The following is a 72,089-nucleotide window of genomic DNA, read 5'->3' on the forward strand; positions in this document are numbered from 1 at the left end:
AGTTACTTGTTTTACTACTGTGTTACAAGTTGGAGCAATTTGTATTCAGAAAATTTCCCTCTACTTCTCCACTGTAGAATTAAATTCTCTGATAACCCTTGCTCTGACTACATTCCGTTACTGCATCCTACGTGCCTGCTATATCCTTACATAGGTGACATGAGCAAGCGCGTGATCAGATTTAGGGGGTGAATGAAAGATCTGAATCAAATATGACCTCAAGATAGCAGACATGTTGCTGGGGAGTAATGGTTGAACCACACACTGAAATGGCAATATTGGGCTTGGGAAGGTTCACTGAGGAAGGAAACAAAAGAAGTTCATTTTTTACCTGATTCAATTTTAGATAGAGGGAGGGCATGATGTTAGAGACAGCAGAATGACAGCACTGGTATTTTGTAGTAATGACGGGGTTATATCAGGAAACAATGTGTATAATTGAGTGTCATCAGTATACAGATGGTACTGAAACCCGAATCTACAGATGGTTTGATGGACAGTATGTACGGAGAAGAGGAGAGGACCTAGAACTAAACCCAGAGGCACCCTAAAGAAAGAGGAAAAGGAGCCAGGAAAAGGTACAATGAAGGAGCAGTCAGAGAGGTAGGAGGAAAACCAAGAGAGACCAGTATCCTGGAGTCCGATAGAGCAGAGCATAGTGTAGAGAAGCGGGTGATCAACAGAGTTAAATACTGCAGAGAGATCCAGGAGAATTAGCAGGAGTAGTGACTATTAGATTTAGCTGTTAGTAGTTCATTAGAGACTTTAGCAAGGGCAGTTTCAGTAGAGTTTAAAGAGCAGAAATTGGATTGTAAAGAGTCAAAAAGAACGTTATCTGAGAGATTGCGTATTAGACAGTAGTGGACCAAATGTTCCTGACTTTTATAAATGAAGGGAAGATTAGAGACAGGTCTATAGTTAGAAGCTCAGTTTTGGCTGAGGGATTATTTTTTTAGTGTTTGGTGTATGGTGGCATGTTTGAAAGAGGAGGGAAAGATAACCGATGAGAGAGGTTAAATATTTTAGTAAGGTGAGTGGTGACAGCTGGAGAAAGGGACTGAAGGAGATGTGAAGAAACAGGGTCACTGGTGCAAGTAGTAGGGCGATAAGATGCAAGGAGCCGGGTAACCTCTTCTTTCATGACCGGTAAAAAGACCACAAAGTGAGCTATATGAACTGAAGGAGGGAAGAGAATGCATGATATTAGGGTATTGGGAGAAAATTTACTGTCAGTTATGGTCAATTTTTTCTTGGTCAGTGCTGAGGTTGGCTGTTAAGGCCAGGACTGAAGATGGAATGAAAATTGTCAATGAGTTGAGTAGTTTAGGATTATTGGATAGCGAAGTGATGAGGATGTTGAAGTAAACTTGTTTGGAGAGGTGAAGGGCATAGGTGTATGTTTTAAGCATGAACTTATAATGGATGAAATTTTTGGAAAGATTGGATTTTCTCCAGAGACATTCGGCGCACCTGGAGCATTGCTGAAAAAAATGTGTTTGCACCATGTGCCAGGGATGGCGCCATCCTTGCTGAGTTGTTCTATGTGTAGGAGGTGCAGCTTCATCCTGGGCAGTATTTCATTATAATGTTTCAGAGCAGAGTCAAGACATTAAAGGGAGGAGATTGAGGCTAATCCTTCACAAGTTTCTGGGTATTAAAAGCACATATATTCCTATAAGAGTGGTCAGTGGTGGTGTCCAGACTGGGGTAACAGTTCTTGATGGAGAATTAAAGAAGGTTGTGGTCAGAGAGTGGTAGAGGAGAGTTAGTAAAATCATGCACTGAGCAGAGCCAGGAGAATATCAGGATCAGCATATTCATGTCTTCATGTATATGAGTTAGTAAGCTGTGAAAGGCCATGAGAGGAGGTTAGAGATGTAAGATGAGTGAGGAGCTAGGATCATCAATAGGGATGTTAAAGTCCCCCATGATGAGAGGGGGGAGGTCACAAGATCGCAAGTGTGGAAGCCAGGTGGCAAAGTGATTGAGGAACTGATAGGTGAGGCCTGGAGGGCGATACACAAATGCCACTCACAAGAAGAAGAGCTTAAAAAGTCTGACAGTGTGAACCTCAAAAGAAGGAAAAGTATGTGAGGGTACTGGGGTTAAAACCTGAAAAAGCATATTTTGTAGAAAGAAGCAGACCAATATCTCAATCTTGTTTGTTCTCAGATCTCGGAGCATGTGAAAAATATAGGCCACCAAACAAGAGAAACCTGGATCCCGGTTTCACTAAGAGATGGGACAAAGAAAGTGTTGACTGTCAAAATACACGGTTTGCCCTGGGTGCTGTCATTCCACGCTATATCACTGCTGAAATGGGTCACTAAAAGGCACCATTACTCTTTGAAAGGCAATACATTTGTACAAATACTGATACTTGAGATGAATGTATGACATCACAGGTTGTGTAGCATTATGCATATACTCCAGTCGTACTATTGAGCCTGATATACAGTGGGGCAAAAAAGTACTTAGTCAGTCAGCAATAGTGCAAGTTCCACCACTTAAAAAGATGAGAGGCGTCTGTAATTTACATCATAGGTAGACCTCAACTATGGGAGACAAACTGAGAAAAAAAAATCCAGAAAATCACATTGTCTGTTTTTTTTATCATTTTATTTGCATATTATGGTGGAAAATAAGTATTTGGTCTGAAACAAAATTTCATCTCAATACTTTGTAATATATCCTTTGTTGGCAATGACAGAGGTCAAACGTTTTCTGTAAGTCTTCACAAGGTTGCCACACACTGTTGTTGGTATGTTGGCCCATTCCTCCATGCAGATCTCCTCTAGAGCAGTGATGTTTTTGGCTTTTCGCTTGGCAACACGGACTTTCAACTCCCTCCAAAGGTTTTCTATAGGGTTGAGATCTGGAGACTGGCTAGGCCACTCCAGGACCTTGAAATGCTTCTTACGAAGCCACTCCTTCATTGCCCTGGGGGTGTGCTTTGGATCATTGTCATGTTGAAAGACCCAGCCACGTTTCATCTTCAATGCCCTTGCTGATGGAAGGAGGTTTGCACTCAAAATCTCACGATACATGGCCCCATTCATTCTTTCATGTACCCGGATCAGTCGTCCTGGCCCCTTTGCAGAGAAACGGCCCCAAAGCATGATGTTTCCACCACCATGCTTTACAGTAGGTATGGTGTTTGATGGATGCAACTCAGTATTCTTTTTCCTCCAAACACGACAAGTTGTGTTTCTACCAAACAGTTCCAGTTTGGTTTCATCAGACCATAGGACATTCTCCCAAAACTCCTCTGGATCATCCAAATGCTCTCTAGCAAACTTCAGACGGGCCCGGACATGTACTGGCTTAAGCAGTGGGACACGTCTGGCACTGCAGGATCTGAGTCCATGGTGGCGTAGTGTGTTACTTATGGTAGGCCTTGTTACATTGGTCCCAGCTCTCTGCAGTTCATTCACTAGGTCCCCCCGCGTGGTTCTGGGATTTTTGCTCACCGTTCTTGTGATCATTCTGACCTCACGGGGTGGGATTTTGCGTGGAGCCCCAGATCGAGGGAGATTATCAGTGGTCTTGTATGTCTTCCATTTTCTAATTATTGCTCCCACTGTTGATATCTTCACTCCAAGCTGGTTGGCTATTGCAGATTCAGTCTTCCCAGCCTGGTGCAGGGCTACAATTTTGTTTCTGGTGTCCTTTGACAGCTCTTTGGTCTTCACCATAGTGGAGTTTGGAGTCAGACTGTTTGAGGGTATGCACAGGTGTCTTTTTATACTGATAACAAGTTTAAACAGGTGCCATTACTACAGGTAATGAGTGGAGGAAAGAGGAGACTCTTAAAAAAGAAGTTACAGGTCTGTGAGAGCCAGAAATCTTGATTGTTTGTTTCTGACCAAATACTTATTTTCCACCATAATATGCAAAAAAAATGATAAAAAAACAGACAATGTGATTTTCTGGATTTTTTTTTCTCAGTTTGTCTCCCATAGTTGAGGTCTACCTATAATGTAAATTACAGATGCCTCTCATCTTTTTAAGTGGTGGAACTTGCACTATTGCTGACTGACTAAATACTTTTTTGCCCCACTGTATACTCTACGTTACGTATGTATTGGGTTTTATCTACAAATGTAAGTGTTGTGCTATTTTAAAAAGGACCTGTCAGCTCTTCTGACATATCTCTTTCACTTGCATTCGTAATGAAATAATTATTGAACATTTGTTCCAAGAACTCTGTGATCTGTTTCTTTGTTATGAAACTTATGATAGCTAGTTGGTGTTTCTCTACTCTGTCTGATACTGGTCAGTCGGAAGAGGCAAAAGTAAATGCCCAGTTGATAATTTATTCACACATTTTGAGTATTAATACCAGGGGAATAGCACAAAGCAGAGTTCTAAGAAAAGTTGCTTAGAACGGAAGTGTTTACTGAAACATGCATGTGCCAAGTGGTGACGGGAAGTATGGTACTGGAATTTTAGGAGTCGTCCTTGCTGTAGAATGAATGTACAAAAATGCTTGTGACCTCAGTGGGCATGGTGATGATAGGTGATAACAAAAGCAGGATATGAGGGAAGTACAACATTTTCCATTCTCTTCAGCTATTGCTTTTTTTCTTACAGAAGCAGATGTAAGCAGAAATACTCAGTTACTCTTAAGAAACTAATGATCTCTGTACTTGTGATAAGTGAATTTGTTCGAAAAACAATCACCAAACATAAATGTGACATGAATATGGCACATTCAGATTCGTGATCGGAAACACAAGCAAAATTTTATAACATCGGAAAAAATTGGTCACATTCGGTAAAAAGTGTGGGAAAATATTTGCGTTGCCACTAAAGTATTTTCAGCACTTTGGCTACGATAATGGTAGAGTATTATGAGCGTGGGACATGTGTTTGATGAGGGGAGGGTGTTTGCAGGGCTCAGTGTGCTTGTAAACAGTAATTTATTTATTTTTTCTTAACTTTATGTGTGCAAATTGCGGCTAGCCAATCAGAGCGCAGGACACATTCACAATGTCCTGATACAGTGGCTTGTGTCATTGGCTGCTGAAATCACATGTCCCTCTCTATATACAGCTCTGGCAAAAATTAAGAGACCACCACATAAAAACCCTGTCATGGGCTGCCCAATCTCCAGACCTGAACCACATTGAAAACCTCTGGAATGTAATCAAGAGGAAAATGGATACTCAAAAGCCATCAAACAAAGAAGAACAGCTTACATTTTTGCGCCAGGAGCAGTGTGAAAGACTGGTGGAAAGCATGCCAAGACGCATGAAAGCTGTGATTAAAAATCATTGTTATTCCACAAAATATTGATTTCTGAACTCTTCCTGAGTTAAAACATTAGTATTGTTGTTTCTGAATGAATATGAACTTGCTTTCTTTGCATTATTTAAGGTCTGAAAAGCACTATTTTTTTAATTTTGATAATTTCTCCTTTTCAGAAAAAAAAATACAAAATTTATTGCTTGGAAATTTGGAGACATGTTGTTAGAAGTTTATTGAATTAAAAAAAAATTACGTTTTACTCAAAAATATACCTATGAAGAGAAAAATCAGACATACTGAACATTTTGCAGTGGTCTCTTAATTTTTGCCAGAGCTGTAAAGAGGGCAGGGAAAAGAGGCTGCTCCTGACATTGGCACTGTTAGCAGCTAGATTTTAGATAGTTAGCTAGGTGGTTGTTTCTTACTCAGATAGTTTAGGTAGTGTCCTGCATGGCTGTGAAATCAACCTTCCAGCAATATTTTTTTTCTATTGTGTTCCATGAACCAATCTACAGTTCTAAATTTTATTTTTTCACTAGCTAAATGTGAAACAGCATGCCATATCACACTTTGTCATTTAGTGTTGTGGTGACAGTGTTCTGTGATTTGAGCAGTTGTGCTTGAAGAAATATTTTTGGGGGCCAGTTGCTACCATGATTCAGCATGCCATAATTCACCTTGTTATTTATTGGCAATGAAATTCCACAGTGTGCATAGTTCATGCACATTAAAAAAAATAATCTTTTGTTCTGTTGCAAAATAAGATACAGTCTTCTATATTCCACGTTGTCATTTTGTGTTGTGATTGTGAAATTGTTGTGTACAAAGTTGTTGCACATAAAAAACAACATTTTGGGGTTTTTACAAATGTGATACAGCAGGGTAAATATGATTTTAAAATTGTTTGCAGCATATCTTCTAGGTTATACAGGTGTCACCCACAGTAATAAAAAAATGTTCAGTTGCTAATGTTGTACAGTAGGGGACATCTCTCTTTGAAATTATTTGTATCATCTAGTCTATTTTACGTATGTTACAGAGGCCTCATCCACAGACCCCCCAAAAATGATTCTATTACTAACTTCATACGGTAGGGAAGATCTCACTTTCGAATTGTTTGTATCGTCTAGTCTAAGTAATAGAGGGCTAATCCACATGCCCCCACAAAACACATTCTGTTACTAATGTCATATAGTAGGAGACATCTCAATTTCAAATTATTTGTAGCATTTAGTCTATTTATAGAGGGCTCATCCATAGGCCTCCAAAAAATTCTACTGTTACTTACTAGTGATGAGCAAATAGTGAAATATTTGGATTCGGGAAAATTGGCACAAATCATTTCTAATATCCGTGTATTTGTACCGAATAACGAATCCAATGCAAGTCAATGAGAAAACCGAATATTTTTCTGCTGGACCCAACAAAAAGGTCCGGGGGCATGAAAAAAAAGCTGAAAATAGATGGGAAAGAGCTAAAAATAAATGGGAACAGCATGGAAAAGATTCCTGCATGCCTTTGTGACTTACATATTGAATCTGGGAATAATTTTGTCAGACTATTGCACTAGTTTTACGGATTTATATATATATATAGTTTTACGGATTTATTATAAAGACCAACCAAACCTAAATTTTCTTTAGAGGGAAAATGCTAAGAGAAATTTTTTCCATCATAATTACAAATAAAAATAAAAATTATACCTCCCCTTTAGCATATGTTCACATGGAGCGTTTTGACCTTAGTTTTTCCTTTAGCATTTGTTAGGGTTCTCGCTCCTACATTTGGGAGGTCCCTCCCTCATTCCAAATTTTTAGCTAGATAGTTGAACATATATTCCCCATCCCTTTACAATGCCAGTTAAAATATGCCCATTTGAATTATGTGCTTTGCCCACCACCGCCACCATGCCCACCGCCATGTCATTATGTTGCCCTCACTTCACATTTTTAGAGGGCCAGTAGGTGCTGTGAAACTTGAGTTTGGGAAGGGCCCTTAGGTATCCCTGTATCATATATTTGGGAGAGCTCTCACACCTACATTTGGGAAGTCCCTCCTTCATTCCAAATAGTTAGCAAGATAGTGGAATACATATTTACCATCTTTTTCCAATGCTAGTTAAAACATGCCCATTTGAATTTTGGGCTTCGCCCGCCACCTCCACCACCATGTCCATCGCAATGTCATTATATGGCCCTGTCTTCACATTTTCAGAGGGCCAGCAGGTGCCATGAAACCTGAGTTTGGGAAGGGCCCTCAAGTGACCCTGTATCATACATTTGAAAGCTCTCCTTCCTACATTTGGGAGGTCTCTCACTCATTCCAAATAGTTAGTAAGATAGTGGAATACATATTCCCTATCCCTTTACAATGCTAATTAAAACATTCCCATTTGAATTTTGGGCTTCTCCCGCCACCACCAACATGTCCACTGCCATGTGATTATACGGCCCTCTTTTCAAATTTTCAGAGGGCCAGCTGGTGCCATGAAACCCGAGTTTGGTAAGGGCCCTCAGGTGGCCCGGTATCATACATTTGGGAGAGCTCTCACACCTACATTTGGGAGGTCCCTCCCCCATTCCAAATAATTAGCAAGATAGTGGAGTACATATTCCCCATCCCTTTACAATGTCAGTTCAAACATGCCCATTTGAATTTTGGGCTTCGCCTGCCACCACCACTATGTCCACCGCAATGTCATTATGTGGCCCTCTCTTCACATTTTCAGGGGGCCAGCTGCGGCAGTGAAACCTGAGTTTGGGAAGGGTCCTCAGGTGACCCTGTATCATACATTTGGGAAAGATCTAACTTCTACATTTGGGAGGTCTCTCCCTCCTTCCAAATAGTTAGTAAGACATTGGAATACATATTCCTTATCCCTTTACAATGTCAGTTAAAACATGCCCATTTGAATTTAGAGTTTCGCCCATAACCTCCACCTTGTCCACCGCCATGTCATTATGCAGCCCTCGCTTCACATTTTCAGAGGGCCAACAGGTGCCTTGAAACGTGAGTTTGTGAAGGGCCCTCAGGTGGCCATGTATCATACATTTGGGAGAGCTCTCACTCCTACATTTAGGAGGTCTCTCCCTCATTCCAAATAGTTAGCAAGATAGTGGAATATATATTTCCCATCCCTTTATAATGCCAGTTAGAATATGCCCATTTGAATTTTTGGCTTCGCCTGCCACCATCATGTCCACCGCCATGTCATTATGCGGCCCTCACTTCAAATTTTCAAAGGGCCAGCAAGTGCTGTGAAACGTGGGTTTTGTAAGCTCCACAGTTAATTTTGGCCACCGGATCCCAATGAAGCCACTGTCATAGTGGGTGAAGCCGCTGTAAGGTGACTATAATACAGAAGCTGGGGGAACTGTATGATCAATGTTAGTAAATTGGATTCTACCAGACACCAAAAGCATTATAATTAAATTCTGAATACAGTGTTTGCAAGCGAGGGCCTGTATTGTGCTCAGTCTGTCAGGCCTGAAATCCATGTCAGGAACATGTACAAGTCTCATTTTACTTGGAAGCAGCCTCCTCAAGGGAAGAGGCAGGAGTGGCATTGACCAATCTGCACAAACCTACGCAGTTCTTCTGGAAACTACCCAACCAGGCAGAATGTATCCTTTGCATGGTTTTGAGTAACAATGGAGTAATTACAGGATATGTCCCAAAGAGTGTCGCGTTCTTTGGATCGCGTTCTTTGGAGTGTATTACTCAGGTGACAGGCAGTGCTACAGAACTCAGGTAAAGGACCTTAGCGTGGCAATGGCCATGTTCCAATATGTGTAAGGCTGCGGCCTGAATAGGTCTGTGAAGCCTATTAACCCAGGCTCTTAGACGTGATTAAAATGTACAGAAACTGGGCAATACCCCACCACCAATTTTTTGTAAGGAACCAAATTTAGAAAATGTAAGGGAAGCGCCAGTTTAATAAAGAGACACAAGTCTCATTTAGAAGCCTGGAACAGTCAGCAATGGTCTTTGTCCTTTGACAATGTAAAGTGCTAATGAATATGTATGACCTATCTAACATTTTGTGAACTGACATATATGTTGACAAGGGACAAATGAACGCTGCCTGTGACAATGAACTGGACATGGTTGCTGACTGTTGTGTCTGTGTAACTGCAGGTTGTGGATAGGAGGCATCAGTGCCTCCTTCCTGGACAGCAGATTGGGAAGGACGTAATACAGGGGGGCCAGTGGTTTCACTGTTAGAGATAGATTTTGTATAGAGGCGTTCCGCCCATCTACTGGGTTGCTGCGTATATGTGCAGTATATGGTGTATTCTAAGGCCGGGATCACACATGCGAGAAACACGTCCGTGTCTCGCATGTGAAATCCAAGCTCTGGCGCCGGCATTCCAGAGCGGAGCGTGCGGCCGCATAGCAACACATGGAGCCGCACGCTCCACTCTGGAGTGCCGGCGCCAGTGTTTGGTTTTCACATGCGAGACACGGACGTGTTTCTCGCATGTGTGATCCCGGCCTAACAGAGGTATTATGCCGAATTTCTCTTTATAAAGGAATGTGTAAGTAAGATTTTTGAACTAGCAGCATATACAGAATATATATAATATGTTTCATTCCTCATATTATTATTATTCTGTGTAAGGCTGAAACCTGATGAATTGTGTGGAGCATATTAATGCATTGATGTTCCAAAATATCCAAGTGCAGGCCCTCAGTACTCGCAGTTGCTGGGACCTTTAGTATCTGCTTTGCCTGCCACCCAGGGCTGGCGTCAGCACCCAGCGCACCCGGAAAAGCTCCTGGGCCCTGAGCAGGCTGGGGACTCACTCACCCTCGAGGACACTGGTGCACTATGGGGGTCTGGTGCCTGTGCCAGTGCTGGTACCTGCGAGTGCACCCCGCACTTGCTCCGGGCCCCAGTACTTGCAATACTCATCTCTCCCTGTTCCACCGCTGTGGCATCTTCCGTCCTCAGACGTTGACGTTCAGATCAGGGGGCACAATTACATCACTAGTGTGCACCCTCTGCCAGAACAGTCACAGCGCAGAGAGCTGGAAGACGACGACGCTGAAGAGTCCAGGGCAAAGCAGCCACCAGTGAAGAGAGGTGAGTATTTCATTTTTTTTATGTTTGGAGCAATATATGGGGCCAATTACATATGGAGCATCTTATGGGGCCAATTACATATTGAGCAGTATATGGGGCCAATAACATATGGGGCATCTTATGGGGCCAATTACATATGGAGCAGTATATGGGGCCAATTACATATGGAACATCTTCTGGGGACAATTATATATGGAGCATCTTATGGGGACAATTACATATGGACCAGTATATGGAGCCCATTATATATGAAGTGTTTTATGGGCAAATTATTTATGGAGCATCTTATGGGGCCAATTACAAATGAAGCAGTATATAGGGCCCATTATGTATGGAGCATCTTATGGAGTCAATTACATATAGAGCATCTTATAGGGCCAATTACATATGGAGCAGTATATGGGGCCCATTATATACGGAGCATCGTATGGGGTTAATTATATATATGGGGTTCATTATTCTGTATGGAGCATTATATGTGGTCCATTATTCTGTATGGCACAATATATGTGGCTCATTATTCTGTATGGAGTACTATGTGGTGCCCATAATATTGTATGGAGCATTCTACTGTCCAGTTTCTGAGCTATTGATATCACTCATGTAATGTAAGAAGTAAGTGAGATCTTTGGCATTGTACTATACCTATATTGCTCTGCCGTATCTGTGCATCATGAATTGTAGAATGTGTTAAAGGGGCCCACTGAGACTCTTTTGCCTGGGGCCCACGAAAACCTGGAACCGGCCCTGCTGCTACCCCTATAGGGAAAATGTGTATAGTGATTATGTCATTGTAGTTCAGGGATGCACAACCTTTTCTAATCAGAGAGACACATCGTAAGATTGAATCAATTCAAGGATCTGCAATAAATCTGAAATGGGTATTGAATTATGGCATATCGAAAGGGATATTAAAGAATTGCATACAGAAAAGTATTCTTCATAACTGTCCGATATCTGATATATGATTTTCAGGAGCTTTGCCTATTAAGACAATAAGATTTTTTCTCCCCAAGTCACACTGATGCATGCATGTGTCTCTCTTTATGCAAGATGATGAAAAAATTGAGTTTCTCCATTTCAATAGCCGCACTCATGCACAGCCAACTCTTTCCTTTACCTTATCAGATGTTTTCTGATAAGTGCCCCAGGCAGAAGATCTCCATTATGCCAAAATACAGAGATCCCAAGCAAGTACACACATTGTACCATTACTGCTATGTGACACTACTATTATTACTGACATGGAAAATAACTGTAAGTAGACAGACACTAAATAAGTATGTCTGTGATCATGTGGTTTGGAGAAGCACAGAATGGCATCTCGGGCCACACATGACCCACGGGCCATAGAGTGTACAACCCTATCATATTACCTAAGAATGTACAGAAGAGCTTGTGTACCATGCATTCAATAGAGGTCTGCCTAAACTCCAAGGTGTAAGCTGCCAAACTGGAATACCTCAACGTAACCCATTGTAATAAAAGAAAAACTTTTCAAATAACTTCTACTTCAGCAATTAGAACATTGATCTTAAATATACGAAAGATACATAGATTTTTAGCACTAATATAATCTTTATTTTTAGAAACATACAATGATAGTTACATGTTGTAAAAGTAAATGATCCAAATATTCAAAAGAAAACTACATTATATTTACACTGAGAATAAAAAAATGTCCTATATACAAAATATAATTTACATTCATACATACACAGTGAATAAATAGTCTGTAATATGTTCGTTACGTAACAGTCTTTAAATTCTCAAGTAGTGCCGTGTATGCCGTAACCCATTTCTTTATTTCTTTTTTTCGCTCTTTTTAAAAAAGGTAAATTATTAGTTAGATATATAGTTTTATAAAGAATCTCTCTCCATTTTATTTGTCATATACTCTATATATTTTAATAATCCATGTCTTGTTATCATATGGCAATAACTTAATTATTGGGTTGTTAGGAAACTATATGCATGTTTTTTAGTCTTTGTCGGCTCCTGAAAATTCTATGTACATAAATTGCAAGAATATAATCACAAAGTGGAGTTTCAGATAATTTTGCATTTACTATTCTAATTGGTAACAATAAGAAATTAATATTTTTTCTTCAAAATTTTGTACTGACAACTTTCCATTTATTCCTCCATTCATTTAAAGGGAACCTGTCAACTGAATTTGGCGGGACCAGTTTTGGGTCATATGGGCGGAGTTTACAGGTGTTTGTTTCACCCTTTCCTTACCCGCTGGCTGCATGCTGGCTGCAATATTGGATTGAAGTTCATTCTCTGTCCTCCATAGTACACGCCTGCACAAGGCAAGATTGCTTTGCACAGGCGTGTACTATGGAGGACAGAGAATGAACTTCAATCCAATGTTGCAGCCAGCATGCAGCCAGCGGGTAAGCAAAGGGTGAATCAAACACCCGAAAACTCCGCCCATATGACCCAAAACCAGTCCCGCCAAATTCAGGTGACAGAGTCCCTTTAAATAGATACATGCTAAACTAAGCTGGTTGTCAATGGAAAGAAAACTATTTACCCAGAAGTGTGGAAAATGTGAAGCTTCTATAATGGAGCCTGTGTGTTTGAAGATGTTTAGTACCAATCTAAGGACTCATGCAGACGACCGTATTTTCGGCCCGAGTGCAATCCGACAAAACATCTTGATCACACTCAGTCCAATGTTGTTCTATAAGGCCGTGCACATGTCTGATTTTTTTCTAGGGGGATGTAGAAATACTCATATAAGTGTGTTTAAGAACTTATTTAGTGAATGAAGACCAGCGCTTCCTATCTTAGCAGTGGACATTGCAGACTCTCACACAGCTCTCTTCCACACAGATCTACTCCATCCAGATGACTGATGAAGGTCAGATATTGATCGAAACGTCTAATTTTTCCGGAATTTCTTCATTCAATAAATAAGTTCTTGAACACGCCTATGTGAGTGCCAAGTATTTCTACATCACAGCTGACGTGTTTGGTTATCCTACTTCTGCACCACCAGAATTCCAGAAGTGCTGTGTTTTCCGAATTACTTGATTTTTTTTCTAGGATTGAGTCTGTACTATTAAAAATCGCAGCACATACAATTTGGCATCCTTATATCAGATCGCACTCAACAATGCAAGTCATTAGGTCCGTCAAAAAAAATTGAACATCCAAGTGTGGTCTGATTATCATGGACTGACAGAATGGAGAAGATGGGGACATTTTTTTTTCATCTTCTCCACATCCGAGAAAATCAGATCATGCTGAGCTCACAATCTGATCAGACTGTTCTTAGCATACTCGGACCGAGTTTCCCGGATGAGAGAAAATACAGTGGTGTGACCCTAGCCTTATGTGTGTGGCAGAGCAGTCAATAGGTCCTTAGCCTTATGTGTGTGGCAGAGCAGTCAATAGGTCCTTAGCCTTATGTGTGTGGCAGAGCAGTCAATAGGTCCTTAGCCTTATGTGTGTGGCAGAGCAGTCAATAGGTCCCGACAGGCATCAGGACCAAGGTGTGATTGAAACTTTTTCACTCCCTAAAGCTATACTCCTAGGTTTCCACGTTGCTGTTAGACATCTCCCCCAATAACTTACTGTAGACCTCAAGACGTAAGAATCCAGAGCCGTAAAAATTCACTGCTTTCTTTTAACATGTAACCAGCATAATTTAGCTTTAGACAAGAATTTAGAACAAATATAATGTATCTCAGAATCAGAGGTATATACTAAAAATGAATTATCTGAAAGGGACAAATAATTTACATTTCAATATTTACTCTAGAAATCATAGCTACAGAAAAATAAGGTCCTGGGCCTCCTGTGACATTCCACATCTATTGGTTAGGCTTCCAAAAAACCTGAGATATTTGTGAAATGCAGCGAGGAGGTACTCCAAGCAAACCTAACTATATGAGCTTTCTTCAATACCACTGCTGATAACTCATGGATGCAGGAAGGTATCTCACAAGAAAGCATAATAAAAATAATTGTAATCTCTTAATCTCTTGCAGTCTGGATTTTATATATATATATATATATATATATATATATATATATATATACACGGTATATATATATATATATATATATATATATATATATATATATATATATATATATATATGTATATTTTATACATTGTATTGAGGGTGTTGGTTAATGCGATAAAAATACAGATGTTAATGACTTGTATAAGTGCTATATCAGTTAATTATTCTAATTTAGGAATGTTTTAATATATATTGTGATTATCGTTCATAGTCTCATTTTTTCTCAGTTTTCCTAGCATGATCTACAACAAATATGTAACAACTCGGACCATGTTGTGATAAAATATTCTAAGCTCCTTTTTCTATAAATTAATGATGAATATAGTGACTAAGGTAATGACAATTTAGTAGACTAGAATAACCAATCCAATCAATCTGATGTCTATACAACACCTCAGTATATGTTAAAGAGTAACCGCCCTTTCATTTTTTTCTCCCATAAATCAATACTGCACATGAAAGTAATAAACTCTGTAATACATCTTATCAGAGAAATCTGCTTCTTTCTCCTCTGGGATTGATTTTTCATGCTCAATATTCTCAATTCATGGATAAAATCTGACTTCAGGGAATAAAGACTTTCCCATGACTGAGAAAGGAAATGACAGTTAGTGCTCATAAAATTCTATGGAGAACCATATCGGTTGTTTCTTGCACCTCCCTCTTTCTACTTCTTCCTCTCTCTTCATAGAATTTTAAAAGCACTAACTGTCATCTCAGTAATGGGAAAATCTGTCTCCAATAAATGTTGATTTTTCAGATCTTTTTATCCCATGAATTGAGAATGAAAGATCAGTCCTATAGGAGAAAACAACAGATTTGTCTAATAAGATGTTACAAAGTTTATTATTTTAATGTGTACTATTGATTTATGATACTCTTTAATCATGCAGTAGTATTTTAAGGAACCAATTCAGTTTTGAAGATCATTTATTTTGCATGGGCATTTTAAAAAATAAACTTGATACATAAACAAACATATCTCTGCATGGCACCTAAGCCTTTTTCTCTGGTGATGCCGATATAGAGGTAAGAGATGCTAATTGTTTAGCCCAGAATGTATACTTGGTACAGTGCTCGAGTGGGCATCACATTACAGATCCCCATTAATACATATATGGCTTTCAAGTCATTTCAAGTGTGTAGCCTGTACTCTAGTGCACTCAACATATGAAGGAAGCATACACTGAACAGTAATACTTTCGTCTGTAAAGAACTAAAGATTCACAATACACAGAGGACATGGAATGGGTGGTATGACCATGGATTGACATGTTCAATCCTCAATCCAGTTATTGCTCTATGAAGAAACAGATAATTTGTGTCTACGTAGCATTGCCTGATATGAAATACCCTTTATTTGAACTTCATTGTACATGGACATAAAGGATTTGAGTAGTATCAAATGCCACTTCACAGCATCGCTGGACGTGTGGGTTAAAGTGCAAATTCGGCTTCACATCTAAAATACAAAAAAAAACATTATAAGATGAATGGATGATTTGACTGTGAGTTAATTCATTGTATGAATACTGAAATACAATTCTTATTGATACTGATACATATTGATAAATTATAAGTAACAATCGTTTTTTCTCTTTGAGATATACCATCAGAGATGTCTGGCAGTGGCTCTCTCTCGTAGAGAACACAGGAGCGCTTGGCAGCGCTCCTGTGTATGGGACAGTTGGGAGAGATCACTGCCAGCCGAACAATCGCCAAACAATTGTTCTGCCAACAACTGTCTAAAGTGTATTTGGGGACCATGTTGGAGAAATTAAACATAGGACTAATTTGCTGCATGCCAGCCAATTTCTGTCAAATGTGTATGGACACCTTAAGGGGTCTCATCACAGATAAGACTTTTACTCTGAAAGCCTTGGCAGCAATCATGCCAGAGGAAGATTCAGCTAACTATGCATCTTAATGAATGGCTTTCTATGTAATACAGATTCCGTTTGTCAGTGCCTTTGTTCTGTGTCACAGAGCTATATAGAACTCCATCTAGGATAGCCACAAACCCCATAAGGCTAGGTTCACATTGCGTTAAAGCAGCCCGTTCAACACATGCGTTAAATGGGCTGCTGTTAACGCAAGTGCCGACTTGCCATTGCGCTAGCGCAGATAGAGCTAGCAGATGCTCTATCTGCGCTAGCAGTGATGGACCCGGAAACGCTGCAGCCCGCGTCCCAGGGTCCATCACTCAATGATGGCACATCACTAGGGCACGCCCATTTTGGGCATGCGCTAGCGATGCGCCCAAAATAGGGCTTAATGGCAGCGTTAACGGACTGCATTACACCGCGTTATGCCGCGGTGTAACACAGTCCGTCTAACGGACTACTTATAACGTTATGTGAACCCAGCCTAAGAAATAATGACAAGGATTGTCCTAAAGGAGGAAAATCATTAAAAAGAACCTGTCATGTAAAAAATGCTATAAACCTGTAGATATGGGGTTACTCACAGGTTAATAGCATTCTAAAGCCATGTGCCTGCACTGAAAGCCATGATGCCAAGAGAAAATTAACTTTATCCGCCTTTCAGTCAAAGAGACACGACCGGCACGGCATCAGTCACTGCTCAGTACTCAGTGATTAGTGCCTGTAACCACATCACGGCACTGCAGCTGTGCCCCTATGACCGAAAGATGAAGGTTGTCAGGACGATTAAAGTTCATTTTCTTCCATTATCTGGCATTTTAGTGTGGCGGCCGCACAGCTTTAGAATGCTATTAACCTGAAAATCAGCTGCAAGTTTATAGCGTTTTTGGCATGGGTCAACAGGTTCCTTTTAAGGGTGTTATCCCACTAAAACATTTTTCACCTATCCACAGTAAAGGTGATAAATGTATGATCATTGTGGACCTCACCACTGGGATGCCCACGATAATTAGAACAACGGTCCTGAGCACAGTTTTGGAAGATTTTAAATGGGGCACTTAGTAAAATGTCAGGTTATCTCCATCAAGACATTGAAAAGAGTGAGTGACCATGGAACAACTTTATAAATGGAGACTAATTTTAGACCTCTGTACCAAAATTGTCTTGCTCACAGACCAATTTCATGTTTTAAATTTTTGAAATCTTCAAAAAATTAAAGCAACACTGATTGGTTATTTTGGACAACAACGTCTGTATTTTGGTTAGGCAGTTTTTGTAGATGAGGCCATTGTTCTTTTCTACCAACTGTAACAGGTAGATATAGGACTTTGCAGTGTTATTGAAATTCAAGGAAGAAAAAATGATTTATACTTATGAAAAGTAAATAGTCTCTTACCAGTCTCCTTTCTTCTTATTGGAGTGCTCATTACATCTCACAAACACCACAGTTCCTTTTCCTCGAGTGATAGTTGCACGTTTTCCATTTTGAGGGCAAAATATTAGCCTGAAAATGTATAACACATATCACATGGTAATTTCTTTTGAATACAAATGTTTTTATTACGTATTATATGTTTGTCTTCTGCATTAAAGGCAGTGGTGGGTAGATATTTCAACTACCATAGTCTTGATATACTTTAATCAACAATTTTCATTTTAGGATCACTTATCACATTTGGACCCCTCATATTAAGACCTACTGCCTGAAGAGTGAATGTACCACTGCCCATGTGATTTAACACTCTATAGTTGTCATCAATATACTGTTACATTATGGGTTTGGTGTAATGTATATACATGTTGTAGGTTGCTTACAGTGTTAGGCTAATCTGATAGGAAAAAAAATCTAATTCTGCTTTTATACTGTTTTATTCATTGGTTTATATTCACTCTTATAAATAAGTTGTAATAATTGATGCCTAAATTTTGTGGGAATGGGGGACAAATAGATAGGGCTGGTATTAACAATAGGCTTAGGTTTAGTACAAGGGTAATGATATAGTTACATAAATAAAAATGTAATGAAAAAAAAAAACTAAAACATATAACAATGTATAACTTTGTTTTTAGCATAACCTAATTTCTTGTCTAATGGTCTCTTAATCTGGGCACTACGATATGCCACGGCGACTAAACATTAGTAGCAATTTTAATATGTTAATTGATTTTTGATAAGTCTTTTAGTAGAGATATTGTGTGCTTACTTCTTCTGCAGCTCTCCAGATTTTATCCTGATTTTCAGGACATCAAATGCATAGTTATTGAACCAGTTTGCCCAGGGTAAATATGACTCGTTCTCCCAATTAATCTTCAGCATTAGCAGCTCGCCAACATCAAGTTCAGTGTAGATCAAGTAGGAATAGGTCTTGTTGGTGGACATTTCGGCTCTAGGAAAGATAAATACGTTGGTTAAAATTACCATTATGCGTACAATCATGTTTATTATTTTTTTTTGCAGTGCCTATTTATATTCAAGTATAATTCTTTTCTCTGAAGGAGAAATGCCGGTTTAAGGTTGTAGCAAGAGTGAGAACAACTCAGCTTAGTACACAGATTATAGCCCATTATTCCCATTATAGGTGTTTAAATGTAAAGATGCAAAAACTAACTTAAAAACAATAAAAAAAAACGAAATTAAGAAAAACAAAGGTCATTAAGGCCAATACTTACAGAGTGAGAGGTCGGTTTTCGCTTTGTCCCTTTGTTCCATATAGTGATACCAAGAAAGGTTGGTTGGTTACAGTGAAGTTTTTCTTTGCAAAGAAATGCACTTTTACTTGATAGTGGAATACTGCAAATTAACAGAAAAGACGGGATAGATTATAGTCCTTGTTATTGTTGCCTTGGGTTACATTATTATGAACCGGTTTACATACTGTACACATATCCAGATTAATGGTTTTTGAGCTTTTCTTAGAACGAGTGTGATAATTGATAGACTGCACAAAAATATTCCTTCTGTAGGTTCTTTAGAATAAATTGTAATTGTGTAATCTTCATATTGTTACCTTTAAATGGCATCTGAGCATTTGTTTTCAAGTACATCTTAACACTTCTTTTTCCTCGGACCTTGTTGACTTTGTAGCCCAACGTATTGCATCGGTTCTTCCTGCAGCTTAGACATAGCCCTCGATCAAAGGTCTCCTTAGAATTGCAGCGATAGGCCATGCTTGGCTTCTCTTCGTTAAGTAGAGAGTCAATGAAGAGGTGAATGGAGCGTTCATGGGAGCATTTCACAATCTGGTCCATGTCTAGGAAAATTAGATAGATGTTTATTCTACCATTACATACTAAAAATATTTAAAACTTCTTATAAAAGTTAAACGGTATGTCTATAAGAATGCCTACATTAGCAATGCTACTAAGGTAACCAGACTGCACAGATATGCATAAGGTCAGTTACCATAGAGACACATAGGTTTAGCAAATATGCTTCATTTTTGCAGTAATATGAGAAAGAAAAAATATGATCATGAAAGTGAACACCGGTCCAATTCATTGTTGCATTTGCACCTGTTTTGTGCATTTGTTTTGGAACCAAATTCATCTATTGGTGCCTTTTTTAAAGTCTATTTCATATGTGATTGACTGTTTTTTTTTTAGTTTGACACTGTGGGGTTTCTAGATGTTTTCGACTGATTCATCACTTGCAAGCTTTGTCCCAAACGTACTCAGGTCACCCTATGGAGTGATGTTAGGAACGAAATGTGCGACTTTTTGAGCTAAAGAGTAGCAAAAATAGCTAAAGACGGGAAAAAATAATTTTTTTAATTTTGCGTAAAATTCATGAACCACTTTCGCCTTTTTATGTGAATTTGGTGCAAAAACCTCTACAAGGGAATACTAAAAGACAAAAAAAAAGAATTATGATTTAAAAAATCCTTTAAATATGACAGGTGTGGCTTAACCAAGGGGTATAACTTTACATTTATTAGATAGAATAAAAAGTAAGCTCATGTGCTGAACCAGCACCTTCAAATATATATACTTTTAGGACATTAAATGCTATCAAATTATCATGGACCAAATATTGTTAGTTCATCATAACTCTAATCTCTAATTATTTTTTAAAAATGTAGGAAAGATAATGAAGTAAAAAGAATAATTATTGATATATTACCTATAATTCCACGTATTCCATTTTCTGCAATAAGCCGTATGGTGTTTCCAATGCTGCATCCTGGCTGAAAGCTTCCACCATTAGGATAAATGTCAATATGTCCAACTGGCCTTTGAATGCCAATGCTGCGGTCAGGAGTTCCTACACTGTAGGTATGTACAACATCCACAAACTCTGCATCATCGGGAGACAGCGTTACCGATGTTCCTGCATATTCAAAGCTGGGACCAGCTGGATCCAAACCTGCATGGAAAAATATGATGAACTGGGGAACTAAACAGTAACCCATCAAAAAGTTTTTTCCTTATTCCTGATGCCACCAGTTTACATGCAATGTAGTGTATTTTACGTCTTGACAACCAATTCATATCACCTTAATAGTGTTGCATAACTTTAAAAAATAGTTTTATAAAAGTCCTGCTCTGCATGCAAATCTGTGCTGAGTGGTCCCATGGGTGTCTCCAAGCATTGCTATTTCCCTATAGATTGTAGGCTTGTGAGGAGACCCTCTCTCCTCCTGTACCTGGAGAGCCGGGTTACTTTGTAATGTCGTTATCAGTACACGTCCCCGCTTAATTGTAAAGTGCTGTGGAATATGTTCCACATATAAATAAAATTTTAATTATTATTTGATTGTTTTCCAAAACCATCCGTAGGAGATGTCAATCTAAGGTGGTGGGACATGATTATGAACAGAGTGGTGGAGCTGAGCACGGTGTAGAGACAGCCAATGGACCATTTGGCACAGTGAAGTCGAGGTGGACACCACAACTCTCTGAGCAAAGCTGGTCTACCGTTTATTAATGAAAAGGAGATGTGTGGTTCCTACGCTCCACATGAAGAGCCAACTAGAGTCAAAACGCGATAGCCTCACATCTTAAAAGATATTCAAATTATTCTAGACATATCAATTGACCTATGGCTTACTGCAATGGAAGATGTCCTGGACATAATCTCTCCTTTACCATATACTGTACATAATTACCTCTATCATCCATTATACATCTGCTGTCTAAACTGGCTGCTTCTCTTGTAATTTACAATATAGCACTCACTAGGGCTACACATAAATTTAGAATGCACAAATGGTCAAAATGTCCTAACCACTCTCACCTGTTATCCTGTTAACTTTGTTAGTTGTCAGACTCCCTGCAACACCTGCTGCGTGAGCACCAAGACTGTATCCCAAAATATGAATGTTATCCAATGGATAATGAAATGTTTCCTATTGGAAAAAATATATATATAAATGATATATCTTTAAAAATGCTAAAGAATTTTAGAGCCATTATGATTTTTTCGTAAAGTTCAATTACGATTACAATTACATTATAACTAAAGCGATAATTTTGACTATATTAACTTTCAATGTAAAAATAAAAATATTTAACGCCTTCATGAAATCCACCATATACTCACACCATTAGGTGACTGCAGACCTTGGAATCCTCAAAGTGTTTTGCTGTCAGGATTCTCCTGTGTCAGTGGTGAGAACGAAGCAAGACGTGACCACAAGTATGCGATACACATACTTCAGGCTACATAACGACTAGACGTGCGCGGCCTCACTCTAAACAAGTGAAATGAGCGATGTCTAGTCGGAATGTGGCCAGATGTATACTATATTTGCTGTCACATGACCGCCTGCTCTCACCGCTGACACCGGAGAATCCTGTCAGTGGGTGGCGCACAAGTCTGCAGTCATATAGAGTTCACATAGACACTTCGAAGGAAAAATAAAAATGTTATAACTTGCATGGCTGGGATGAGAAAACAAAAAATTGCTGCCAAATATGGCTGGAGCAGGGAGCCATAGCCAAGCGGCACGATGATGACACTGCATTACGCAACCTTCCCTGTGTACTGGGTATAAGAGAGTCTCTCGTATTATGTGAGCAAAAGCCTATTTTTGCTGGAGTTGGCACAAAGGTGGCATTCTCACCATTGGAGGGGTCATTACGGGGTAATTAATAATTTTAAAAGACATGACACTAAGGGCATTATTTGCTTTAAGGTGGCTCACAAGGGACATTACTACTGGGTTTGGGGATGACCCACACTACACAACTGCTATATTGTTCTTTGTCCTAAGCTTCTATTTGACTGTCAACATTTTTTCCCCATTCTAAAAAACATAAATCAAGTTAAATTGTATACATTTATCTTAACTCACCTCCATCCAGTCTATGAAACTTGCTACATCCTGGCCCACCAGTTGCGTATAACCAGCCGACACTGGATAGTGCTGTTGTGCTCTTTGCAGCCAGTCTACAACAATCACATTTGAGTGTGGCTCTCTCCTATATAGTGCATCTACCAACTTAGGAACCCAACTTTCATACATGCCAGTTACCTACACGAGACAGAACATCAAACATTACAGTCGTGTACATAGTGTACACAATAAAGGCAGCACACGATCAGAGTTATAAGTACAAATTTTCTAAATTAAAGTATGTAAGTATAAAAGTTAGAGGCATTGAACACAGTGTATGTCCTATTAGAACATAAGAGCATCGTGAAGTGCTTGAGACATCCCTTAAAGGGAATCTGTCACTAGGTTTTCCGCTATCTCATTTAAAAGCAGCATGATGAAGTGGCAGAGACCCTGATTCTAGGGTCAATTATTGGGCTGGGATGGAGTTGAAAAATCTCATGAATATGGAGGACTACCTATAACAAAAGACTGACTATCACTTCCAAACAGAAGGCTAGTGTGTACAGGTGAAAACTTAAAGTAGCCACCTCTATACATAACAAACTAATAAAGTAGCACTATAGCATGTAAATATGAAATACTTGATGGTGGCCCGATTCTAACACATCGGGTATTCTAGAATATGCATGTCCACGTGGTATATTGCACAGCCCACGTAGTATATTGCCCAGCCACATAGTATATTGCCCAGCCACGTAGTATATTGCCCAGCCACGTAGTATAGTGCCCAGCCATGTAGTATATTGCCCAGTCACGTAGTACATTGCCCAGCGACGTAGTATATAGCATAGAGCCACGTAGTATATTCCCCAGTGACGTAGTATATTGCCCAGCCACGTAGTATATTGCCCAGTTATGTAGTATACAGCACAGAGCCACGTAGTATATTGCCCAGCCATGTAGTATATTGCCCAGTCACGTAGTATATTGCCCAGCGACGTAGTATATAGCATAGAGCCACGTAGTATATTCCCCAGTGACGTAGTATATTGCCCAGCCACGTAGTATATTGCCCAGTTATGTAGTATACAGCACAGAGCCACGTAGTATATTGCACAGCGACGTAGTATATTGCCCAGCCACGTATGTCACAGGTTAAAAAATAAAAAATAAACATATACTCACCTTCCGATCCGAGGACCCCTTGTAGTTCTGTCGTCTGTGCGCAGTGCACGCAGCAGCTTCTGGTTCCAGGGTGTGATGATGTCGCAGTCACATGACTGTGACATCATGGCAAGTCCTTCTCGCACAGGCGCGCAGTACCTGTGATGACATCGCGGTCACATGACCGTGACGTCATGATGACAGGTCCTTCTTGTGCAGGTGCGCAGGACCTGTGATGACGTCGCGGTCACATGACCGTGATGTCATGGCAGGTCCTTGTCGCATATCATCCTTAGCACCGGAACCTGCCGCTTGCATGGAGCGGTCACCGGAGCGTCGCGAAAGGTGAGTATATAATGATTTTTTATTTTTTAAATTATTTTTAACATTAGATCTTTTTACTATTGACGCTGCATAGGCAGCATCAATAGTAAAAACTTGGTCACACAGGGTTAATAGCGGCAGTAACGGAGTGAGTTACCTGCGGCATAACGCGGTCCATTACTGGTGCCATTAACCCTGTGTGAGCGGTGACTACGGTGAGTATGGAGCGGGCACTGACTGCAGGGAGTATGGAGCGGGCGCCGGGCACTGACTGCAGGGGAGTAGGGAGGGACTAATCAGACTGTGGCCGTCGCTGATTGGTCGCGGCAGCCATTACAGGCAGCTGACGAGACCAATCAGCGACTTGGATTCCATGACAGACAGAGGTCGCGACCAATGAATGTCCGTGACAGACAGAAGGACAGACAGAAAGACGGAAGTGACCCTTAGACAATTATACAGTAGATATTAAATTTTAATTGCATTACTGCTCTGGATAATAAAAAAAAATGTAGATACTTTAGCACATAATTTGTCAAATTCATGTCTGCCTGGCATTTTGTTTCTTATGGATGACTGCTTGGCAGCAGTTTTACTATTCTTCTAGTGATAAATTCCTGCTGCTAAAACTTTTTATCAAAACTACAGCCCAGTAAGTGACATATTCCTGAAATCAGGGTCTCAGTCTCTGCTCTATCCTGTTCTCAGATTAGGTGGCAAAAATCTGGTGAAAGATTACTTTTAATGGGGTTGTCCAGTCAAAACCAATAAGCCTGCAGTCACTCTGTGTGACTGCAGACTGATGACGGCCCCGGCTCACGCACTGTGCGCTTGTGGGGATTCGCCGGCTTCAGACCAGGGAACGGAGGGAGGGTACGTTTGAGTTATACATACCCCCGACCAGTGAGCATGGCCTCGCTCTCCATACACTTGTCACTGGTCAGGGCGTGGCATCTGCTCAATACAAGAGTATGTAGACCACACTCAATGGTCAGGGGTATGTATAACACATACCTCTGTTCTTGGATCTGAATCCGGTGAATAACAGCAGAACACAGTGCATGCGCTGGGGGCATTCATAAGTCTACAGTCACACAGAGTGACTGCAGACTTATCGGTTTTGACCGGACAACCGCTTTAATGAAACGAAATAGAGTTCTGCTCTGGTGGACCTGTCTCGCCTATGGATTACATGGATGTTCATGTACTTGAATGGTTACCATGTAATGCTAATTGATGGGTTGAGGGAGGTTGAGAGATGAACTAATCACAGCTTTGGCTTTGATTTACAAGGAGGTTTTCTTTATAAATTACACAATGCAATTTTTACAATATTTGGCACATGGTATGTGTCAATGAATCATCCAGAATGGCATTTTCTGCAGTACATGATAAGTTCTAAGTGTCCTCAATCATTTATGACTCTTAATCTGATATACTGTATATGTATATTAGTTTAGTGTTTTATTATACTATAGTGCATTCGTTAAGCTGGTAGCCTGTGATAAGATAGCAAAGCCTAACGAGGACTGCTTCTGTTAATGTAACCCAGAATTGCATTTCCCTTTTTTTGCTGCTGCATAACACTGTTGACTCATGTGCAGTCTGTGATCTATTAGCATACCTAAATCTTTTTCACACTTGCTGTTGGTTAGCCCTATTCCTCCCATTCTGTATATGCTTTTTTCATTTTTCTTGTCCAGATGTAGGACTTTGCATTTCTTGTTAAAAAAATGCTGTTAGTTGCTGCCCAATGCTCCAGTTTATTTACCGTAGATCTTTTTGAATCCTCTCTCTCTTCTCTATTATTAGCTATCACTCCTAGCTTTGTGTCATCAGCAAACTAATCAGTTTCTCTTTAATTCCTTCATCTAAATAATCAATAAAGATCTTGAACAACACAGGGCCCAGCCCAGAACCCTGTGGTACGCCATTTGAGACATTCCTCCAACTGGATGTGCAACAATTTATGACCACTTTTGCAGCCGATCACTGAGCCAGTTTTGAATCCACTTAACAGTTGCTTTGTCCATTCCACAGTTGGTAATTTTTTCAATAAGGATGCTATGAGATACTTTGTCAAATGCTTTGCTGAAGTCAAGATATACTATATCTACTGTGCTTCCCTGATCCACGCAGTCAGTGATTCTGTCATAGAAGGAAATTAGGTTGGACTGACATTACTTAGTTACAAACTCTTGTTGGCTCTTGTTAATCACTTCATTCTAATAAAGTGACACCACAGATCTGATGTGTAACAGTGTCACTGAAGAATACCGAGGACGCATGTCTATAGAGCAGATCTGATGTGTAACAGTATCACTGAAGAATATTGCACACACTTTTACAGAGTAGATCTGCTGTGTAACAGTATCAGTGAAGAATACCGCACACACTTCTACAGAGCATATCTGTTGTGTAACAGTATCACTGAAGAATATGGCACACACTTCTGTAGAGCAGATCTGTTGTGTAACAGTATCAGTGTAGAATACCGCACACACTTCTACAGAGCAGATCTGATGTATAACAGTATCAGTGAAGAATACCGCACACACTTCTGTAGAGCAGATCTGTTGTGTAACAGTATCAGTGTAGAATACCGCACACACTTCTGTAGAGCAGATCTGTTGTGTAACAGTATCAGTGTAGAATACCGCACACACTTCTACATAGCATATCTGTTGTGTAACAGTATCACTGAAGAATATGGCACACACTTCTGTAGAGCAGATCTGTTGTGTAACAGTATCAGTGTAGAATACCGCACACACTTCTACAGAGCAGATCTGATGTGTAACAGTATCAGTGAAGAATACAGCACACACTTCTACAGAGCAGATTTGATGTGTAACAGTATCAGTGAAGAATACCGCACACACTTCTGTAGAGCAGATCTGTTGTGTAACAGTATCAGTGTAGAATACCGCACACACTTCTGTAGAGCAGATCTGTTGTGTAACAGTATCAGTGTAGAATACCGCACACATTTCTACATAGCATATCTGTTGTGTAACAGTATCACTGAAGAATATGGCACACACTTCTGTAGAGCAGATCTGTTGTGTAACAGTATCAGTGTAGAATACCGCACACGCTTCTACAGAGCAGATCTGATGTGTAACAGTCTCAGTGTAGAATACCGCACACACTTCTGTAGAGCAGATCTGATGTGTAACAGTATCACTGAAGAATACCGCACACACTTCTACAGAGCAGATCCGATGTGTATCAGTATCACTGAAGAATACCGCACACACTTCTACAGAGCAGATCTGATGTGTAACAGTATCAATGAAGAATATCACACACACTTCTACAGAGCAGATCCAATGTGTATCAGTATCAGTGTAGAATACCGCACACACTTCTGTAGAGCAGATCTGTTGTGTAACAGTATCAGTGTAGAATACCGCACACACTTCTGTAGAGCAGATCTGTTGTGTAACAGTATCAGTGTAGAATACCGCACACATTTCTACATAGCATATCTGTTGTGTAACAGTATCACTGAAGAATATGGCACACACTTCTGTAGAGCAGATCTGTTGTGTAACAGTATCAGTGTAGAATACCGCACACGCTTCTACAGAGCAGATCTGATGTGTAACAGTCTCAGTGTAGAATACCGCACACACTTCTGTAGAGCAGATCTGATGTGTAACAGTATCACTGAAGAATACCGCACACACTTCTACAGAGCAGATCTGATGTGTAACAGTATCAATGAAGAATATCACACACACTTCTACAGAGCAGATCCAATGTGTATCAGTATCAGTGTAGAATACCGCACACACTTCTACAGAGCAGATCTGATGTGTAACAGTGTCAATGAAGAATATCACACACACTTCTACAGAGCAGATCTGATGTGTAACAGTATCACTGAAGAATACCGCACACACTTCTACAGAGCAGATCTGATGTGTAACAGTATCACTGAAGAATACCGCACACACTTCTACAGAGCAGATCTGATGTGTATCAGTATCACTGAAGAATGCCGGACACACTTCTACAGAGCAGATCTGATGTGTAACAGTATCAGTGAAGAATATCACACACACTTCTACAGAGCAGATCTGATGTATAACAGTATCAGTGAAGAATACCGGACACACTTCTACAGAGCAGATCCGATGTGTAACAGTATCAGTGAAGAATATCACACACACTTCTACAGAGCAGATCTGATGTATAACAGTATCACTGAAGAATACCGCACACACTTCTACAGAGCAGATCCGATGTGTAACAGTATCACTGAAGAATGCCGGACACACTTCTACAGAGCAGATCCGATGTGTAACAGTATCACTGAAGAATACCGGACACACTTCTACAGAGCAGATCCGATGTGTAACAGTATCACTGAAGAATACCGGACACACTTCTACAGAGCAGATCCGATGTGTAACAGTATCACTGAAGAATACCGGACACACTTCTACAGAGCAGATCCGATGTGTAACAGTATCACTGAAGAATACCGGACACACTTCTACAGAGCAGATCCGATGTGTAACAGTATCACTGAAGAATGCCGGACACACTTCTACAGAGCAGATCCGATGTGTAACAGTATCAATGAAGAATATCACACACACTTCTACAGAGCAGATCCAATGTGTATCAGTATCAGTGTAGAATACCGCACACACTTCTGTAGAGCAGATCTGTTGTGTAACAGTATCAGTGTAGAATACCGCACACACTTCTGTAGAGCAGATCTGTTGTGTAACAGTATCAGTGTAGAATACCGCACACATTTCTACATAGCATATCTGTTGTGTAACAGTATCACTGAAGAATATGGCACACACTTCTGTAGAGCAGATCTGTTGTGTAACAGTATCAGTGTAGAATACCGCACACGCTTCTACAGAGCAGATCTGATGTGTAACAGTCTCAGTGTAGAATACCGCACACACTTCTGTAGAGCAGATCTGATGTGTAACAGTATCACTGAAGAATACCGCACACACTTCTACAGAGCAGATCCGATGTGTATCAGTATCACTGAAGAATACCGCACACACTTCTACAGAGCAGATCTGATGTGTAACAGTATCAATGAAGAATATCACACACACTTCTACAGAGCAGATCCAATGTGTATCAGTATCAGTGTAGAATACCGCACACACTTCTACAGAGCAGATCTGATGTGTAACAGTGTCAATGAAGAATATCACACACACTTCTACAGAGCAGATCTGATGTGTAACAGTATCACTGAAGAATACCGCACACACTTCTACAGAGCAGATCTGATGTGTAACAGTATCACTGAAGAATACCGCACACACTTCTACAGAGCAGATCTGATGTGTATCAGTATCACTGAAGAATGCCGGACACACTTCTACAGAGCAGATCTGATGTGTAACAGTATCAGTGAAGAATATCACACACACTTCTACAGAGCAGATCTGATGTATAACAGTATCAGTGAAGAATACCGGACACACTTCTACAGAGCAGATCCGATGTGTAACAGTATCAGTGAAGAATATCACACACACTTCTACAGAGCAGATCCAATGTGTATCAGTATCAGTGTAGAATACCGCACACGCTTCTACAGAGCAGATCTGATGTGTAACAGTCTCAGTGTAGAATACCGCACACACTTCTGTAGAGCAGATCTGATGTGTAACAGTATCACTGAAGAATACCGCACACACTTCTACAGAGCAGATCCGATGTGTATCAGTATCACTGAAGAATACCGCACACACTTCTACAGAGCAGATCTGATGTGTAACAGTATCAATGAAGAATATCACACACACTTCTACAGAGCAGATCCAATGTGTATCAGTATCAGTGTAGAATACCGCACACACTTCTGTAGAGCAGATCTGTTGTGTAACAGTATCAGTGTAGAATACCGCACACACTTCTGTAGAGCAGATCTGTTGTGTAACAGTATCAGTGTAGAATACCGCACACATTTCTACATAGCATATCTGTTGTGTAACAGTATCACTGAAGAATATGGCACACACTTCTGTAGAGCAGATCTGTTGTGTAACAGTATCAGTGTAGAATACCGCACACGCTTCTACAGAGCAGATCTGATGTGTAACAGTCTCAGTGTAGAATACCGCACACACTTCTGTAGAGCAGATCTGATGTGTAACAGTATCACTGAAGAATACCGCACACACTTCTACAGAGCAGATCCGATGTGTATCAGTATCACTGAAGAATACCGCACACACTTCTACAGAGCAGATCTGATGTGTAACAGTATCAATGAAGAATATCACACACACTTCTACAGAGCAGATCCAATGTGTATCAGTATCAGTGTAGAATACCGCACACACTTCTACAGAGCAGATCTGATGTGTAACAGTGTCAATGAAGAATATCACACACACTTCTACAGAGCAGATCTGATGTGTAACAGTATCACTGAAGAATACCGCACACACTTCTACAGAGCAGATCTGATGTGTATCAGTATCACTGAAGAATGCCGGACACACTTCTACAGAGCAGATCTGATGTGTAACAGTATCAGTGAAGAATATCACACACACTTCTACAGAGCAGATCTGATGTATAACAGTATCAGTGAAGAATACCGGACACACTTCTACAGAGCAGATCCGATGTGTAACAGTATCAGTGAAGAATATCACACACACTTCTACAGAGCAGATCTGATGTATAACAGTATCACTGAAGAATACCGCACACACTTCTACAGAGCAGATCCGATGTGTAACAGTATCACTGAAGAATGCCGGACACACTTCTACAGAGCAGATCCGATGTGTAACAGTATCACTGAAGAATACCGGACACACTTCTACAGAGCAGATCCGATGTGTAACAGTATCACTGAAGAATACCGGACACACTTCTACAGAGCAGATCCGATGTGTAACAGTATCACTGAAGAATACCGGACACACTTCTACAGAGCAGATCCGATGTGTAACAGTATCACTGAAGAATGCCGGACACACTTCTACAGAGCAGATCCGATGTGTAACAGTATCAATGAAGAATATCACACACACTTCTACAGAGCAGATCCAATGTGTATCAGTATCAGTGTAGAATACCGCACACACTTCTGTAGAGCAGATCTGATGTGTAACAGTATCACTGAAGAATACCGCACACACTTCTGTAGAGCAGATCTGTTGTGTAACAGTATCAGTGAAGAATATCACACACACATCTATAGAGCAGATCCGATGTGTATCAGTATCACTGAAGAATACCGCACACACTTCTACAGAGCAGATCTGATGTGTAACAGTGTCAATGAAGAATATCACACACACTTCTACAGAGCAGATCTGATGTGTAACAGTATCACTGAAGAATACCGCACACACTTCTACAGAGCAGATCTGATGTGTAACAGTATCACTGAAGAATACCGCACACACTTCTACAGAGCAGATCTGATGTGTATCAGTATCACTGAAGAATGCCGGACACACTTCTACAGAGCAGATCTGATGTGTAACAGTATCAGTGAAGAATATCACACACACTTCTACAGAGCAGATCTGATGTATAACAGTATCAGTGAAGAATACCGGACACACTTCTACAGAGCAGATCCGATGTGTAACAGTATCAGTGAAGAATATCACACACACTTCTACAGAGCAGATCCAATGTGTATCAGTATCAGTGTAGAATACCGCACACGCTTCTACAGAGCAGATCTGATGTGTAACAGTCTCAGTGTAGAATACCGCACACACTTCTGTAGAGCAGATCTGATGTGTAACAGTATCACTGAAGAATACCGCACACACTTCTACAGAGCAGATCCGATGTGTATCAGTATCACTGAAGAATACCGCACACACTTCTACAGAGCAGATCTGATGTGTAACAGTATCAATGAAGAATATCACACACACTTCTACAGAGCAGATCCAATGTGTATCAGTATCAGTGTAGAATACCGCACACACTTCTGTAGAGCAGATCTGTTGTGTAACAGTATCAGTGTAGAATACCGCACACACTTCTGTAGAGCAGATCTGTTGTGTAACAGTATCAGTGTAGAATACCGCACACATTTCTACATAGCATATCTGTTGTGTAACAGTATCACTGAAGAATATGGCACACACTTCTGTAGAGCAGATCTGTTGTGTAACAGTATCAGTGTAGAATACCGCACACGCTTCTACAGAGCAGATCTGATGTGTAACAGTCTCAGTGTAGAATACCGCACACACTTCTGTAGAGCAGATCTGATGTGTAACAGTATCACTGAAGAATACCGCACACACTTCTACAGAGCAGATCCGATGTGTATCAGTATCACTGAAGAATACCGCACACACTTCTACAGAGCAGATCTGATGTGTAACAGTATCAATGAAGAATATCACACACACTTCTACAGAGCAGATCCAATGTGTATCAGTATCAGTGTAGAATACCGCACACACTTCTACAGAGCAGATCTGATGTGTAACAGTGTCAATGAAGAATATCACACACACTTCTACAGAGCAAATCTGATGTGTAACAGTATCACTGAAGAATACCGCACACACTTCTACAGAGCAGATCTGATGTGTAACAGTATCACTGAAGAATACCGCACACACTTCTACAGAGCAGATCTGATGTGTATCAGTATCACTGAAGAATGCCGGACACACTTCTACAGAGCAGATCTGATGTGTAACAGTATCAGTGAAGAATATCACACACACTTCTACAGAGCAGATCTGATGTATAACAGTATCAGTGTAGAATACCGCACACACTTCTACAGAGCAGATCCGATGTGTAACAGTATCAGTGAAGAATATCACACACACTTCTACAGAGCAGATCTGATGTATAACAGTATCACTGAAGAATACCGCACACACTTCTACAGAGCAGATCCGATGTGTAACAGTATCACTGAAGAATGCCGGACACACTTCTACAGAGCAGATCCGATGTGTAACAGTATCACTGAAGAATACCGGACACACTTCTACAGAGCAGATCCGATGTGTAACAGTATCACTGAAGAATACCGGACACACTTCTACAGAGCAGATCCGATGTGTAACAGTATCACTGAAGAATACCGGACACACTTCTACAGAGCAGATCCGATGTGTAACAGTATCACTGAAGAATACCGGACACACTTCTACAGAGCAGATCCGATGTGTAACAGTATCACTGAAGAATGCCGGACACACTTCTACAGAGCAGATCCGATGTGTAACAGTATCAATGAAGAATATCACACACACTTCTACAGAGCAGATCCAATGTGTATCAGTATCAGTGTAGAATACCGCACACACTTCTGTAGAGCAGATCCGATGTGTATCAGTATCACTGAAGAATACCGCACACACTTCTACAGAGCAGATCTGATGTGTAACAGTATCAATGAAGAATATCACACACACTTCTACAGAGCAGATCCAATGTGTATCAGTATCAGTGTAGAATACCGCACACACTTCTACAGAGCAGATCTGATGTGTAACAGTGTCAATGAAGAATATCACACACACTTCTACAGAGCAGATCTGATGTGTAACAGTATCACTGAAGAATACCGCACACACTTCTACAGAGCAGATCTGATGTGTAACAGTATCACTGAAGAATACCGCACACACTTCTACAGAGCAGATCTGATGTGTATCAGTATCACTGAAGAATGCCGGACACACTTCTACAGAGCAGATCTGATGTGTAACAGTATCAGTGAAGAATATCACACACACTTCTACAGAGCAGATCTGATGTATAACAGTATCAGTGAAGAATACCGGACACACTTCTACAGAGCAGATCCGATGTGTAACAGTATCAGTGAAGAATATCACACACACTTCTACAGAGCAGATCCAATGTGTATCAGTATCAGTGTAGAATACCGCACACGCTTCTACAGAGCAGATCTGATGTGTAACAGTCTCAGTGTAGAATACCGCACACACTTCTGTAGAGCAGATCTGATGTGTAACAGTATCACTGAAGAATACCGCACACACTTCTACAGAGCAGATCCGATGTGTATCAGTATCACTGAAGAATACCGCACACACTTCTACAGAGCAGATCTGATGTGTAACAGTATCAATGAAGAATATCACACACACTTCTACAGAGCAGATCCAATGTGTATCAGTATCAGTGTAGAATACCGCACACACTTCTGTAGAGCAGATCTGTTGTGTAACAGTATCAGTGTAGAATACCGCACACACTTCTGTAGAGCAGATCTGTTGTGTAACAGTATCAGTGTAGAATACCGCACACATTTCTACATAGCATATCTGTTGTGTAACAGTATCACTGAAGAATATGGCACACACTTCTGTAGAGCAGATCTGTTGTGTAACAGTATCAGTGTAGAATACCGCACACGCTTCTACAGAGCAGATCTGATGTGTAACAGTCTCAGTGTAGAATACCGCACACACTTCTGTAGAGCAGATCTGATGTGTAACAGTATCACTGAAGAATACCGCACACACTTCTACAGAGCAGATCCGATGTGTATCAGTATCACTGAAGAATACCGCACACACTTCTACAGAGCAGATCTGATGTGTAACAGTATCAATGAAGAATATCACACACACTTCTACAGAGCAGATCCAATGTGTATCAGTATCAGTGTAGAATACCGCACACACTTCTACAGAGCAGATCTGATGTGTAACAGTGTCAATGAAGAATATCACACACACTTCTACAGAGCAGATCTGATGTGTAACAGTATCACTGAAGAATACCGCACACACTTCTACAGAGCAGATCTGATGTGTAACAGTATCACTGAAGAATACCGCACACACTTCTACAGAGCAGATCTGATGTGTATCAGTATCACTGAAGAATGCCGGACACACTTCTACAGAGCAGATCTGATGTGTAACAGTATCAGTGAAGAATATCACACACACTTCTACAGAGCAGATCTGATGTATAACAGTATCAGTGAAGAATACCGGACACACTTCTACAGAGCAGATCCGATGTGTAACAGTATCAGTGAAGAATATCACACACACTTCTACAGAGCAGATCTGATGTATAACAGTATCACTGAAGAATACCGCACACACTTCTACAGAGCAGATCCGATGTGTAACAGTATCACTGAAGAATGCCGGACACACTTCTACAGAGCAGATCCGATGTGTAACAGTATCACTGAAGAATACCGGACACACTTCTACAGAGCAGATCCGATGTGTAACAGTATCACTGAAGAATACCGGACACACTTCTACAGAGCAGATCCGATGTGTAACAGTATCACTGAAGAATACCGGACACACTTCTACAGAGCAGATCCGATGTGTAACAGTATCACTGAAGAATACCGGACACACTTCTACAGAGCAGATCCGATGTGTAACAGTATCACTGAAGAATACCGCACACACTTCTACAGAGCAGATCCGATGTGTAACAGTATCAATGAAGAATATCACACACACTTCTACAGAGCAGATCCAATGTGTATCAGTATCAGTGTAGAATACCGCACACACTTCTGTAGAGCAGATCTGATGTGTAACAGTATCAGTGAAGAATACCGGACACACTTCTACAGAGCAGATCCGATGTGTAACAGTATCAGTGAAGAATATCACACACACTTCTACAGAGCAGATCTGATGTATAACAGTATCACTGAAGAATACCGCACACACTTCTACAGAGCAGATCCGATGTGTAACAGTATCAGTGAAGAATACCGCACACACTTCTACAGAGCAGATCTGTTATATAACTAGAAATGTTTTTGAGAACCATAAGGCTGGCAGCCAAATTCTCTACAAAGATTTCCAGACGGTTGTTATTCCCAGACATTTATTTCACAGTTCAATATCTGTGCAAGGCCATATTCAAGGCATCTCTGGCTTTGACAATGTGGAGAAATCTCTTTGGAGACCGTTATAAACTTGACACAGCTCATAGGTATTTATTAATCTTAACTTTTGATGCTTATTTAGAGCTTAGAGACTTAGAGCTTAAGAATAAAAATACTTTCAAAGAAAACTACTACACAAGATAAAGTGAATGGAAATTCTAGTGACATGCCGTAAACCATATCACCTTATCAGGAGTAATAATAACTGCTTGTGCTGCTGTAATATTTCTGGCTATAAACCTCTCTGATAAAGGCATCAAAATCATCTATAATCGGACAAGTAAATTCAGAATTAGTTACCCAAAGCAACCAGGGATCACAATTTATATCTTAAATAAGACGAAAGCTGCTTTGTAGTTTGTGGTTATTGGAATCCAGGGCATCTACTGCAGCATTCTGTTTTTATGTAGGTAATGACATACCATCTTTCTCTTAGGCTTTCTTCACACAGGGTAGTCTTGATACAGTACTTTTTGGGGCCAAAGTCAACATTGGATTTAAAAGTGTAAAAGAAAACTCATAGGTCCTGATTCATCTAAGCCATTATGCATGAAATGCTTTGAAAAGTCATGACATTTTTACTCAACATGAAAGATTTTGCAACTGTTGGCGTTTTCATGCCAATTTTGGCCAAAGATTGGTGGAGCTGGAGGGGACATAGTTCAGCGATGCCCTCTTGTCTAGTTCATGACAAGATGGGGCATAACATATGCCACAAATCTTATTCCAGGCTCCTACTGTAGTAACATTTGTAGCAAGGCAAACGGAGGCCCATGCCACTATTAAGACGAGCTGGATTCATTAAGAGGCATGCACTTATTACTGAACCAGGCACATGTCACTCACTCATCAAGACCCGTGTAAACTGCGCCAGTCTAGATAAATCGGGTCCAAATTACTCATCATTTTGTAACCAGCCCTGGTATGGGCTAGAATAAAATGCATTCACAAATCAAAGCCTTATAAATCTGTCAGGGTGAGAGGAGAAGGAAGCCTGCATGCTGACATATGGTATAGAGAAGTGGTGTTACATATGTCTGCACATTAATACCATATGTTTGAGCAATCTGTAATGGATTATAAAGATTGTCCTATCATCTATCTATCATTTATTATGTATCTATTTATTATTTATCCATCTGTCTATCATCTATATATTATCTATCTATTTCATATCTATCTATATCTATCTATATCCATCTATCTCATATCTATCTGTATCTATCTATCTATCTATCTATCTATCTATTATTATATACTGTATCTATATATCTATCAATCATCTATCTATCTATCTATCTATTATCTATCTATCTGTCTATTTATCTATCTGTCTATCTCTCTATCTATTAAAGTATTTCAGAAGCATTATGTAAGGTTACTCTGAAGCAAGTTAACCCCTTAATGCCATATGACGTACTATCCCGTCGAGGTGACCTGGGACTTAATTACCAGTGACGGGATAGTACGTCATATGCGATCCGCCGCACTCACTGGGGAAGCACGGCCGATCGCAGCCGGGTGTCAGCTGACTATCGCAGCTGACATCCGGCACTATGTGCCAGGAGCGGTCACAGACTGCTCCCGGCACATTAACCCCCGGCACACTGTGATCAAAGATGATCGCAGTGTTCCGGCGGAATAGGGAAGCATCGCGCAGGGAGGGGGCTCTCTGCTTGCTTCCCTGAGACCCTCGGAGCAACGCGATGTGATCGCATTGCTCCGAGGGTCTCCTACCTCCTTCTTCCTGCAGACCCCGGATTCACTATGGCCGCGGGGCTGCTTCCGGGTCCTGCAGGGAGGTGGCTTGCAAGCGCCTACTCAGAGCAGGCACCTGCAAGCCTCCAGAAGTGCAGCCCTGCAAGCCTGCAGCCCTGCCTGTCAGATTGCTGATCTGACACAGTGCTGTGCAAAGTGTCAGATCAAGGATCTGACCCTATAACATGATGCCCCCCCCCCCCCAGGGCAATGTTATAAAGTAAAAAAAAAATATTTTCATATGTTAAAAAAAAAATCCTGAATAAAGAAAAAAATATATATATTGTTCCCATAAATACATTTTTATCTAAAAAAAACAACAAAAAAACAATAAAAGTACACATATTTAGTATCGCCGCGTCCGTAGCGTCCCCACCTATAAAACTGTCCCACTATTTAACCACTTCAGTGAATGCCATAGAAAAAAAAGAGGCAGAAAACAACGCTCTATTATCATATCGCTGAACAAAAAGTGGAATAACAACGCGATCAAAAATACGGATATAAATAAACGTCATCTTGTCCCGCAAAAAATAACCCGCCATACAGCATCATCAGCAAAAAAATGAAAAAGTTATAGTCCTCAGAATAAAGCGATGCAAAAATAATTATTTTTTCTATAAAATAGTTTTTATTGTATAAAAGCACCAAAACATAAAACATATATAAATGGGGTATCGCTGTAATCGTACAAGCCCGAAGAATAAAACTGCTTTATCAATTTTACCAAACGTTGAACGGTATAAGTGCCCCCCCAAAAAAGAAATTCATGAATATCTGGTTTTTGGTTATTCTGCCTCATAAAAATCAGAATAAAAAGCAATTAAAAAATGTCACATGCCCGAAAATGGTATCAATTAAAAACGTCAACTCGTCCCGCAAAAAATAAGACCTCACATGACTCTGTGGATCAAAATATGGAAAAATTCTAGCTCTCAAAATGTGGAGACGCAAAAACTATTTTTGCAATAAAAAGCGTCTTTTAGCGTGTGACAGCTGCCAATCACAAAAATTTGCTAAAAAACACTTTATAAATAGTAAATTAAAACCCCCTTTATGACCCCCTTAGTTAGGGAAAAATAATAAAATAAAAAAAATGTATTTATTTCCATTTTTCCGTTAGGGTTAGGGTTGGGGCTAGGGTTAGGGTTGGGGCTAGGCTTGGTGCTAGGGTTAGGGTTGGGGCTAGGGTTGGTGCTAGGGTTAGGGTTGGGACTAGGATTAGGGCTAGGGTTCGGGTTGGGGCTAGGGTTAGGGTTCAGGTTAGGGCTAGGGTTGGGGCTAAAGTTAGGGTTAGGGTTTGGATTACATTTACAGTTGGCATTAGGGTTAGGGGTGTGTCAGGGTTAGGGGTGTGTTGGAGTTAGGGGTGTGATTAGGGTTGGGATTGGGGTTAGGGGTGTGTTGAAGTTAGGGGTGTGGTTGGGGTTAGGGGTGTGGTTGGGATTAGAATTAGGGGCATGTTCAGGTTAGGGGTTTGGTTAGAGTTGGGATTAGGGTTAGGGGTGTGTTTGGGTTAGGGTTTCAGTTAGAATTGGGGGCTTCCACTGTTTAGGCACATCAAGGGCTCTCCAAACGCGACTTGGCGTCCGATCTCAATTCCAGCCAATTCTGCGTTGAAAAAGTAAAACAGTGCTCCTTCCCTTCCGAGCTCTCCCGTGCGCCCAAACAGGGGTTTACCCTAACATATGGGGTATCAGCGTACTCAGAACAAATTGAACAACAACTTTTGGGGTCCAATTTCTCTTGTTACCCTTGTGAAAATAAAAATTTGGGGAGCTAAAAAAAAAACATTTTTGTGGGAAAAAAATTATTTTTTATTTTCATGGCTCTGCGTTATAAACTGTAGTGAAACACTCGGGGGTTCAAAGTTCTCACAACACATCTAGAGAAGTTCCTTGGGGGGTCTAGTTTCCAATATGGGGTCAATTGTGGGGGGTTTCTACTGTTTAGGTACATTAGGGGCTCTACAAACGCAATGTGACGCCTGCAGACCTTGCCATCTAAGTCTGCAGTCCAAACGGCGCTCCTTCTGAGCTCTGCCATGAGCCCAAACGGTGGTTTTACCCCACTTATGTGGTATCAGCGTACTCAGGAAAAATTGGACAACAACTTTTGGGGTCCAATTTCTCCTGTTACCCTTGGGAAAATACAAAACTGGGGCTAAAAAATAATTTTTGCGAAAAAAAGAATTTTTATTTTCACGACTCTGCGTTATAAACTGTAGTGAAACACTTGGTGGTTCAAAGCTCTCAGAACACATCTAAATAAGTTCCTTCATTGGTCTACTTTCCAAAATGGTGTCACTTGTGGGGGGTTTCAATGTTTAGGCACATCAGGGGCTCTCCAAACGCGACATGGTGTCCCATCTCAATTCCAGTCAATTTTGCATTGAAAAGTCAAACGGCGCTCCTTCCTTTCCGAGCTCTGCCATGCGCCCAAACAGTGGTTTACCCCCACATATCAGGTATCAGCGTACTCAGGATAAATAGCACAACAACATTTGCAGTCCTATTTCTTCTCTTACCCTTGGGAAAATAAAAAATTGGAGGTGAAAAGATCGTTTTTATGAAAAAATATGATTTTTTATTTTTACGGCTCTACATTATAAACTTCTGTGAAGCACTTGGTGGGTAAAAGTGCGCACCACACATCTAGATAAGTTCCTTAGGGGGTCTACTTTCCAAAATGGTGTCACTTGTTGGGGTTTCAATGTTTAGGCACATCAGGGGCTCTCCAAACGCAACATGGCGTCATATAGACCCCTCAAAATGACTTCAAATGTGATGTGGTCCCTAAAAAAATGGAGTTGTAAAAATGAGAACTTGCTGGTCAACTTTTAACCCTTATAATTCTCTAACAAAAAATAATGTTGGTTCCAAAATTGTGTTGATGTAAAGTAGACATGTGGGAAATGTTACTTTTTAAGTATTTTTTGTGACATATCTCTGTGATTTAAGGGCATAAAAATTCAAATTTGGAAAATTGCAAAATTTTCAAAATTTTCGCCAAATTTCCATTTTTTTTCACAAATAAATGCAGGTAATATCAAAGAAATGTTACCACTATCATGAAGTACAATATTTCACGAGAAAACATTGTCAGAATCATCAGGATCCGTTGAAGCGTTCCAGAGTTATAACATCATAAAGGGACAGTGGTCAGAATTGTAAAAATTTGCCTGGTCATTAACGTGCAAACCACCCTTGGGGGTTAAATAGACTAGTTTCCTTGCATTTTATTATCTATATTATCTAATTAAAGTTATATAATTAACTGCTGCAGCCATAAAGTCATCGCAATAACTCGACATATATGTCAGAGACCTTGATGTTAAAAAAAGCATTCATAGTAGTTAACCTTTAAGCTGTCATGAGAGTGGAAGGAACCAATGGATACGGCTCAGAATAAAAGCTGGGCCATATACTTGAGATTTAGCACTGCAGAAAAGGCTGATTTAGACAATTTTCTGACAACCATCAACAGGTATCTCTCAAGCGGAGAGCAATGGCAGATATTTGTCAAACAGTTGATCTCCTTTATTGGAATGGTGTTGGGTGCTATAGTTAAAAATCCATTCATATCTCCGGAGACAAGTCTTCATTTGTACAATAGCAGCCCAGACAAGATAATAGATCGTGGCAGAGATTGATCAATGATTTGGTGTTTTAAAGGGAGTCTATCAGCACAAAATGACTGCTCAAAACAAACATAGGCGCATGGTGCACCTTTCATGTGGCCAAACAGTTCAGTGCACCTTCCCACCTACTTCTACCTCCCCTTCCTTGACTGACAGCTCAGACATGACAGAATTCAGAGATAGATCGAAAATAAGTACCGTAGGTGGGAAGGTGCGCCAAACTGCTCAGCTATGCCTAAGGTAGATTGAGCTCCAATGCTTTTTTCGAACAGTAATTTTGTGCTGACAGATTCCCTTCAGTTTATGGTGTTACTATGCAGAAAATGACAATCTGTATTCACTAATTTTCCTTCACACAGATTTTGGCCAGGCAGAGGTAATATTATCCTTTTTACCGCATGCTACTTTGCTCTATTCTTCACAATTACTTGGGTATTTTGTTACTGGATATTGGTTTGCAAATTTAACTGGTTTTCTCAACATCAATAATCGTGACATTTGTTTTTTTCCTCTACTGAACAACCTCTATTTCATCCCTTCAGGACACCAAGTAAAATAAAACAGTAGTTTCTTTCTTACCGCAGTGGCACCAATTGAGCAATGTTGGGGCCGCTGTTCTTGGTAGGTCATATTATTGTGTCATGCGACCGCTGCATTCAATCAGCGGTCACTACTATATTGTCAGAGCGGACATTCGCTATGATGGAAAACTGGCTACATACAGCTGAATGGCAGCTGCAGTCATGCTCACGTGATGCAACAATGTAACCCGCCATGAACAGTGATGCCTACGCCTACATCACTGGAATGGTGACATTCCAGGAGTTACTGTACTTGTTTACTGGTTTTAATTTACATGGGGTCCTGTAGTGATAAAGTGGGGTTTGTCCTGTAGTGGACAACCCCTTTAAAATTGGAAAGCGCTCCTGAAAATAGAAAACTTTGGGAGTTTTAATTACATTGTTTAATATATGTTTTCTAGGTTAGCGGCCACTGTTGCAGTCTAACAGTGTTGTGTCGACAGTGCTGCACATACAACCTCTAGATCTTGTAAGCACTGTGCAAAGTTAATAAACTGTCGTTCTTCAGGAGTTCACTTCCCTCAGCCAACAAGAATCAAGGAGACAGAGGAGCGGTCCAAAGATGAAACGTAAAGGGGTAACTCCCATCTCCAAGATCCTATCACAATATGTAGTAGTTGTAATTATAATAATAGTATTAGCATGTATCTCCAATTAGAAATGTAGTATAGTATTTTTAATTGCTGTCTTTTTCCTCATGTCCAGGCATTGCAGGACCTTAGGTATCCACGGTTACGACCACTAACAACTAGCTAACTGTCACTATATCAGTGGACGTAACCATGGATACCAAAGGTCCTGCAATGCCTGCCCATGAGGAAAGAGCAAATAAAAAAAACTATACTACATTTCTAATTGGAGATATTGTCTAATATTATTATTATTATTACACCTACTACATATTGGGATATGATCTTGGAGATGGGAGTACCCTTCTAATGGATGGAGAAGATATGCTATAAGCTATAATGCATGTAATATCTAGTCTAGTCCTCCCAAAAGAGATGCTGCAGCAAGAAACTTCATTACTGACTGCTCGTGGCATCATTGCGAAGAACCTGTGAATTTGGAAAGGAGGTGCTAAGCTTGCCACATGGCCACTGCGTCCCAGGTTCTGGAAATTCCAGTTATTTCTATCAGCAAGCCACCATGACATTTAGTTAGGATAATGAGGATTTGGATGAATTTACATTGTGATCACTGTCTTTGCGTTACAACTATCAGGTCATGTAGCTAAACTATCTAAAGCTGCAAACAAAGAAGGCTCAGACAGGTTTCTAGACTAAATCCACTTGTTCGGTGATATATGCCAGCGGATTTGTGACAACAATAGATTTCAGCTAAGGAATCAATATAGAGCTTGGCAGCTGCTCAATCATTTCCTAAAGAAGTGCTATCAATCTGCAGGAACTGACATGGAAATTAACCATTGCAACGCTGTAACCATTCTCCGTCCACTTACCGTCCAGCCATGGATTACTACAAAGGTTTTGCTTGTATGGTTGAAGTGGCAGTTCCCAACAGTTTGCTCTTCACCAGGTACGACATGACAAGTGTCCTCATCCGGTTCCTCTGGGGTCCGAAGGGAAAATTTGCTTTCAATGTCTTTGAAATCAGTTTTCTTCCAGACAGAATTGACTGCTGTGAAATAAGCAGATGTGTGATGATGTGATATATCACCATCCAGTCTATCTGTATACCCCATACATACATGTTTAATGGTGCCTGTACACGCAGCTATTCTTAGCTCTAGGTATGGTCCTTATTATAGACGTATCTATAAAAGTAATGACCTAATGCTCTGCTATGGAGAGTGATACATCTGTATTACAGAAAGCTACTTTGGTGTACAATGGAAATTCCAGAAATCAGTATCAACATCTGTATGTTGGTCTTTTGGCATTTCTTCAATTTTCTATGTATGTGAGTGAAGTTTGACTATTTCTCCAATTTACACAAAATGCTTAGCAGATATGAGTGCAGTAAAAGTAGTACCAGGTAGCGGGAAAGATCATTCTACTTAAAGGGAATCTTTCAACAAGGTTTTATATAGTTTGAGGGCATCATGATTTTGGGGCTGAGACACTAATTTCAGCAATGATTATTATTTCATTTTATTTAATTATCAGGCTGCGTGCTGTTGTTTCAATACAACAAATGTTTTGTCAGCAGGAGATTATCACTGCCTGACTATGTTCCGCATGCATCCTGGTCCTACCACACCCCCAGCATTGATTGGCGGCTTCTTGCTAATATGCAATATACACAGAAAGCTGCTAATCAGGGGTACAGGCGAGGTCATTTCTATGAGCTCTGCTACATGCTACATCTAAAAACTCTGATTGCATCACAACTGTTGCACCCTGTAAAGTAAGTGATACATCGCTGGAATCAGGGTCTCTTTCTCCACATTAAGGGTATGTGCACACGTCCGGATTTTTAGCGTTTTTTTTGCGGAATTTCGCTATAAAAACGCTATAATTCCGCATCAAAAACGCTAAAAATATGCATCCTATAATTTAGAATGCATTCCGGATTTTTTGTTCAGATGGATGCGTTTTTTACCGCAAAAAAAACGCATTCCGCAAAAAAAATGGACATGCTCATTCTTTTTGCGGATTTTTTGCGGATTTTTAAGCCAAAATGACTTTCAGGAAAAAAAAAAAAAAAAAAACGCTAAAATTCCGCAAAAAATCCGCGCAAAAAACACGCAAAAACCGCGATAAATCCGCATGGAAAAAAACGCAATTTTCTGCCAGAATTCTCCGGATTTTGTCAGGAAAAAAACCTGACGTGTGCACATACCCTAAGGCTGTGGAACCCTTTGCAAAAGTTTCCCTAGCTAATAATAAGATAAGTAGACTGGACTGATTTTAATTTGAGGATTACAGTTATTCGGACATGGATTTTCAAAGTAAGTTTACCATACTCATCAGGTCTTAGAGATTTATTAGATAACGTATACCGTTTGTATTGTGACAGATCCATTTTAATTCATACAGATTACAACAGGAAAAATCTTGCTGTGTTAAAACACGGATTTTGCTGCTAATTCTGCACTAAAATCGGGAACAATTTTGCCCCGCGTGAACTTCGCCACTTAGCACAATACATTAACGTACAGATTATTAGAGTGCGAGGCAAACTGTATTATACTATGTGTTTAATCTAACCTTACATACTAGCACATTTCAGAATGAAAGGCTGCAGTTCCTGTTTCATAAGAACAAATTGCAGTAATATTCTAGAGATTCTGTTAATTTTTTACTAAGTGAAGCAATATGTACACTCAGTCTCCTGTGAAGTAATATAGTAGTAAAAGTGAAAAGCCGGCAGTCATTCTCCACGTGCCTTTTCATGACAATGTAAAACATTGGCCATATTGTATTCCTTTCTGAACATGTATATGTTCTAGACCTTCCTACCCTGACAGTATATGGATGTGTGGTCTCACTACTATACGTAGCTTACAAGACATCCTGTGTCATTTCTGTACTTCGTTTTGCTTGAAAAAAGTCAAAACCTTCTAAGACAGAGCTTCTTTGTTTCCCATGGATGTTAACATGCTCCCTGGAGAAAAACTTGTAGCTACTGGGTTAGAAGAGGCCCCCCACCTACCCTGTGCCACAATACTGGAGTCTTTTTATGAGGCCCCTACCTACCCTGTGCCACAATACTGGAGTCTTTTTATGAGGCCCCTACCTACCCTGTGCCACAATACTGGAGTCTTTTTATGAGGCCCCTACCTACCCTGTGCCACAATACTGGAGTCTTTTTATGAGGTCCCTACCTACCCTGTGCCACAATACTGGAGTCTTTTTGTGTGGCCCCTACCTACCCTGTGCCACAATACTGGAGTCTTTTTATGAGGCCCCTACCTACCCTGTGCCACAATACTGGAGTCTTTTTGTGTGGCCCCTACCTACCCTGTGCCACAATACTGGAGTCTTTTTGTGTGGCCCCCACCTAGCCTGTGCCACAATACTGGAGTCTTTTTATGAGGCCCCTACCTACCCTGTGCCACAATACTGGAGTCTTTTTGTGTGGCCCCCCACCTACCCTGTGCCACAATACTGGAGTCTTTTTATGTGGACGAGTAGCTTTCCCATCCACGCGGGCACCAGAACCTGGGTGCTACTTTTACCATCCTCTACACCTCCTAATGGAATAACACTAGATATTACAGTGCAATAAACCACAAGTGGTTAGCTATTACTACGTTTTCTATAGATGTGATTTCAGGTTCCCGGGTATCTATAAACCATCAGTAAAGTTGCTTCAGTTTGTGGAAGTTGCTACTGTTATCTAATGACCCTTGTGACCTTCCAGGAGCTGACTCAACAGCAGACAGCCAGTGAGAGTAATGAGAACACGCACCCTCAGGTATAACCTCTATCAGGCTGATCTGGCTGGAGCCGTCATGCATATCCCAGCCACAAGATCACTGTCAGACAACAACCACCAAAGGCCAACTTGTAATTAGATAAGGAGATCACAGGCTGGAATAACACTTGAGCCTTAAAGGGACACTGTCACCTGAATTTGGAGGGAACAATCTTCAGCCATGGAGGCGGGGTTTTGGGGTTTTTGATTCACCCTTTCCTTACCCGCTGGCTGCATGCTGGCTGCAATATTGGATTAAAGTTCATTCTCTGTCCTCCATAGTACACGCCTGTGCAAGGCAAGATTGCTTTGTGCAGGCATGTACTACGGAGGACAGAGAATGAACTTCAATCCAATATTGCAGCCAGCATGCAGCCAGCGGGTAAGGAAAGGGTGAATCAAAAACCCCAAAACCCCGCCTCCATGGCTGAAGATTGTTCCCTCTAAATTCAGGTGACAGTGTCCCTTTAAGAAAGGCTGGTCACAACCGAAACATTGCCACACCACATGGGCTAATAAAGTCCATTTGCTTCACTATTCAAGTGCTGCCTGTTTTTTTTCTTATAGATAGATAGATAGATAGATAGATAATAGAATAGATAGATAATAGATAGATAGATTGATATGAAGATAGATAGATAGATAGATAGATAGATAGATAGATAGAGCAGCACACCTAGTCTTTTCTTATTTATAACAGCTTCCGGCTAACCTATATAATATAATATGTGCAACGTATCCAGCTCACTGTTATAGGTTTACAGGCAATGCTCTGGTTTAGGAGGCGCAGACGGCGTCACATAACCAGACACTGGAAGTCAGTTTCGATGGTTGCAGGTTAAAGATATATAGCGTTACTATTCCAGAAATAGAGCAATGGATCTTTAAGACATTGCCGCCGGTGGTAACTACAGTGGAACATGATGTGGTACGTCACATTTGACGCTGTGGAAACTTCTCTCTCCTTTGAGATAAGAAAGAAAGGACAAATAACCAAACCGTTGCTACAACAGAGACCTCCATGGCGCTACAACAGAGTACTTGACCGTGGTCACTAAAAGTAGGCAACAATCTGCTGTGTTCCTCCAGCCCTAAACTCACGGGAGATACCAGAACGTGCACCGTAAACCCAGTTTTGATGTTATTTTGTCACCCCTAGTTTTGGTCCTCAGCTTTCCTTTCCACTTCTTTGTGCATAGTTGCAGAGCATGAGTGACTTTTGGAGATAAACTGGCTCTTAGCACTTAACTTGGCAGAGCTATTCCTCCTGAGGTTTACTTTCCAAGAATTGCTGTATGTTCTGCATTGTACTGGTACGATCCTGTTAATACAACATCGCTGACACTAATAACTGCCAAATATCAGCATGTCAATACTGAGAGAACACAGAAAGAGCTTCTGCTCCTTGTGGCACCCTACCAACACGTCATCTTACAAAGGAGTCAGCCTATGATCTACAGTAGCAGCTGACCTCTGCAGTCCAACATGGATATGTGGCTGTAACCCTGAGAGTCATCAAACTGTCCTCTACTCCTCAAGTCAGAATATACGGCCTCGAAATGCAAGATCATTAGTAGGCGGCTTAACCTCTCACCCTCGCTCTCCACTTCTACTAAATGAAAGCATTTTTTACTAACCAGAAAGCCACAGACCATAACATTTATAGGGTGTGGACATGTTCCTCTATCATGAGGCTTTGCAGGAAATATGAAGAAATGAATGAAGAGTAATGTTAGCAGTATTGTCAGATCTAACTTTCATATGTGGTATTGACAGGACAGTAGGGTGAAAGTATTCTGCATCCCCAAACATTATAATTTACTAGGGAAGCGCATAGCAATTATTTGTCTCTACTCTTTGGGGATGATTTTTATTTTTTACACAAGTTTTTCCAATTGTTCTTAACATTCTTTATAAGTATATATGATAAAAATGTCATGCCCAGAATCTATCACTAGGATTTTAATACCTTACCTGTCAGCAGCATAATGTAAGTGCACATACCATAATTGCAGCTGCGCATCACTTACTGGGCTTCTTACTGCAGTTTTGATAAAATCATGGTTTTATCTGATGCAGATCTAAGAGTTCTCGGAATGTTGAGCTCTTTATAACTCCGCCCCCACACCAGTGATTGGCAGCTTTCTTTCTACAATGTGCATAGGCAGAAAGCTGCCATCCAGTGGTGGGGGTGTGGTTGGACTACCGGACATGAGATTTAGTAGCATCTAGTGATAATTTCCTGCAGATAAAACAGTGATTGTGATATATCACCCATTTCTGTCATGTGGCTCTCAGATTAAGTGGCAAAAATCTGGTGACACATTTCCTTTAAAAAAAAAAGTCTCACAAATCAAAACAATTTGTATGTAGTGATTTTTTTAATTTCACCATAAACTTTTAATGTACTTAAAACAATAAAAAAATGAAAATAAAACATTACTGTAATTAATTTTTGAACTTAAGTTTTGAACTGAGCACACTGACATTATGCACTTGAGCATGTGATGTAAATGCTAATATTTGCGTTGATAAATTTGCAGTTGGCAAAACCTAATTCCTGTTGAGAAAGACATCAAATAACCTCAGAAAAAGAAGTGAGATAGTGATCTAACCTTCACAATTCCTAGATCTCTCTTATGTAAATGATGCACCCTATTAAATCAACATCTGCTGTCTGTGACAGTTGTAAGTTGATCATACACATTACTATCATTAGATGGGCTGCCGATCACGCCAAAAACTCCTGATCATCTAGCGTGTATGGAGTCCTTTATAAGCATGTCCTATGCTGTTAAAGAGTTAAAGGTATGGTTGTACTACCAATGATTACTCATGTAAATGACACCTTTATCTCTTTAATAGTTTACTTTTATAAGGGATCCCAAATGTGGAGATTTTGGCAGTAGACCATCTAATCTGTATGGGCGCCTCCTAACTGTACCATGACAGATTATGTCAGGAGACATAACAATTGGGTGCTTAAGTAGGATCCACCCTCTTAAGCCATCTACACAGGCATGTTGGTCATAGAAAACTGAATAACCTGATACTTTTATTTCTGGGAACTGATGTTTTATTCCAGAGAAAACCAAATTTTTTTAATATGTAGATGAGCTGTTCAGGGCTATGGGCCGGACACAGATCTCCCCAAGAATCTGCCTCCAGAGCTTATTTTAAATGAAAGGGGGCGTTATCAGTTTGAAACATGTAATGACTGACAGTCTACTCTTCTGACCTACAAATGTCACACTGGTAATGCCACCTTTGTTTTAAAATAAACAATGGAGGCAGATTCTAGGTGGGATCTATGTCCGGCCCATAGATCTTAACAGCTCATTTACATATAAGAAAAGGGTGGATTTCTCTGGAATAAGACATCGGATGGCAGATATCAAGATATCTTTTTATTCAGCTTCCTATGACCTACATGCCCGTCTAGATGACTTAGGATGGTTGATCCTACTGACAGATTCCCTTTAACACTTCATGTTCCTAGCTTTTAGACATTGACGCACAAGATAAACTTATATATATATGTCTCTGATTCCTGAATAATAATGTGGAATCTCACAGAAGACACCTCTGTAGTATATTTCACAGATATTCTCCCCTCGGGAAGGAGAGTGGTTTTACAGTTCTGTATGACAGCCCACGTGTGTTGTAAGGCGCATGGTTTTGCTGAATACATCAGCCTTTTAATCAGCGGGTTCCCGTTCTAAATTCAGTCGCATTTCCACTTATAAATAATCACAGGTTCAATCATGGATCCTCATAAAACTGAGATTAAGTTTCCGCAGCATCCCTAACTGTATCAGTTTATTCTAATGACTCCCCAGAGAATGTAAATTATCATCGAGTCCTCTTCAGTCTGTATAAATATTTGCCTTTCTGAAATACTTAACAAATAATAACTGCCTTGATTGGTTGTAAATTCAATTCATCACTTATATTATTACTACATTTCATGCTCAGGTTTATTTATCCCCCGGTAGTTTAATTGCATTTGCATGCAAACTTTTTGCAGCACAAAAATAGATTATTTTATCTGTGTTTTTTTTCGTATCTTGACTTATTTATTTTACTCACTTATATAGCGCCATTAATCCTGCAGCGCTTTGGAAACATGACTTTTATTTATGATGGACACCATCATGGACGCCATTTACTTATATATAAGGGACCTTTTTAGTTCCATCATGGCGTCTGTTGTTTTGATGGAACGAATAGTGCTGCATGCAAATCTGGAACAGACCCTCCGAAGCAGATGGGAACAGGGTCTGATGATGTGGCTGTAATCTTAACGTCACTATGGCTATTGTATATAAGACACTTTATCTGCATTCTGGTAATAGGCAACAAGTGACGAATGAATCACGCCTAGAAACAAATAAGGTTTGCAAGAAGCATGAACAGCACACACAGCTGCAGAACAGGGAACAGTTGCTCCCATGACAATAGCTGCCAGGATAGGCGCTTGTGGGCTAGCCCACTCATGCCGGCCTCTATGCACCAATCAGCAGGTCACTGGAGGGGGTGTGTGGCAGGGTGGAGTCTCAATGACCTTGTATTGGGTTAAAAGCATGAAGAAGGTAACCATCGGTCACATTCTTTCTCTCTTTTTTCTTTCTTCCCCCGCTTGTCATTCATACTACCAGCCCTCCTAAACTCCTGTTGTGTTTCCTAAATTCAAACCATAAGGAGGATTATCATGGGAATTAGTAGGATTAGTCTGTACATAACGAAGCAAAATTATGCCTTGCAAAAACACTGAACTCACAAAAAGGATAAATATAAAGTAGAAATATTCCATTGAAATTTGTTCTCTGATTTCTATGGAACATAAACTATACTGATCATGAATTTAGATTGTGAGCCCCAATGGGGACAGTGATGATGATGATGATGTCTGTAAGGTGCTGTGGTAATAATGGTGCTATATAAGTAAGCATAATAAATAATGGAAAAAGTTGTCCCTTCCTTCCTTCCTTCCTTTCTTCCTTCCTTCCTTCCTTCCTTCCTTCCTTCCTTCCTTCCTTCCTTCCTTCCTTCCTTCCTTCCTTCCTTCCTTTCTTCCTTCCTTCCTTCCTTCCTTCCTTCCTTTCTCTTTTCTACTATTTGATTTATTTAATAATAAGTTTTCATTTTCATATTTTTTATTGCTCATACTAGCACTAAAAATTTATTGTATTATTAATAATAATATTAATAATAATAATATTTATTAATAATTGTATTATCTCTAATAATAATGGCATTTGGTTTTGTAATCTTTTTCCCCACCACTCTGAAAAAGTTATTACATGTTGGTACACCCCTTATCGAATAATAAGTTATAACCCTTGGTTTGCCAGTAAGTTCCGCACATCACTGACAATTAAAAAGCCTCGTCTGATGTAGCCCCAGGTACAATTTACCAAAAGGTAAAATAGTGAAATCTTCTAAATTACCACAACTTTGCTAATACAAGCAAATAATAAAAACAGATTTAGAGCGTTTTCTCACACGACTGATTAGTGTGAGAAAACCCAGTTCAGATGAGGATGATATCTCCGCGTGGTAACACACATCACAATGAACTCTCCTTAAGGCTGCCGTCACACTAGCAGTGTTTGGTCAGTATTTTACCTCAGTATTTGTAAGCCAAAACCAGGAGTGGAACAATTAGAGGAAAAGTATAATAGAAACATAGGCACCACTTCTGTATTTATCACCCACTCCTGGTTTTGGCTTACAAATACTGAGGTAAAATACTGACCAAATACTGCTAGTGTGACGGCAGCCTAGTCATAAATGAATGAGCGTGCATGAAGACTGCAGCACTTTCTCAGTAACTTAAGATGCACTCAGCATTGCCTTCTCCCTGTGAGCGCCATATGTTGGCATCCGTGTGCCAAGAATTCTAGCACATTCCTTACTTTCTGAAAATATGATTAGGAAAGCTATGCAGTCATTTGTACTACCAGTCCAGAGGGGAATTAAGTGCATCCAGCTGTCCAGCAGCGCTCAGGAACAAACTTCATATATTCCCAAACAGACAGAATGAAGGTTAAGGTAAAATATATTGGCAACGCTCGTAACCTTAGCTATACCTTTCCAGACTTTAAATTGTGTCTGGATAGACTTCAATTTGTATTCTATGCATGAGGCTAAAAAATTGACTAGTAGAAGTATTCAGACTTACTTGTAGTAGGAGGCGACTCAGTAGTGGCGACGACTTTGTAGCAAGTCAACAGGCAGTGCATCCATACAAGCAGTGCAAGGGCTTCTCCACTTCTCATTGTTTTTTAAACCTTTGCCTAAAATAAATAAATATATAATACCAGTGTTCTTTCTTGATGCCTAATTCTATGCAGCCTTTTATTCAACTTTGAATGATGTTTCAATAACTACAGTGCATTGCATGGAAAAAGGCTTTTCACTGGCAGGAGGAGTCAGAGACTGCTATTGGCAGCCTGGAGTCTCCTTATGTTATGAGAGATATGCAAATCATAACCAAACCCATCAGAAGGAGGTTCCAAGTATGTCTAAATAATAGTGACATGTACTATTGCTGGAGGGTGGACCAACAGAACTCGAGAGGCATGGAGTATAAAACAGTATACTATGTACTTGTGTATAGAAACATCTGAGTACACTCCTTATCTGAAATATCCAAGTCCAACTAAATATATATATATATATATATATATATATATATATATATATATACTTACATCTATACAGAGCGAGGTTTGTGTGTATGTGTTTACATGTATCTATATGTACATGTATATATATGTATATATACATATACACATAGGCAATGTATATGTACATATCTATCTATATCTAGCTATCTATATACATACTTACATCTATACATATATACAGAGAGAGAGGGAGAGGCATGTACATACATATACGTATATGTATATATACATATGCACATAGGCAATATTTATGTACATATATATGTATGTATACACACATACTCACATGTATACATCTATGCAGAGAGAGGCATGTGTGTCTGTGTATGTATATATATGCATACATATATTAATATATACATATACACATAGGCTATATTATTATGAATAGAGTTACTATGGATGGATAGTAATATAAATATACGTATTTATTAAAATGTTTCATTTTATATGGTTTCTGCTTGCTAATTATTGTATGTAACCCCTTTCTCATGTACAGCACCATGGAATTAATGGTGCTATATAAATAAATAATAATAATAATTACTAGCACTATAAATGTATTGTGGTACCATCATTGTTAATACTACTACTACTACTAATAATAATAACAAGAATAAGAAAAGAAAGATAAATAGAAAGATAAAAAGAAAAAGAGAAAAAAGAGAGAGGTAGAGGGAAAGAAAGCTAAGTAGAATGAAAGATAAATAGAAATATAGAAAGATAAATAAAAAGATAGAAAGAAAGATAAAAAGAAAGAAATAGTAAAAGATTTCAAACTATTCTCTTCTACATTTGTCTCTTTACCATTTGTATATAAGTTTAAGTTTCTCACAATTTTTGACCAAGTTCTATATGTGGCAACACTATTTAAGCATTTCCTCACCTTCATTTGTCTCTTGTAATCCATATTGACTCAACCTGCGTGAAAATGACTGAGAGTAAAGGTACCTTAACCTGAAATCACATAAAAAGCCTCAGTGGAATGTTCCTGGCAAGGTCGTACTCTGCGACTTAAAGCTCAATCTACAACAAAACCAGAGCTACTGATAATAGTAGGAAAATGGTTGAGAAAAAATATAAAACAAACACTGTAAAATATCAAAAAGTCCATGAAAGAGATAATAAAATACTGTATCTGCCTCCTGACCCTGCCTGCCTATTTTAACACCCTGCTCCATAGATTTTCATTACAGCGATCATCATTTTAGAATTCTACAGAAAGATCTAAATGCAGAATAAAAAACTTTAATTCCAGCCTCAGAATTTCAGCCCTTGTGTAATAGTTATAAAACATGAATTTCTTCAGTTCCATATTCTTTGGGGTTGTGGGACATATTACAACATTATAACAGCGGCTCATGCTATCCATCTCTGATCTGTTGGTTATAGTTAACGTTGCTTTATTGAGAAATTATGGAAGTTGTCCAATTTGTTTCGCACTCCCAGGATTAGGCTGACGGAAGGATTTTTTATTGTAGCGTATAATAATTTAGGTTACTTAATATAAAAAGCGGTATAAAGAATGGGGCAGGATTTATCTGAAATTCCTAAAAGGATGTTCATTTCTTATTATTAATATTATTTATTTTGAAGTGTCCTTAATTCCAATACATAAATTCCAAAGCAAATACAAATAAACATGTCAAAGTGAGTGACAGATTGGTAGAATGGGAGAGGGGACCGTGCCAGCGAACGCTTACTATCACCACTGTATGTATCGTTTTTTGCTTATCTTCTACTTGCATATATTGCCTGCAACATAGTTAATAGTCGGGGAATTTTACTTTATGGTGGCATAATAAAAAGCTGTTATACATCGAGGTGAAGCCTAAAGCAAAAGCCGTGGGGGACTTTCAAAAGTGACTGTTAGTTGGCATTATTTTTGGGACAAACTTAGGTATTGTACACAGAGATGTCCTGTATTAAGACTTGATATAACTATGAGTAGTCTGTCACCGTACCTCTATGTGACTTTAATTATATACGCAATCCAGCAAATTATATGTCATGTTAGTAAGTAAGAATATTTCTGTAATTTGACACAGAGCAATTATAGCGAGGCATAGCATGCCGACAGGTCAGTACTATGTGTGCCATCACACAGGGTACATGCTCAAGGCTCTGACTTTCCAGCAGGTGCCAGCATTCTTTTCTGCCCACTGTACATTTAAAGTACTACTCGAGCATTATGTTTTTCAGCACTGGAGTGCTGCTTTTAATACAAGGTCCTGACCCTGGTCTTATTCCCATCTTCCGGCGTCTTCACCTTTTTTCTTGTAAAAACACTGTAGCAATTCGGCAGGTCACAAACTACTGGATGCAAGATAGTAAACCCAGCACTCAACTTAAGTATATATTGCAGCAAGGTTTATTGTAGCATGAGCAATAAAACGTTTCGGTCCGTGGTGACCTTCATCAGTTACATAATGTTCAATAGCAGAAGTAGACCGTAGGTAAGTAGTGCCGTTTGTATAAGGCAAGTATGGGGCTTCAAGCACAATGCAGATAGCTATAGGAGAGAGTGAATGTTATTAGTTCCTGGAGCAAACGTGCTCCCTGACTTTTGCAATATACTGCTTATTAAAATGTTCAGGTGTTTATGAGATATTAACACTTATCCTTTGTTTAAGTTTCCTTTGCTTAGCCCCTTAATGACTGCCAATTCCCCCTTTAAAGGCGCAGTTAAGGGTACTTATTCCTCAATGCTGCCCTTTAACAGAGCTGAGAAATAAGGTTATAACGCCCCCCAGCGTCGGAAAATCATTTGGGTCGGTTTTTCTGTCTCCAGTGTTGCGATCGCCATTATTCACCAAATAACGGCGACTGGAAAAAAAAAGTCAGATTTCCCATTTATTTCTCTCTCCTGTGATATGATCTAGAATACCAACCCCCTCCTCCCGATACCTCCAGTGTCCCTGGACCCTCCGGCTCTGTCCCCCGGCCGTCGGCAGATTCTTTCAGGAAAAAAATGGGTGCATGTGCAGTGCACCCGCCGAGATCTGCTGGCCATCAATCGGCAACAATAGGAGATTTTTCCTATTGGTTCATTTTGATCACTGTGATAGACCCAATCACAGTGATCAAAATAAAATAAATAGTAAATCAAACCTCCCTTTATTACCCCCTTAATTAGGTAAAAATAACACAATAAAAAGTTGTATTTCCATTTTTCCATTAGGGTTGGAGCTTGGGTTAGGGTTAAGGTTGGGGTTAGAGCTAATTTTAGGGTTGGGGCTAGATTTAGGGTTGGGGTTGGAGCTACGGTTATGGTTGGGGCAAGGGTTTAGGGTTAGCGTAGGGTTGTGTTGGGGTTACAGCTGGGGTCACGGTTATGGTGTTGGGGTTACGATTGTGGTGTGGGAATTATGGTTGTGGTGTTGGGGTTAGGGTTGTGTTGGAGTTAGGGTTGTGTTGGGGATATGCTTGTGTTGGGGCTACGGTTGTCCTTTTTGGAAGTGCATTGAGCAGCAAGGTGGATTGCAGCTGGGGGAAGAAAAAAAAATTCTTTAAATCTTCAGCTTAGCGAGTGTGAACGAGCTGAGTGTGACCTGAGCGTAAGTGTGAACGGCGGTAAGTGTGACTTGTGATTCAGTGAAGAGGTATTTGGAAAGCCTTTAACAAATACCTGTGTGAATTGGTGTGAATTGCTGAATTGGGAGTAGCTATATTCACAAGGGGTTAACTTAGGGTGGGGGCTTATAATTAGAGGTTTATAAGGGGCAGCTGTTTGGGGCTCAAGTCCTTTTTGGGAGCGCATTGAGCAGCAAGGTGGATTGCAGCTGAGGAGAAAAAGAAAAAAAAATTCTTTAAATCTTCAGCTTAGCGAGTGTGAATGAGCTGAGTGTGACCTGAGCGTAAGTGTGAACGGCGGTAAGTGTGACTTGTGATTCAGTGACTTTGGATTCAGGGAGTTTCCAAGGGAGAAATTACTGAATTGCTGTCTGTATTTTATTAATACTTTGCATTTTTTTTTTTGCTTTTTTATTTAACGTTTCTGTCTGGTGCAATCCCCATTAGGAAATGTGCTCCACTATTGCTAATGCCACCCAGTGCACATCTTGCCACATGTATGCAGTCCTTGATCAGCCGGTCGAGGTTGTATACTGCTGTGCGAGATGTGAGCACGTTGTGCATTTGGAAGCCCAGATTCTGGATCTAAATGTGCAGCTGGCAACACTGAGATCCATTGACAACATGGAAAGGAGTCTTCTGCTCACTGAGAAGACGCTCAGTGGGATAGATGAGGCGGGGGATGGTAGGATGGAGCTGCAGGACGGTGAAGTAGCAAGCTGGGTGACAGTTAGAAGGCCGGGTAGAGGGAAGAGTGCCAGGGAGGCTAGTCCTGATCTGGCACACCCCAATAAGTTTGCTAAGTTGGCAGATGAGGGGGGTGCCAGCACAGGGGTAGCACTGCTGCAGCAAGGCATGTCCTCTGAAAGCCGGAGGAATGACTGCTCCAGTAAGAAGGGAAATCGGAGAGCAGGGCAGGTAATACAGGTGGTGGTAGTGGGGGACTCAATTATTAGGGGAACAGATAGGGCAATCTGTCACAAGGACAGGGATCGTCAAACGGTGTGCTGCCTACCTGGTGCTCGAGTCCGACACATCGCTGATCGGGTGGACAGACTACTGGGAGGGGCTGGTGAGGACCCAGCGGCCATGGTGCATATTGGCACAAATGACAAAGTTAGAGGTAGGTGGAAGGTCCTTAAAGATGATTTCAGGGAATTAGGCTGCAAGCTGAAAGCAAGGACCTCCAACTTAGTATTTTCCTAAATACTGCCTGTACCACGTGCCACGCCAGAAAGGCAATGGGAGATTAGGGAGGTTAATAAGTGGCTCAAGAATTGGTGTAAGATGGAGGGGTGTGGGATCCTGCAGAACTGGACCGACTTCTCAGTTGGCCACAGGCTCTACGCTATGGACGGGCTGCACCTCAATGGGGAGAGTGCAGCTGTGTTGGGGGAGAAAATGGCTAGAAGGTTGGAGGAGCGTTTAAACTAGAAATTGGGGTGAGGGTATTCATTTTATAGGAGGGGAAGATAGTGCAGCTAGAGACCTGGGCACAAATAAGGAAGATGGGGGTGGCAGTGGCATGGGGGGTGGGGTTAGAACAGTTAATAATTTAAGAAAGAATAGAGGTACAGAGAGGAGCATCAAGTGCATGTATACTAATGCCAGAAGCCTTGCCAACAAATTTTTTTTATGAAGATAGGGACAACATTTGCCCTTCTCTAATCTTCTGGGACTTCTATTGTTCTCCAGGATTTTTCAAATATTCTGGCTAGTGCTAGTGGTTCTGCAAATTCCTCTGCTAACTTTTTCAGAACTCTAGGATGTAACTCATCATGAACAGGAGATTAAAATTCATTTAAATTAGCTAAGTGTTCATTCACCATTTCTCTGTTTATAGATAGTGAGGATTATTTTACCTTTTGAAAGATAAAGTTGTCAGCAAGAGAAGATAAGAATTTTATGGGCCCATTACATTTGCCTGAGAGAAATTCCCAACAAATATCTGGATAGTAAAAATCTTCCATGATCACTATGTTGTACTTTTTGAGAACAGAGATATCTGATGTAAAAAGTGTTCATTCATATCTTCAGTCTGTCCAGGTGGCCTGTAGTAAACACCAACAATAGTGTCCGTTCTATTCTTCTCTCCCTGTATTCTTATCCAGTTTTTCCAGAGCTACCAGTCTCTGAAGCTTGGATCTCTGTGGAGATATATTTTTTCCTTGTGGAAGGCAATGTGTGAAGTGGATCAATTAAGGAAACAGAAGAGGTCTTCACTGACAAGTGCCATAGAACAGAACCATCAGTTAAATATTGTCAGAGTCTGGTTTGTAAATGGAATCAAACCAGCTCTGCATTAGGCATGGAGAAAAACTGGGCAAATGCCCAGGGCCCTCATCCCCAAAGGGAGTCTGTTGCTTCTGCAGCCCCTCCAACTACACAGAGGATGTACAGCATTATTTGCTGTTTCTAATGCTGTACATCCTCTATAGTCTCAGCCGGCATGTCTGTTTCTCTCCCAGCAATGTCGGGACAGAAGTTGTGGGGAAAACAGCACAGCAGTGTGCAAACAAAACAGGAAGCAGCTTGCAGTCTTATCTATGCTCATCATCATGGCTGACCACTGCATGACTTGGGATTAGCACAAGTGAAGCAGAACCTAGCAAGCAGGTATAAACAGTATAAGTACAGGTCCTTCTCAAAAAATTAGCATATAGTGTTAAATTTCATTATTTACCATAATGTAATGATTACAATTAAACTTTCATATATTATAGATTCATTATCCACCAACTGAAATTTGTCAGGTCTTTTATTGTTTTAATACTGATGATTTTGGCATACAACTCCTGATAACCCAAAAAACCTGTCTCAATAAATTAGCATATCAAGAAAAGGTTCTCTAAACGACCTATTACCCTAATCTTCTGAATCAACTAATTAACTCTAAACACATGCAAAAGATACCTGAGGCTTTTATAAACTCCCTGCCTGGTTCATTACTCATAACCCCCATCATGGGTAAGACTAGCGACCTGACCGATGTCAAGAAGGCCATCATTGACACCCTCAAGCAAGAGGGTAAGACCCAGAAAGAAATTTCTCAACAAATAGGCTGTTCCCAGAGTGCTGTATCAAGGCACCTCAATGGTAAGTCTGTTGGAAGGAAACAATGTGGCAGAAAACGCTGTACAACGAGAAGAGGAGACCGGACCCTGAGGAAGATTGTGGAGAAGTGGAAACATCCAGAGCCACCGTGCACAGGCGTGTGCAGGAAATGGGCTACAGGTGCCGCATTCCCCAGGTAAAGCCACTTTTGAACCATAAACAGCGGCAGAGGCGCCTGACCTGGGCTACAGAGAAGCAGCACTGGACTGTTGCTAAGTGGTCCCAAGTACTTTTTTCTGATGAAAGCAAATTTTGCATGTCATTCGGAAATCAAGGTGCCAGAGTCTGGAGGAAGACTGGGGAGAAGGAAATGCCAAAATGCCTGAAGTCCAGTGTCAAGTACCCACAGTCAGTGATGGTGTGGGGTGCCATGTCAGCTGCTGGTGTTGGTCCACTGTGTTTCATCAAGGGCAGGGTTAATGCAGCTAGCTATCAGGAGATTTTGGAGCACTTCATGCTTCCATCGGCTGAAATGCTTTATGGAGATGAAGATTTCATTTTTCAGCACGACCTGGCACCTGCTCACAGTGCCAAAACCACTGGTAAATGGTTTACTGACCATGGTATTACTGTGCTCAATTGGCCTGCCAACTCTCCTGACCTGAACCCCATAGAGAATCTGTGGGATATTGTGAAGAGAAAGTTGAGAGACGCAAGACCCAACACTCTGGATGAGCTTAAGGCCGCTATTGATGCATCCTGGGCCTCCATAACATCTCAGCAGTGTCACAGGCTGATTGCCTCCATGCCACGCCGCATTGAAGCAGTCATTTCTGCCAAAGGATTCCCGACCAAGTATTGAGTGCATAACTGAACATTATTATTTGATGGTTTTTTGTTTGTTATTAAAAAACACTTTTATTTGATTGGATGGGTGAAATATGCTAATTTATTGAGACAGGTTTTTTGGGTTATCAGGAGTTGTATGCCAAAATCATCAGTATTAAAACAATAAAAGACCTGACAAATTTCAGTTGGTGGATAATGAATCTATAATATATGAAAGTTTAATTGTAATCATTACATTATGGTTAATAATGAAATTTAACACTATATGCTAATTTTTTGAGAAGGACCTGTATATGTGTGTATACATATACAATAAACAGTGTGTGTCTGTATATAATAATAATAATAATTTTATTCATATAGCACCAACAAATTCCGCAGCGCTTTACAAATTAGTGAGGGGATTTGTACAGACAATAGACATTACAGCGTAATAAAATCACAGTTCAAATTAGATACCAAGAGGAGTGAGGGCCCTGCTTGCAAGCTTACAATCTATAGGAAAAAGGGAGACACGAGAGGTGGATGATAACAATTGCTTTCATTGTTCGGACCAGCCATAGTGTAAGGATCGGGTGTTCATGTAAAGCTGCATGAACCAGTTAACAGCCTAAGTATGTAACAATACAGACACAGAGGGCTATTAACTGCATGCAGTGTATGAGAACATGATGTGAGGAATCTGATTATGAGTTTGTTTGTTTTTTGAATGGGCCACACAGGGATAGTTAGGTTAATGCGTTGAAGCGGTAGGCCAGTCTGAACAAATGCGTTTTTAGGCCACACTTAAAACTGTGGGGATTTGGGATTAATCGTATTAACCTACGTAGCACATTCCAAAGAATTGGCGAAGCACGTGAAAAGTCTTGGAGACGGGAGTGAGAGGTTCTGATTATTAATGATGCTAACCTCAGGTCATTAGCAGAACAGAAAGCACGGGTAGGGTGGTAGACTGAGACCAGGGAGGAGATATAGGGTGGTGCTGAGCCATGGAGTGCTTTGTGGATGAGGATAATAGTTTTGTACTGGATTCTGGATTGGATGGGTAACCATTGAAGGAGCGGTCAGAGAGATAGGAGAACCAGGAGAAAAAGGTGTGCTTAAGGCCGATGGAGCGGAGCATAGTGAGGAGGACCTGATGATCCACAGTATCGAATGCTGCGGAGAGATCCAAGAGAATTAGCATGGAGTAGTGACCATTAGATTTAGCTGATAGTAGGTCATTAGAGACTTTAGTGAGGGCAGTTTCAGTAGAGTGTAAAGAGTAGAAACCAGATTGAAGAGGGTCAAGAAGAGAGCTATCTGAGATATAGTGGATAAGATGGGAGTGGACCAGGTGTTCCAGGAGTTTAGAGATGAAGGGAAGATTAGAGATAGGTCTATAATTAGAGGCACAGTTTTGATCGAGGGATGGTTTTTAAGTAATGGATGTATGATGGCATGCTTAAATGAGGAGAGAAAAATACTGGAAGAGAGAGAAAGGTTGAATATTTTTGTTAGATGAGAGGTGACAGGCAGGGAAAGGGACTGGATGAGATGGAATAGGAATAGGGTCACTGGTGCAAGTGGTTGGGCGAGAAGATGCAAGGAGCCTGATTACTTCTTCTTCTGTGACTGGTTCAAAGTCAGAGAGTGAACTGGATGCAGTGGGGGAGGGAGGACAGTGCATGGTATGAAGGGATTGGGAGATAATTTCCTGTTGAATGTGGTCAATTTTTTCTTTGAAGTAATTGGCCAAATCGTCAGCGCGGAGATCTGTGGTTGGGGCCTGCACTCTTGGGTTGAGTAGGGACTGGAAAGTGTCAAAGAGACGTTTAGAGTTATTGGACAGTGAAGTGATGAGGGTGTTAAAATAGGTTTGTTTGGAGAGGTGAAGGGCAGAGTTGTATGTTTTAAGCATGAACTGATAATGGATGAAATCTTCGGGTAGATTAGATTTTCTCCACAGACGTTCAGCGCACCTGGAAACGTGTTTGCAGCGTGTGCCATGGTTGTCGCCATCTGTGCCGAGTTGTCCTATGTATAGGAGGTGCAATTTCATCCAGGGCACTTTCCAGGGTTTCATTGGAATGCTTCAGTGCAGAATCAGGACATGAGATAGAGGAGATAGGGGCCAATGATGACTGCAAGTTCTTCATAATTTCTGGGTGTTAATGGCCTGTATGTTTCTATAAGTGAGGAAAGTGGGGGTGACCTGAGTGGGATGGCAGTTCTTGATAGAGAAAGAAAGGAGGTTGTGGTCAAAGAGCAGGAGAGGGGAGTTTGTGAAATCATCCACTGAGCAAAGTCGGAAGAATACCAAGTCAAGGGAGTTTCCATCTTCATGCATTGGAGAGCTAGTATGCTGCGAGAGGCTGAAAGAGGAGGTTAGAGATAAAAGGTGAGAAGCAGAAGGGGAGAGGGGAAAAGCAATGGGGATGTTGAAATCACCCATGATAAGGGTGAGGATGTCACAGGAGAGAAAGTGTGGAAGCCAGGTGGCAAAGTGATCCAGGAACTGATGAGAGGGGCCGGGAGGACGATACACCACCGCCACTCGCATGGAGAAGGGGATGTAGAGTCTGACCGCATGGACTTCAAAGGAAGGGAAGACTACTTGAGGGATAACTTGGAAGGTACATTTGGGTGATAGGAGCAGACCAACGCCTCCACCTGCTCTGTTGTCTGATATTGGGGTATGAGAAAAGTGTAGTCTACCATATGAAAGAGCAGCAGCAGCTGTGGTGTCTGACTGCTGGATCTAGGTTTCAGTAAGAGGCAGGAGATTAAGAGAATTAAAAAGGAAGAAGTTATGGATGAAGGAGAGTTTATTACACACAGAGCGAGAATTCCAAAGGGCACAATTGAAGGAGGCAGAAGGGATGCATGGGATATTAATAAGGTTAGAGGGGTTTCTGAGTGTAGCAGTTGGGAGGTTTGACTGGCTATAACATGGGGGGCCGGGGTTGGGAGAGATGTCTCCACCGACTAGGAGAAGGAGGATAGAAAGAGTGAGCAGATGGTTAAGTGATTTGTGAGAGTGTCTCTTGTGTTGGATGGTGGGACTGAATGGATCTGCGCTGTTAAGCAATGTGAACAGAGCATGAGTGCTATACATAGGAGAGGAAAGGACAGAGGGGCTGACATGGATGGAGTGTAAAGAGTTAATGCAAGGGCTGTGAATGTGAGAAAGTGCAGCAGTCAGGATGTAGATTATACAAAAACATATGGAGAGTATTTGTTCTGTTTCAAATGAACAAGGAATAGATTTAGATTGTCTTACCTGTCTCCTCCCCTGTTTAACTGCCATGTTTTAACTGCCAGTACTTAGAAAACTGTACTTCGAATAATTGTACACGAATAATAGTGCACGAATGCACCCCTGTATGAATGCTTCCTCAAAGTATGTCTACATTTATAGAAGGCTAGCTCTTAGATCTCTTTTTTTTCCTCTCTCTCTTGTTAGCACTCAATCTAACTCAGATGAGACAGCAGTACACAATGTCATGATTCACACCGTGATTGTCACCCCTATGTCACGGGTCGGGGTGACTTTAGGCTAACAGACGGCTATCACATGTGCAGGGGGCTTATCTTAGTTATCCCTCCACTCCACAATGTGATGAGAAAACACACACAAGGCTATTGACCTCTTAGTTTACAGCAGGGGCTTATTTTAGGTATCCCACTGCTCTTCAATATACCACGAACTGCAGGGATATATGTATATCCCACTTAGAGTTCCACTTAAGACTTGCAGCTCTCTGGCGCCTCCCTTACTCTCAGGTCAGATTAGGTACTGCACCTGGGGTAATTAGTCTCCAGAAAGGCTGCCTGCTATGTACTGGCTATTGGGCACGCTGCAGCGATGCGATAAACTACTCCCACTCAGGCAGGAACAATAATTATCAACACCGCAGTCGCTACAACAACACCCAGAGGCCTGCACACGGTAAGCTGCCACCAGCTTCGATTAAACGGGTCCGAAGCTAAACCAAAACAGTAGCGTAATTCCCTTCAGGAGACAGGGTACGTTTTAGAACAGGAGAATGAATCTAGTATATTAAATATTATACTCCATAAATGATTTTCAGGCAGTGTTTATGAAAAGTTATATAAAGATGTTACAATATGAGACAATTGAAAAAAATATGTACAAGGTAATTATAAAATAAACAGGGATTAAATAAGAAAAGGTACAACTCACATGTTCTTAGTTCATATCAGTTCAGGCAACCAGGCTAGTGGGTTTTCCATCTGTCCCAGTGCATTAGGTACAGCTCTTCAAGTCAGACTCACATGGCTTCCAGCAGACAGACTGACTGCTGGAGTCTGGCCAACAAACTTATAGCTGCACCCTGTGACATCACTGAAAGGGGTTGGATTACCCCGTCCCTCCTACCTCTTCAGTTTAACTAACTTTTCCCTAAATTTGTCTAATGCTTGTAACTCCGCTACAGAACATGTCATGGTCATAACAAACCCAGCATTCATCTCGTATTAACATTGGCATTCTAACGAGATCAAATATGTCATATGTGTGATGCGTCATTACAGAGAAATCCCTACTTTTTTACCAGATGGAGTTAGAAGCTCAGGTTTACCATGATGGATAGAGGCTCCGATGGACTTTAGCAATATGTATTTAATATTCTCTTAGCCCCAGTAGTTGGCCCAATATCTTATCATATTAGAACAAAGGCTCTCATGGATTCTGGAAGATTCTCTAATCCAGTTTCTGCTGGACGAAGATTCTAGCGTGGTCGCAAAAATTCCTTTAGGAGGGGCAGGAGGGGTTTGGGAGCTGAAAGTCAGGAATTTGCAAGAAGCCATAAAAGCTCTCCTACACACACATTCACAAGGCAAGCTAAACACAGAGTGAAGGGGGGGGTCGCCGCCCACCCTATGTGTGCTGGCAGCGAAACTAAACTTATATGATATTTCATACAATATCGTGACACACATCAAATGTAGTGAACAGATAAAAAAATGTCCAGGTCTACATGGATCATAAACCGCTTTGAAAACAGTTATGTGATCTCTCTGCATAAGGACAAGCAGAAGTGAGGGTCAATATCTATATACAAAAACAAATGCTTACTAAGATGGCTAGCAAATCTAGATACATGCAGGGTTCAATGCAGTAGATAGAATGAGTTAGTTACCATTCAGGTTGCTTGCTGACAATGAATAGAAAAATATGTGTACAGTATACTGTACATGTATGTGTTTTTTATGCGCGTACATATATAGAGTATATAGAATGATTGTATATATCTGTGAGTATATATACTTTGTATATATATATACTGTATATATATATATATATATACATATATATATATATATATACAGTATATACTAGATGGTGGCCTAACGCAGGTATTGTAGAATATGCATGTCCACGTAGTATATTGCCCAGCCACATAGTATATTGCCCAGCCACGTAGTATATTCCCAGCAATGTAGTATATTGCCCAGTCACGTACTATATTGCCCAGTCACGTACTATATTGCCCAGTCACTTAGTATATTGCCCAGTCACGTAGTATATTGCCCAGTCACGTACTATATTGCACAGCCCACGTAGTATATTGCCCAGCCACGTAGTATATTGCCCAACCACGTAGTATATTGCCCAGCCACATAGTATATTGCCCAGCCACGTAGTATATTGCCCAGCCACGTAGTATTTTGCCCAGTCACATCCAATATTGCACAGCCCACGTAGTATATTGCCCAGCCACTTAGTATATTGCCCAACCACGTAGTATATTGCCCAGTCACGTACTATATTGCCCAGTCATGTAGTATATTGCCCAGCCACATAGTATATTGCCCAGCCACGTAGTATATTGCCCAGCCACAGAGTATATTGCCCAGTCACGTAGTATATTGCCCAGCCACGTAGTATATTGCCCAGCCACAGAGTATATTGCCCAGTCACGTACTATATTGCCCAGTCATGTAGTATATTGCCCAGCCACATAGTATATTGCCCAGCCACGTAGTATATTGCCCAGCCACGTAGTATATTGCCCAGCAATGTAGTATATTGCCCAGTCACGTACTATATTGCCCAGTCACGTACTATATTGCCCAGCCACTTAGTATATTGCCCAGTCACGTAGTATATTGCCCAGTCACGTACTATATTGCACAGCCCACGTAGTATATTGCCCAGCCACGTAGTATATTGCCCAACCACGTAGTATATTGCCCAGCCACATAGTATATTGCCCAGCCGCGTAGTATATTGCCCAGCCACGTAGTATTTTGCCCAGTCACATCCTATATTGCACAGCCCACGTAGTATATTGCCCAGCCACTTAGTATATTGCCCAACCACGTAGTATATTGTCCAGTCACGTACTATATTGCCCAGTCATGTAGTATATTGCCCAGCCACATAGTATATTGCCCAGCCACGTAGTATATTGCCCAGCCACAGAGTATATTGCCCAGTCACGTAGTATATTGCCCAGCCACGTAGTATATTGCCCAGTCACGTACTATATTGCCCAGTCACGTAGTATATTGCCCAGCCACATAGTATATTGCCCAGCCACGTAGTATATTGCCCAGCCACGTAGTGTATTGCCCAGTTACGTAGTATATTGCCCAGTCACATAGTATATTGCACAGCCACGTAGTATATTGCCCAGTCACGTAGTATAATGCCCAGTCACATAGAATATTGCACAGCCCGCGTAGTATATTGCACAGCTCGCGTAGTATATTGCACAACCCACGTAGTATAATGCACAGCCCACATAGTATATTGCCCAACGCGCGTAGTATATTGCACAGCCCGCGTAGTATATTGCCCAGCCCACGTAGTATATTGCACAGTCCGCATAGTATATTGCACAGCCTGCGTAGTACATTGCCCAGTCTGCGTAGTATATTGCCCAGCCCGCGTAGTATATTGCACAGCCCACTTAGTATATTGCCCAGTGCACGTAGTATATTGCACAGCCCGCGTAGTACATTGCCCAGCCCGCGCAGTACATTGCCCAGCCCGCGTAGTATATTGACCAGCCCGTGTAGTATATTGCACAGCCCACATAGTATATAGCAATGTGGGCATCATATCCCTGTTAAAAAAAGAATTAAAATAAAAAATAGTTATATACTCACCTTCCGTTGGCCCTTGGATCCAGGAAGCATTTACCGACGCTCCTCGCGCGCTCCGGTCTCAAGAGTGCATTGCGGTCTCGCGAGATGATGATGTAGCAGTCTCGCGAGACCGCTACATTTTCATCTCGTGAGATCGCAATGCATGGACCGGTCACCGGAGCATTGCGAGGAGCGGGAAAGGCGCCGGAAGGTGAGTATATGATGATTTTTTTTTTATTATTATATTTAACATTAGATCTTTTTACTATTGATGCTGCATAGGCAGCATCAATAGTAAAAAAGTTGGTCACACAAGGTTAATAGCAGCGTTAATGGAGTGCATTACACCGTGGCATAACGCAGTCCATTAACGCTGCTATTAACCCTGTGTGAGGGCTAACTGGAGGGGAGTATGGAGCGGACACTGACTGCGGGGAGGAAGGAGCGGCCATGTTGCCGCCGGACTGCGCCCGTCGCTGATTGGTCGTGGCAATGGGCGTTTTGCCACGACCAATCAGCGACTTGGATTCCATGACAGACAGAGGTCGCGACCAATGAATATCTGTGACAGAAAGAAGGACAGACAGACAGACAGAAAGACGGAAGGGACCTTTAGACAATTATATAGTAGATGAGTGTACATAGTGTATTATACATACACACTGTGTATTAGTGTATACTGTATGTCTGTACTATACAGTATATGCTACGTGTGTGTCTGTGTGTATATATATTTATGCATACTGTATGTGTGTATACTGTACATGTAGTATATTGTGTGTAAATCTATGAATCTACTATATAATTGTCTAAGGGTCACTTCCGTCTGTCCTTCTGTCTGTCACGGTTATTCATTCACTGATTGGTCTCGCTAGCTGCCTGTCATGGCTGCCGCAACCAATCAGCGACAGTCACAGTCCGGAAGAAAATGGCCGCTCCTTACTCCTCGCAGTCAGTGCCTGTCGCCCGTATACTCCCCTCCGGTCACCGCTAACACAGGGTTAATGCCGGTGGTAACGGACCGCGTTACGCCGCTATAAACCCCGTGTGTCCCCATCTTTTTACTATTGACGCTGCCTATGCGGCATCAATAGTAAAAAATTTAATGTTAAAAATAATAACAAAAAAAAAAACCTGCTATACTCACCCTCCATAGTCCGCTGAGCCACTCCCGCCGGCCGCCATCTTCCGCTGCAGTTTCCGGTGGCAAAGATGGTATGGTAGAAGGACCTGCCATGACGTCACAGTCATGTGATCGCGACGTCATCACAGGCCCTGCGCGACTGCGCGACAAGGACCTGCCATGACGTAACGGTCATGTGACCGCGATGTCATCACAGGTTCTTTGTTCATACCAACCCTGGGACCGGAAGCTGCCGTGGACTACAAGGGGCCCTCGGAAAGGTGAGTATATGTTTATTTTTTATTTTTTAACCTGTGACAAACGTGGCTGGGCAATATACTACGTAGCTGGGCAATATACTACGTGACTGGCCAATATACTACGTGGCTCTGTGCTGTATACTACGTCACTGGGCAATATACTACGTGGCTCTGTGCTGTATACTATGTCACTGGGCAATATACTACGTGGCTCTGTGCTGTATACTACGTCACTGGGCAATATACTGCGTAACTGGGCAATATACTACGTGACTGGCCAATATACTACGTGGCTCTGTGCTGTATACTACATGGCTCTGGGCTGTATACTATGTGGCTCTGTGCTGTATACTACGTCACTGGGCAATATACTATGTCACGGGGCAATATACTACGTGGCTGCACAGTATACTACGTAACTGGGCAATATACTATGTGACTGGGCAATATACTACGTAACTGGGCAATATACTACGTGGCTGCACAATATACTACGTCATGAGGCAATATACTACATAACTGGGCAATATACTACGTGGCTGGCCAATATACTACATCACTGGGCAATATACTACGTGTCTGGGCAATACACTACGTGGCTGGACAATATACTACGTGGTCGGGCAATACACTACGTGACTGGGCAATATACTACGTGACTGGGCAATATATTACGTGTCTGGGCAATATACTACGTGACTGGGCAATATACTACGTGACTTTGCAATATGCTACGTGACTGTGCAATATACTGCGTGACTGGGCAATATACTACGTGGACAGGCATATTCTAGAATACCCGATGCGTTATACCGTGACGTCATGGCAGGTCCTTCTACCATACCATCTTTGCCACCGGAACCTGAAACGGAAGATGGCGGCCGGCGCGAGCGGCTCAGCGGACTACGGAGGGTGAGTATAGCAGGTTTTTTTTATTATTATTTTTAACATTACATTTTTTTACTATTGATGCCGCATAGGCAGCATCAATAGTAAAAAGTTGGGGACACACAGGGTAATAGCGGCGGTAATGGAGTGCGTTACCAGCGGCATAACGTGGTCCATTACCGCCGGCATTAACCCTGTTTTAGCGGTGACCGGAGGGGAGTATGCGGGCGCCAGGCACTGACTGCGGGGAGTAAGGAGCGGCCATTTTCTTCCGGACTGTGCCCGTCGCTGATTGGTCGCGGCAGCCATGACAGGCAGCTGGCGAGATCAATCAGCAAATGAATATCTGTGACAGACAGAAGGACAGACAGACAGACGGAAGTGACCCTTAGACAATGATATAGTAGATGCCCCATTCAAGGTTTTTCTCCTTATATTTACTTTAGACATATTCATCTACTCTTTATTCTCCACTATAGGTTTTTGCGTTAATTTGCAATTTACTCTTCAAGTTGGATTTGTCTGGCTTTTTGTTACTTATTAATCCTATTTCACCTTTGAATGGGACATCACATAATGATTTCCCTTTTGGGGTATGTTCACATTATAAGCATTTATAAATCATGATTATCTGGTATGCCTGACCTTCATATTTACTATAGTGATCTCATATTGGATATTCGTGTCAATTTCCGAAAAAAAAATCTCACAAATGGAATTCATTTGCACTTTGTTTGTGCCCTTGCAATCAATGGTCTTGTAGGGGAGTCTGAATCCTGTTTTAAGGGGATTGAGGCAGAACGCCCGAATGCACTGCAGAAACACTGTATGAAAAAGGCTTTATATACTATTGTATGGAATAGTGCAGTCTCCTATACTATTCCAGTCTATCCCAGTTCACCAGTCAGACACAGACCAGAAGATACTTTGTTTTATTTTTCTATCCCTTGCATGCCAGTTCTTTCAGCATTTTTCAAATGTATGGGAAGATAGTGAAAATGTTGCAAAAGCGCTTGTAAGACACATATAAAACATGTTTACTGAAGTTTTCTTAACAACTCTCAGGTTTTTGATGCAGAGCAATCCACAGCAAAAATGGGATGTGTGAGCAAAAACTACAAGGGGTTTCTGAATATGTAAAACAAATTAGCATAGAAATGATAGACCCTAGTGTGGAACTTAACAAAGAAAAACCACCACCAACACCAATGATTCCCTAAAGTGCAATTGTGCGAAAGTGCTTAATCAAATACTGCATCAGTCTATTTTGGGTAGTTCCCAAATTTTCTTAGGGTTTTTATCTCTGTATTTTCCATAAAGGAATAAGTGTACTGTCTGTATAGATTTATGCAGAACCAGCAATCTATATATATATATTAGGCATCGTGATTACTCGCTAGTCCTGCCCCTGCACAGGAGCTCCGCCCCCACCACATCACCACACACAATCCCGCCCCCCACCACATTACCACACACAATCCGCACCACATCACCACACATAATCCCGCCCCCAACCACATCACCACACACAATCCCGCCCCCCACTCCGTTACCACACACAATCCGCCCCCACTACATTACCACACATAATCCCACCCCCACCACATCACCACACATAATACCGCCCCCCACCACATCACCACACATAATACCACCCCCCACCACATCACCACAAATAATCCCGCCCCCCACCACATTACCACACATAATCCCACCCCCCACCAGATTACCACACATAATCCTGCCCCCCCACATCACCACACATAATCCCGCCCCCCACCACATCACCACACATAATCCCGCCCCCCACCACATCACCACACATAATCCCACCCCCACCACATCACCACACATAATCCCACCCCCCACCACATCACCACACATAAATCCCCCCATCACATCACCACACATAATCCCACCCCCACCACATCACCACACATAATCCCGCCCCCACCACATCACCACACACATAATCCCACCCCCACCACATCACCACACATAATCCTTCCCCCACCACATCACCACACATAATCCCCCCCACCACATCACCGCACATAATTCCGCCCCACCACATCACCACACATAATACCGCCCCCCCCACCACATTACCACACATAATCCCTCCCCCCCACATTACCACACGAGGCTGCGTCCTCACACATTACCACATGAGGCTGTGTCCCCACGCATTTCCACACGAGGCTCCGTCCTCACACATTACCACACGAGGCTCCGTCCTCACACATTACCACACAAGGCT

The 72,089-nt window shown here is 41.0% G+C and overlaps 1 protein-coding gene across 1 annotated transcript; it reads right to left on the reverse strand.

The window, feature by feature from the left end:
- Window positions 1-15,290: 15,290 nt before the first annotated feature.
- On the reverse strand, window positions 15,291-52,735 carry LPL (lipoprotein lipase). Its single transcript, XM_069742379.1, has 10 exons — window positions 52,477-52,735; window positions 43,372-43,550; window positions 22,553-22,732; window positions 21,493-21,604; window positions 20,380-20,622; window positions 19,268-19,510; window positions 18,930-19,050; window positions 18,464-18,646; window positions 17,656-17,763; window positions 15,291-15,838 (listed from the first exon to the last, which is right to left on the reverse strand). Coding segments are annotated over exons 1-10 (1,467 nt in total). The 5' UTR covers window positions 52,574-52,735; the 3' UTR covers window positions 15,291-15,837.
- Between the last annotated feature and the right edge of the window lie 19,354 nt (window positions 52,736-72,089).

The sequence above is a fragment of the Ranitomeya imitator genome, chromosome 1 (assembly GCF_032444005.1).
Source record: "Ranitomeya imitator isolate aRanImi1 chromosome 1, aRanImi1.pri, whole genome shotgun sequence".
In the NCBI taxonomy this organism is placed as follows: domain Eukaryota; kingdom Metazoa; phylum Chordata; class Amphibia; order Anura; family Dendrobatidae; genus Ranitomeya; species Ranitomeya imitator.

Bases quoted from the DNA above. Each gene is read 5' to 3' on its own strand.
- LPL (XM_069742379.1), bottom strand. From the start codon at position 52,573: ATGAGAAGTGGAGAAGCCCTTGCACTGCTTGTATGGATGCACTGCCTG. The intron at 43,551-52,476 runs GTAAGTCTGAAT...CTTATTTCACAG, and splicing joins TGAGTCGCCTCCTACTACAA to CAGTCAATTCTGTCTGGAAG. The intron at 19,511-20,379 runs GTAATATATCAA...TAATTTTCCTAG, and splicing joins TGGAATACGTGGAATTATAG to ACATGGACCAGATTGTGAAA.